Source organism: Bidens hawaiensis, unplaced genomic scaffold (assembly GCF_021521415.1).
Source record: "Bidens hawaiensis isolate Kalapana, Puna unplaced genomic scaffold, B.hawaiensis_p1.1 tig00012255_1, whole genome shotgun sequence".
NCBI classification, from domain to species: Eukaryota; Viridiplantae; Streptophyta; class Magnoliopsida; order Asterales; family Asteraceae; genus Bidens; species Bidens hawaiensis.
In genome coordinates, this window is record NW_027491993.1 from 152,719 (window position 1) to 224,807 (window position 72,089).

Genomic DNA, 72,089 nt, shown 5'->3' on the forward strand with positions numbered 1-72,089 from the left:
GAGTTTTGAGAGGTTTTCTTCATGATGGTGACATGTTGTAATAAGAGCCTGCGCGCGAGGCGTCTTATGAGCTGTAATAATAATGAAGCTTGCGCGTGAGGCGACTTACGAGCAATAATAATGAAGCTGGCGCGAGAGGCGACTTACGAGCTATAAGAATAATGAAGCCTGCGTGCATGACGACTTATGAGCTGTAATAATAATGGAGCCTGCGCGCATGGCGACTTATGAGTTGTAATAATAATGGAGCCTGCGCGCATGGCGACTTATGAGCTGTAATAATAATGAAGCTGGCGCGAGAAGCGACTTACGAGCTATAATAATAATGAAGCTGGCGCGAGTTGCGGCTTACGAGCTATGATATTAATAAAGCCTGCGCGTAAGGCGACTTACGAGCTATAAGAATAATGACAGCTTGCGCGCGAGGCGTCTTATGAGCTGTGTGAATAATAAAAGCTTGCGCGAGAGGCGCCTTACGAGCTATAAGAATAATAACAGCTTGCGCGCGAGGCGTCTTACGAGCAGTATGAATAATAAAAGCTTGCGCGTGAGGCGTCTTACGAGCTATGTGAATAATAGAAGCTTGCGCGCGAGACGTCTTACGAGCTCTAAGAATAATAACAGCTTGCGCGCGAGGCGTCTTATGAGCTGTAATAATAGTGAAGCTTGCGCGTGAGGCGGCTTACGAGCTATAAGAATAATAACAGCTTGCGCGCGAGGCGTCTTACGAGCTGTAATAATAGTGGAGCCTGCGCGTGAGGCGGCTTACGAGCTGTAATAATAATGAAGCTGGCGCGAGAAGCGACTTACGAGCTATAATAATAATGAAGCTGGCGCGAGTTGCGGCTTACGAGCTATGATATTAATAAAGCCTGCGCGTAAGGCGACTTACGAGCTATAAGAATAATGACAGCTTGCGCGCGAGGCGTCTTACGAGCTGTGTGAATAATAAAAGCTTGCGCGTGAGGCGTCTTACGAGCTATAAGAATAATAACAGCTTGCGCGCGAGGCGTCTTACGAGCTGTATGAATACTAAAAGCTTGCGCGTGAGGCGTCTTACGAGCTATGTGAATAATAGAAGCTTGCGCGCGAGGCTTCTTACGAGCTCTAAGAATAATAACAGCTTGCGCGCGAGGCGTCTTATGAGCTGTAATAATAGTGAAGCTTGCGCGTGAGGCGGCTTACGAGCTATAAGAATAATAACAGCTTGCGCGCGAGGCGTCTTACGAGCTGTAATAATAGTGGAGCCTACGCGTGAGGCGGCTTACGAGCTGTAATAATAATGAAGCTGGCGCGAGAAGCGACTTACGAGCTATAATAATAATGAAGCTGGCGCGAGTTGCGGCTTACGAGCTATGATATTAATAAAGCCTGCGCGTAAGGCGACTTATGAGCTATAAGAATAATGACAGCTTACGCGCGAGGCGTCTTACGAGCTGTGTGAATAATAAAAGCTTGCGCGTGAGGCGTCTTACGAGCTATAAGAATAATAACAGCTTGCGCGCGAGGCGTCTTATGAGCTGTAATAATAGTGGTGCTTGCGCGTGAGCCGGCTTACGAGCTACTTTATGTCCCGCGCCACGCGCAGATGTTGCATGCGCGTGCGCGTAGACTTTGGTTTTGTGTTATGCGCCACGCGCAGATGTTGCATGCTCGTGCGCGTAGACAGTGATATGTGTGAGCATGTGATACGTAAGCATGTGTAATATGCGTGAGCATATGTGATGCGTGAGCATATGGTATGAGGATTCCCAACCCTTAAGTTTGGCGTGTAGCCATATGGGATATTATGAGGATTCCCGACCTTGAAGTTTGGCGCGTAGCCATATGGGATATTATGAGGATTCCCGACCTTGAAGTTTGGCGCGTAGCCATATGGGATATTATGAGGATTCCCAACCTTGAAGTTTGGCGCGTAGCCATATGGGATATTATGAGGATTCCCAACCTTGAAGTTTGGCGCGTAGCCATATGGGATATTATGAGGATTCCCAACCTTGAAGTTTGGCGCGTAGCCATATGGGATATTATGAGGATTCCCAACCTTTGAAGTTTGGCGCGTAGCCATATGGGATATTATGAGGATTCCCGACCTTGAAGTTTGGCGCGAGGCCTGATGCGCGCATGCACGGCGATGGAGTGGTGACTCGTGAGTGCGCGTGCATGGCGGAGGTCTCTTACGCAAAATCCAGATGGTGGTTTCCGCGGCGGCACATGCACGGCTGCGGAGTGAGAATCCGCGGGCGCGCGTACATGGCGGCGGAGGTCTGGTAATTTCTGGATCTGCAATTTTAGAGTCAGATCTGCAACTTTAGACCTAAAATCCAGGTCTGTAACCTAGACCTAGATCTGTAAATAAGACCTAGATAGATCTGAAGCTCGGAGCAGATTTAAAACCATCACAGATCCGGAGACCTGATCATTCGAATCAGGCTGTTTCTTTTTACACAGATTTGGAAGCCTCTTTTAGATCTATGGATCTTTTTGAGCTTTAATAGAACAAGCCTTGAAGCCTTTTTCTGTAAACTTCCAGATCTGGGTTTTTCCTAGGAGAGATCTGACAGCCGAGATGAAGATCGAAGGGTAGTTCGTTGCCGTCCCACGGATGGCGCCAATGTCGAAGCACGAAATGAAATCTGACCTGATCCATGACGATGTTTCCACGGATTTTGAGATGAACGAACCACATCTTGATCTTCTTCTTCAGCTGCTTGAGACCTGCAATGGTTTTCGGGGGTGTGGAGGTGACTGCTAAGAAATCCTGAGGATCTCTTGTTTACAGACACAAAAAAGTGGTGGTGGCTCTTATTGAGCATGACCCCCTAATAAGGAGGTGGAGACCTCCTTATATAGAGAGCCTCATGGCCACCATCATGATACCCTAATGGGCCTAGCCCAGTTAGGGTTACCTCCACAAAACCCCCTCAGCCCAATAACATTGTATTAGTCCGTGTAATAAAATAAGCCAAACATAATAGATTTAGGGTCGTAGAACCGGGTTTTAGTACCATACCCCTACAACCGGATTTGTTAAAGACCAATGAAAAAGAATCTTAAAAACATTGATACGAGTTTGGTGTTAGGTGCATCCTCGTATAAACATCAACGGGAACTGAGATTAACAATTTGGGCATTCAGTGGCAAGGGGGACTGGTAGTAGTTTATCATTACTGCTTATGTTTGGTTCAATCACTTGTCTTACCAGTTACAATCTCTAGTCAGTTGGTTAGTTCTTATCCTTGTAGCGTGTAACCGTGATGTGATGACTAGAGTTCCATAACAAAGACTAGTTTTAAACTTTTAAGTATGGACCATTTATATGGGAATCTAATATGCGACACAATTATAAAGAATACAAGTTGATAAATTTACTCTTTTCGGTTATGAGTTTCATTAACCCACAACTCAAATGGACAACTAAAGAATACTAGTTGATAAACTGGTCGTTCCTTTGTACCTACCAATCTTAGATGTCTGGTTCTTTCAAAGCATTATGTCAATATTGCTTATTGTGAGCGTAATACTTCGTTTCATTGTTACCATCTCCTTTGATGCCTTAACATCTTGTTTCACATTTTGACTAATCCTCATATTATTAGTAATTTGTTTACTTGTGCAATAGGACACTTTACATGAAAAATAACAACTTGACATCTTAATGAAAGAAACCTTTGTTTTATTATCATTTAACATACCTAATTGAAGGTACAACTTGTAGTAGTCTTATTTAATTTATTGTTATTTTATAAGCTTTTTATGAAAAAAAAAAAAAACAAGAAACACATGCACGAACTTCATGGGTTAATATGAGAAAATGATTTCTCTAGAAAGCATGACCAAAGTCTCATCGAAAAAGATGACAAACGGTTTGATAGGGAAGATTACCAGACTTCATTGTCATCAACACTTTACAAGTAGGAATTAATTGCCCTTCATGATATGCATTTCATTCCAACATAATTTCATTTTATTAAAATATGTTGCAATACTAAAGAAGGAAGCTATCATCTCAATTCATTCAACACTTGAAATTAGGGAGAGGAGAAATCAACAACAAATAGACAACATAAAGTGTTAGGATTAATATAGCACATGCACTCCATTATCCTTTTTCATACAACTTCAATATCAACATATACCAAACTTTAGTTACCATTTTAAGAAACTTAACCAACCATCAAAACACCTCCTTAACATATTTACAAGTTAAAACCTATACGTCTATGTTTAGAAATCCACATTTTCAACTAAATTGCCGTGTACGTTAGTTTTTACGCAATGAATGTTTTCTAGCCACCAATGTGTATTTTTATATTAAGCTACTTTTGTATATATTAAAATATATAAAAACATAGGTTTATGCTAGAACAAGTTTTATAGCAAAATCACCTGTTGAAGTGAATCATAGCTATTCATGAATGTTCTATTTAACACTTTTCAACCTAAGTATCCCATCACTGCCAATTTTTAAGTCTTCACACACCTTACTGTTTTTAACCAACAACGTAGCACCAGAACAAATTTATAAGACTTTTAACTATACATTATAATTGATTATTTGATTACTAAAATCTAAAATTAAAAATATATATGAATTTCTGATATTTATTTTCTTTTAAATACAAATCGATTAAAAAAATTAGATTCATACAAATCTCCAACAAATTAAAAAAAAAATGTATCGAGTCTATTTCAAAAATATTCAGGTTATTTATTTATTTATTTACTTCTAACTAGAGCTGTAAACGAACCGAACGAACACGAACAAGGCCTTGTTCATGTTCGTTAAGTAAATAATGTGTTCATGAACGGTTCACGAACACTTACCGAACGAGATTTTATGTTCGTGTTCGTTTATTAAGGAAATTAATGTGTTCACGAACACAAACGAACACAAATAAAATCGACAGAGCCTAGAGATTGAGACCGATGTATTCATCAATGTGAATAATGAAAGCCTGTAAACGAATCGAATGAACACGAACAAGGGCATGTTCGTGTTCGTTCATTTAACTTTAAAAGAACACGGACACTTAATCGAACAAGTATTTATGTTCATGTTCGTTTATTTAAAATTTACATTTGTGTTCGTTTGTTTAAAATCTAAATTGACATAACTGAATAAAGATCCGAACATGTATTAACAAACGAAAATGAACACAAATATAAACGAACTTAAATGAAAACACTTAAATGAACACAAATTAACAAATATAAAACCTTTAAGCAGATGACATATTCAGATAATATTTAATTATTTTCTATTAATATTAATACATAAATGAACATAAATAAACAGAAATAAACGCACTAATACATAAATGAACATAAATAAACAGACATAAACGAACGTTCATGAACATAAATGAACAAACGAAACATGTGTTCATGTTCGTTCGTTTATTAAATAAACAAACATAAACGAATTTCCCGCCGAACGGTTCACGATAGTTCACTGAACGTTCGGTTCGTTTACAGGCCTACTTCTAACAACCAAATAAACAATTCATTCACTTTTTACCACATTAAAACGAAAAAAATATTCCAATATTTTTTTTATAGATTTATACATAAAAATCGGTTAAATAGAGATTCAAAAAATCTCCAACAAATTAAAAAAGACTTTGGTTATCCACACACCCTTTGACTTCTTCACACACCCCTCCCTTTAAGTGGGATTCCATACGATAGTATAACCCCTATACGATTGTATGTAGGGCGTGTGGATAACCAAAAGGTGCACAAATAATATATCCCCTAAAAAAACCTGTGGTCGTAGGTTTGCCGTTTGCGGCTTAATTTAGGGTAATCCAACGCGTAGGGTATTCATTCATTCAATCAACCCAAATGCGGCACCGTTTTAACAGCAACACGCAACCCTCAAATAAAATAAGCACGTGAGATCTCCGAAATCCAACGGCCAGGATCTATCGGGATCCTGTTGTTTCCCACACGCCTTGCGAATATTCCGGACCATTCATCTCGAATATTATTAATTTCCTCCACACAACCAGCCTCAAATAAAACAACTCTCGCTTGTTCCAAACTCTCTCTAATCTTAATCTCCCCAAACCTAGAACACCCTTTGATGGATTGTTTCTCTCTTGCTTATTATTATTACTATTCGACAATTCACTTCAAAAGTTTTCGTGTTCATAGTCAACCTTGTAGTTCCTTCTAGCGATTTCAGTAGTTATTTCAATCCGAACTCTCACTAATGGGTAAACAACGTAAGTGGCTATTGTTAATTACCCGATTAACAATTTTGATCGTGTAATTGTTTATGTTTAATATGCTTAATCGATTCTAGGGTTTGATTTAATTGTATGCGTTTTCAATTTGGGTTTTTTTTAATATTTTGAAATTGGGTATGTGATTAAAGTAATTGGGTATGTTGAATTGGGGTTTAACAGGTAGTTCACAGCGTAAGAATTCTGCAATGCTTGATAGCGATGACACCGATAGCATGAGTTCGTCGTCCACGAGCCGATCCGATTATGTTTTGAGTTCGGCTGTGGAGGATGTGCAGCTTGAAGGAAGCGTGTTGGATCAAAGTTTAGATGCTTTGTATGAGAAAAGGTAATTAATTGAAGTTAAGGGTAGTTGAATTGATTGTTGATTAGTTATTATACAAAAATGGATATTGAATTTATTGTTATTTTTATGTTTTTAAAGAGGGTCCACGAGGGAGAAGGCGTTGGCGGATATTATCGAGGCGTTTAGTAGCAGCTTACCGCATGAATTCGTTGAAACAAAGTAAGGATTATTTGTGATTAAAGTGTTTAAATAAGTTGTTAAGTTTACTTTGTTATAGTGGACTGAAGGTTTGTTGTGTTTTATTATTGTTATTATTATAGATTTGCAACATTGTTGCATCAATGTTTGAATTCCGTAAAGAAGGGGTCTGCTAAAGAGATAGCGTTAGCGTCTCGTGCCATCGGTATATAACTTGTTTTCATTTATTTAAATTAAATGAACCCGTTATTGTTAATTGAGGTCTATACAAAATGTTCAATTTTTATAGGATTACTCGCTTTAACTGCTGGACCGGGTGAGAAAGCGCAAGAAATATTAGAAGAATCGGTTTCTCCTTTTTCAGAGTCTCTGAGATCTCGTTCAGAAGCATCAAAGACAGCATCAGTATATGTTTATATACAGTTATACATTTACTGGTGTAACTTATAAGGCTCAATTTAGTTATGACTCAATAATTTTTTGTAAAATTGATTTGTAGTTACTGGAGGGATTGGCTGTGATTGCTTTTGTTGGTGGAAAAGAACCTGAAGAAACGGAGAGATGTATGCAAATAATGTGGCAAGTGGTCCACCCAAAACTCGGCCCCAATGTATGTCTTCCTTTTTTTAATTTATGTAATTTTATTAATATAACAGTTGTTTAACTACTTTCAAAAAATCGTTATGATTTAGGTGGTTGGCACTAAGCCATCACCCGGAATAATAACAGCTGTCGTATCCACTTGGTCGTTTCTTCTTACTACAATGGACGGGTGGTCGCTTGATCCTAAAAGTTGGCAAGAGTAAGTAAATTCCAATTTTACCCCTTTAGTTTGTGTTCTTTTATTTGTTACTCACTTAACTGTTAACCTTTTTCTAATAAATTCAGGTCGGTTTCGTATTTTTCGACTCTTTTAGAGAAGGACGACAGATTGGTGAGAATTGCAGCTGGTGAAGCGCTTGCTCTGATATATGAGATGGGGAGTTTGGAAAAGTTTTGTGGGTCTTCTAAAGTTATTAGTGATGGTTCCATTAATGGTGACAGTTCTCGGGATGTTAATTATATACACGGTATGAGAGCCAAAGTGTTGAATCAAGTGCGGGACCTTTCTGCCGAGGCAGGTGGAAAGGGTTCTGCTAAAAAGGATCTTAATAATCAGCGTAACACCTTCCGAGATATTTTGGAATTTCTTGAGGTACTTATTTCTTTGTAATCATTAGTATACATGTTTAATGATGTCAATTAGTTCTTATTGTTATTATTTTTGATATCTAGGATGGTTATGCCCCTGAAACCTCGGTGAAGATCGGTGGAGAATCGCTTACCACTACATCTTGGTCCCAACTAATTCAGGTTTGGTTTTGTGACCTTTTTTTTGTTTGGTATCATGACAAATTTTTTTTATTGTTTTCTAAGTTATAAGTTTTTGACAGTTGAACTTTATAAAGCGGTTTCTCAGTGGAGGATTTGTCAAGCACATGCAGGTTTGATTGTCTAGCTTTTTTTTGTCACTTTTCTTTTCTTCTTTTTTTTTGTTATTAATATTAATATATATATTTTAAATTGAACAGGAAAATGGATTTCTTCATGAAGTGTTTAGCTTCACACCAAAGAAAAAGCTTCTAACCGGTGCGGATCGTGTTACAGGGACCGACAAGGTTTGTTCACCCGCTTAACTCATGTTATTGATGTACTTTTAGTGAGTAGTATATAATAAAAGATTAGAATTTACTCGCTAACCAAATATTTTTATTACAGAGGATGTATAGATCTCCTAACTCAATCCTGAACAAGGCAAGGACCCAGTTTCTGAACAAGCAGCGAATGATGTCTCAGGTATAGGCCGAGTCTATAGTCTCCACACTTTACTTTATTTTAATTATAAAAATGTTGTAAATGTTGTATAAATATTTTTGGTTGCAGGATAGAAACGCTGGGCACTATGCATTGGGTGAGGATTAAAGTCTGCATATTACTCATCTAAGATGATTTATAAAATGATTCTCATGTTTAGTTAGCAATTCATTTGTGCAATTACAATGAAAACATCATATTGTGTCTTATTCTTATACACTTGCATTTGTTGCTTATAACTTAATAAATTTGCTGTGTTTGGAACTCAAAATGTTCTCTGCTTAGACTGATCTTTCGTTTAGTATCTGCTTTTTATTTTTTGTACTGGATTTGAGATTAGTAACATCTGAGAGATTATTTTGCTTGCAAAGTTGCAACAACATGCGAGAAACTGTAACCGAAAACAAAATTGAAAATGGTCTTCCTGCATATTGTTCAAAACACAATCACTAACAACTCATGTCGAACAATGTGTCATCAAATTCTTTGTCACTGAAGAACTGCTCAAAGATCCGAGCTTTATCTGCAGATGCGTTCTTAGATGGTTTAATACCAACAAATGGTATTGCAAAAGCATCTGCAACGGAAAACCAGAAACCATTGCCAGACATGTACTTTCGTGCATTTTCATCTCCAAGCCCCCAAATTGCTTGAAGTATGGTAAGGTAAATGACTAGAATTGCAGCCATAGTCGTGATCGATACCCAAACGTTGTAAAAGTATTCATGCTTCAGTTTTGCTCTCTTTTGATTCCGCCCTTGATTGCAGTAGCAGTTAATCTTCCACAGAACGTCACGTAAATATGACCCATCGCCTGCCCCAGCCACCTCTTTACAGAGCTTGTTCACCAGTCTTGCTGCGTGTTTGTTACCACCAAGAGTATGCTGCATAACACCTGAATAATGAAGCAGTTCTATGTCTTCAGCAGAGTTTATGAGCCTATCAAGAAAGAACACATAAGCGGTTACATGTGGTTTGCAGGCAGTGTAGCATTGCTCAAAGGCCATCATGTTTCTAAACAATGTGAACTTGATCCATGCTCACTGGAGCAATCTTCAGAACTCCCTTTTTAAAGCTTACATCTAACGGTTGACATTTCTCCGCTTTCTTAATTTTGACACCGGACTCTTTTAAATCTTTTACTGAACGAAACATGTGCGGCTCCTTAACGAGAAACTTATTATGCACCACTTCAGTCGGGCAAATGCTGGCCCGAAAGAGTTCTAGAATGTGGCTTCCTTCTACACCTGAAGCACCATTCTCAGGTGCATCTAAATCTTTGTAAATCATAGGCTTGAAGTATTGAAGTGCAAGCTCTTTCAAACCTAAGTTTTCCGTGGGTCCTCTTGTTAAGTCATATACTTTGTTTAAAACGAACATCGGGAGCTGATTTTCAAGCATGATGAGGTCACGTTGGAGAACGGGCAACATCCATCTCTGTATATGCACCGACTTCTTACTGGTTTTTCTTAGAAGCTGTATGATGAAAGAGCTATCTATAAGCATCATGTTGATAAAGTGGTTGCTGCTAATCTTCAAATCTTCAGAGTAACAACCACGAGCCTGCGTTTCCATCTGTTTCAGTTCGTTAAGTACTGCATTCACGTCAGGACGGTTGGGATTGCTTGGATTGAAGAGGCCATGAAAGAAGGTCCATTTTGTGTTCTCCATGGCTTGTAAATGAGGTGCTCCATGATGGTAAGGACCGATTGACACAATATTGGGTTCGTAAGCTCTGGGTTCGATTGAGCGTAAATGGTCTGGGACCCTGAAGATGGAAGCAGCATTGATGGTTTGTGTTGGAACCTCAGCATTCAGCCTTTGCTCTAGTTCAGCTGCTAAATCTGGACCTGGATCCTGAGTTAGATTTCTTCTTGCAATGCATTGAAACCTCCATCTGCGTATGGTTTGCAGAGGAATCAAGGTGAGTTTGGTTCTCATTTTTTGATCACTGATATTGAAATCAACTTTCTTGGTGTTTTTGAAGAGTACCTCTAGACATGTGGGAAATGATAATTCAAAGCAGCAGTTAAAGTCAACGTCCAATCTTAGTTAAAAAATTTTAACCAAATCTCTACTTGCTTAGAAAATGATTCATTACTATGACTGATATTATTATAGCATTAAGTAAGACCAAGACCACATATTGCATTATAATAAGACCAAGACCAAGACCAAGACCAAGACCAAGACCATATGACTTTAAAAGCTATGTAGGCTTAAATATGATAGTTATAAATGTGTTTACACTTTCAAAATTTTGTTAGTGACCGCTATTGACCCTGCTGTCTGGAACATTTGACATAAATCACCCTTGTATCTTATTTGCATAGTAGCATAAACTCGCCTGGGATTCTGGTCTGGATTTGGCAGCTTTGCTGTCCAACCCAAATCAGCAATGTGATTTTCATTTACAAGGTTCGAGACGTATGTCAATCTTGCTTCAGCTAGCACTCACCATCTCAGAGAAAATCATCTACTACTGCAAATTTGGACATATGTCCTTGTTAATATAATTCGGTGTCTAAAATAACAGTTTATATCACATTTGAGCGCACGGAAGAAAGTAGTAGGGCACGGTTTATAGCCAAGAAACTATGGAGAACAATGTAGTGTTGGGACAAAGTTAAAAGAAAATGTTAAGTTAATTTTATGCTATAGTAGTGTAATACAATTTTTGCCTACATGCTAGAAAAACAAATAAAGAAGCCATTAAGCTTGTATATAAAATTTAGATAAAATTACAAAGATTGCCCTTTATGTTTTTACCAAATTTCAACGCTTATTCTTTATCTTTAAAATTGACATGTTTTGTACTTAATGTTTACAAATGGTACACGGTGTGTCCTTTCCACTAACGGACGTTAAAATTTTCAATTAAACCACATGAGGGTATTTCGGTCATTATACCCCCACTTATTTGCATTAGATTAACTTAAAGATAAACAAAAAGATAATAAATCTAAAAATCAAAGTATATGCAATTAATCTTCATCGATCTCCCTCTGACAAGACACCACCACCACCTTGGCCACCACTAAGGCCTGTGAACATCGCCAGGATACCAGCCACCAAACCCGACACCATCTTCATCTATCTCTAACAAAACACCACCACCTCCTTGGCTTCGCTGTAACACCCTATAAATTTTCATACCAATTTTGACAATTTAGAAAGTTGAGGGACTAGTTAGTCATTTAGCTAAAGATATATGGACGTGACACGCATCCTATTACTCACTGCCATAAAACGACACATGTCACATGATGGCGAAATGGAAGGACACATATCAGCATATAATGCCACGCATCCTCTCGAAGTGACACGTGGCTAGTGACTAATCAACATAGCATGCCACATGTCAACACCAAATAGCACGACTCATTGCAAGAATGGCATGCGGCGAATGGTGGTGATTGACGGTTCGACCGGGGTGGCTATAATAGTGAGCATGGGTTCCTCAGTGGCATCCAAAACACCAAACCACTCCCACTTTCTCGAAGTTCGTGCCACCGAGTTGAAGTCACGACGTTGCTCTAGAGTTCAACGTTTCATATCCCGACACCCTACGTGTAACATTCGTTACTTTTCAAACCCGAAAACCCGACCCATTTTAAAATTTTCGGTTTTGTTTATATATATATATATATATATATATATATATATATCTCAAGTTTCGTTTAATAATTTTATGTTTGTTGATTTACACTGAATTCGTTAAATCAACCCGCTTCGTCCTTTCATTTTATTCAGGTTTATTATTCATCGTTTATTATTAATATAATATTCTCGACGATCCACGCTTATCGTTTATTCATTTTGTTCAATTATCAAAACCTCGGGATTTAAAGTTTATATTTAAACAATCATCAATCTATTCGGGTATAATACGAGCATATCTACAAATTTAAACAGAAATCCGGCAAGGCAGCAGCGGCTCCGGCCAATCTATTGTCGCCGTCTATATCGCACGTTGACCCAATTGTTTAGCGTAACGGCTGGAGACATCGTTATCTAACCTTATGCAATGTTCTAATTACATTATAACAGCTTCAAATTATAGTATTGATTAGCGGCCACCGTAATACTCGCCGGAAAATCCGGATAATCAAACTAATTACATAAACGCGTATACGCTCCTCCACGCAGTATAAATAGATGCCTAAGCTTCTAAACAACTCGTTCACTCCTCTTAATCCCATCTAATACACGGATTTTCTGTAATTGGGAGTTTCTTTGTTAACTTTTCCGGCGACCTTAATATCGGCTAAATCAAAACATTATAAGGTAATTGATATATGTATTCTAATGCCGTTTAACCTATCATCAAAACCCTTAAACTTATTGGAACAAACATGGAACAGAAGCCCCAATTGATAAATTAGGGTTTATGTTCTTGAAGATAAAGAAGATGAAGTTGAACATGTGTTTAAAATAAACTGTTTTCATAACTTCAATGAATTACCTTCCAGTCCAACTGGTTACCTTCACTTTTTTTTATAAACTGTTACTATTATTATTATTATTACTATTATTATTAATACTCTATAACTTTAAAATTAATAATATATATATATAATAATAATCAAGACCTTAATGAATATGAGACCTAGACCAGTTGGTTAAGACTTTGCATACACAGCCAAGACCCGGGTCAAACATCATTTTTTTTATTATTATCAAATTAATCATTTTTTAATCAATTAAAAATCAAAATAAATTTATAAAAACCTTTTTAAACAAAATAAAAATTATATAAATTAACTATAAATATATCTCACATGTTCACATTTAAAAACCAAGTTTCTCGTTTTCATAAGCCGCTATTAAAAATCGTTTAATAAACGTAAAGTTAACCTTTAAAATTCCTAAAAATCGTTTTGTCAACGCAATAATTATAATTATGACTTATAATCAATAGTTCAAGCTTTTCGAACATATACACTTCGTTTTCTCGCCGTTAAAAATACTTAAATCATATTAATAACCGATTTCCGTTAAAACATAAACAATAATATTATAATCAAAGAATATAAAATAATATAAAATATTCCTTACAAGTTATACAATAAACAAATCCCGTACGTTTATCGATTAAGTCTCGTTTTACTCAATTTAGTTAGTGCGGATCACTTGTTTCGGCTTTCGTGACGCGTTCGGTTGTTTGCCATTTTTCAACGCTTTCGAGTTCTCCTTTTTTGCTTCAATACCTAAGGTGAGTTTTTCACATCCCTTTTTTAAACGTTTTAATGTTTTGGGGTAGCATATGTATCCGTATTAAAATTCAAGTATTATTATTTCGATTACTCGATTATAAACTACAATTCGTATATGGACTTGTGTGTTATTTGAATTACTTGCTCGAACTTTACTTGCACGTGGTGGTAGCCTCATTAAGTATGATCATACGCTCCCCTTTGCACTCCGGTCCATTTGTATCGAGTGGAAAAGGGCCTCATTATCCAAGTATGTTGGTTGTTACCAACTGGAAAGGACCTTACTTGCGCAAATACCCAAGTACGTTGGTTGCTACCAACTACAAAAGGACTTTACTTCCTCGTTTATCACTTGTCCATGAATTGTATGATTTTTATGTATGTATATAAAACTGTGGGAACTCACCAGCTATGTTCATAGCTGACTTTATTTTATACATATGTTACAGGTATAAAGATACGAGGATGAAAGTTAGAAAACACATAGCATGCCTATAGGATATTTAAAGAACAACTTATCATTTGTTTATTTATTGTTTACAACTTGTATTATTTGATAAACTTGTGTTACATGATGATTTAAATGAAATAATGTTATTATGGTCACCTAATAGTGTCTAGTGTGTTTGAGCAATCTGTACGTCACACTCAGACGTTTCCGCTTTAGCCGGGGTGTTACACTACGCATAGTCGAAGTACTGCTCGTTCGTCCTTAAGCGTTATACCCATTTTAAGTTAAGAGTTATGCTTAAGACATTTCAACTCATTGCTTAGATACTAGTCGAGGGTTAGCCTAAGCCTTGAAAGTTTATAAATTTATTTAAGCTTATATAATATATAAATGCTTACAAGAATAAACGTTTCTTTATTATTAAGAAACATAAAGTTTACATACAAAGGTTATTGTTACTTAACACTCTTCTAAATGAAGAAACGTTAGTTTTTTTTATAAAAGATACTTATAAATAATTAAATAGAAAACATGATGGCCATGTAGTAACTGAAAGGGTGACAGCAACGGTAGTCGAGTCTCTTGTCTAAGAAAAATAATTCGTATATATTTCAATCAACCGCGGGACCTATTTACTTTCTGAAGCTAGATCATTTGATCAAGATAAATTATTAAACTATTATTCTCGAACTATAGGTTCGAGGTAATTGTTCATCAAATACAGAGAAGTTGTTAATTGAGCAACTCATCAAAAGGTGAATACGCCCAACTCTTTTAAACTATTTAATCGAGTCATTTACATAAATACAAAAGTTTAAATGGGATTATAGATCCCTAAAACTTTAGTAGTCACTAGCTCTCAGGTTAGATATATGTGTGTCTGGATCCATACATATGTGGTCAGATGGTAGGCATACCCCGCCACGCTTAGCATCCTATCCCTGCTCATTGAGCTGATCTATAGGGCCGTTAGGGCTTGACTATGTGATATATTTGGTACGCCGGTCTATAGGGCCTCTGAGTTGTTACGAGTGAAGGTAAAGGTTTATATAAATGATTTATTGTCAGCGTGTTCACCAGCAATTGTCGTTGACGTATTTTATAAAGAAAATTTGGTTTTAAATAATCCCAACTATGGCATATTAGCAAATAACAGTCCCAACTTAACACCTGGCTGGTGACGGTCCCAACTAAAGATGTATTTGTTTTTAAAGGTCCGCAACTGACGAAGCCTTAACTCCGTGTCACACCCCGCTAAGCGATTTGCGGAAGCGTAAAACGGAAATGTAAAAGACACCTTTGGTATCAACCACATTGTTTATAAAGAACAATACAAACTAGTTTACAATATTTTACATCGATCTAACTTTGTTTACAACTAGGTGATACAAACTAAATCCAGCCCGTTAAGAGGCTTTACTTCCTATTAGCACACTTGCATCAATTCACCTGTCATTGATCGCAAGTCAAACACGTAGCACATTGACTTTCTAATCCAATCCAGTACCTGAAAAACATGTTAAAACAGGTCAACTACAAATAGTTGGTGAGTTTCACGAGTTTCAAGAAATCAGTTGTGTGTACAACAATCATAGTTTGTAAATACGCAAGTATGTATGTATGTACGTTCACAAGTACGTTTGTTTGTATGTTTATGATGTAATTATGCTAAGCTACAGTGAAGCCTTGACTGTTTGTGCTGCGTGCATCCATTTTCCACGCTCAATCAACCACTGTGGCTCCCCTTCCGCCCACAACATGCCCCGGTAGCTATGTCTAACACTACATAGCCTGTTTGTATAAGTATGGTCATGTGCAAACGGCGCTATGTGACACGGCAACCAAGCCGATTCCGTTTGGGTTTGTCAAACCAATAGTACTATTCACAAGCTAGCGGCTCGAAGTTAATCACTGTGTTCGTGGGTATAGCTGGAACGCCCAGAAAGTGGCAATAGGCTTAGGTTGTGATGTTGTTCAATGTCTAATACTTAAAACCGAACTTGGCTCAGTTTCCCGTTTTCCTAGCTGGGCCAAGTTGTTCGTTTACGCGTTCTGAAAACAGTTATGGGGAAGTAAACTTGGGTAAATGTATTGGTTAATAAAATTATTAAGTTATAAAGAAAGATCACATATTGGGGTCCCGGATTAGCTACGGGGCCCGTTTCCGTTTATTCAGTTTGATTTGAGAAGAAACGCGCACAATCTATCCAGGTTGTCCAGGTTTCTCATAGAAAGGTTCGTTTTTACTTAATTAATCCAAAAATATGTTTTTTGATCACTCTTGGTGTTTTGATATTCCCGCAGGTTCGTTACTCGCGAACTTGCCGGTTTTTATAAAAACTGAATTTGTTTAATCTTCAAATTAGCATAATTAATTAACTATTAATTATTAAATTATAAAAATTTAGCCACTTATCAAATAAAATGTGTAGATTTTTATAAAAATATTTCTGGAATTATTTACTGATTTAATAATTTATAAAATTCATTTTATTAGCTATATTTAGCCTGAAAATCGTCCGTTTATCCCAAACGATTTCCAAAAATTCCACAAAAATTCCTGAATACTCTATGTCCCAAAACAACCTGTATCAATTCCAGAATGCAATAAGCTTGTTCAATATTCTTTTTGGCCCAAAATCTGCTATAAAAATTCGTACAAACGCATATGCACAAAACACCCTTAAACTTTTCCAAATGATCCCAAATTTTATATGTGATCAATATATACCAAATCTGAGTTCCCCCCAAAATTTCATAATTTTTCAAGCATTTTAACTATTTTTCCCAAATAAACGTCCCAATTCGATGATAAATTCGCCAAATATTCTCGGATGGTCGAAAAATTACCAAATTTTAACAGGGACTCAATGATATGGTCCCTGATCTCCCTGAAAAATTTCAAGACCTAAAAATATTCACATCACAACCTTAACCTAAACAGCCCGTAAACGAGTGTTTCGGCATTACCTTAGCGGTTTTGGTTTGTTTCCGCCTTTTTAATCAACTTTTTAAGCTCTGGTGATCCTATGTAGGCTAGATACAAGTCCTATATCACAAACCATGCAATTTTTCATCAACATAACAGCCCTTAACTTAGGGTTTCGGCTAGTGCACAAAAACGAACTTTTGAACCGTAAAAATGCCGTTTCAACCCTTTAATCCGTGTTTATGGCCAAAACAACTATCAAACCAGGTTCCTTACCATGTGTATGATCAAAACATGTTTATGGACCTTTTTTACATGGTTAGGAATGATTTTTGGTAATTAAAACATGTTTTTATGGTATTAAACCTAATTAAAATATGTTAAAAATGATGAAATAAATCAAAATACCATAGTTCTTGAGTTCTTTGCTAAAGAAGAAAGGTTTTCCAGATTTTGGTTCTTGGATTAATGTGAAAAATATCCTAAAACTAGTTTAAATGTGAAATAAACAAAAAAAGGGGGGTTTACCCCTTTTACGTACGGAAGCCATTTGGGCCCATTTTGGCCCAAACAACTGATTTTACAAGCCCGTACGTGAAAAGCAAAGTCCAAATTTATTTCGGGTTTGTTTTTTGGCTCGAAAAATATATCGGGTGCGTCAAATAGTGCGAAAATGGGTGTTTTTCGGCTATTTTTGTGTAAATTTATAAAAACATAGTATACGTTTGTAAAATTCGAAAATATTTTTACGCATCGCTTAAAACATTTCAAATATGTGCTTGGTAAGTCTTTTTCGGCTTAACAGATGATACAATGCTTGGTTTGTAACTATCTTTCGCGTTTAAATCTATAACGGGTAGTTAAACGAGCATGTTCTCGTTTAACTTGTTTGCTATCGAACTAAGGCCATAATACTAGTATATTAGCTTATATTAAACGTATATCACTTATAGATGGCTCCCTGAGATATCTGGGTCATAACCAGACCCGCTCGGTTAATCGTTCGTTCGTTACGTAATAAGCGTTTAATCGTTAAATCGGTAACTGTATATTAGGATGTACCTGGTTTTGGCTCAAATGTCACACTCCGTTAGTATGATGTTGAGGTGGCATGCCATGTAAAAAACAAAAAACCTTATGTGGCATAGAAGTGGGCCCTAATCCCCACCCTTCCTCTTCGTCTTCCTTCTTCTTCCCCTTACCCCCACCATCCACTTCCCACCACCGTCAGTAACCTGCAACCCCACCACCTTTTTCATCTTTTCTGCCGCCTCGCACCACCATCAACCCATCACGGCCACGCAGCAGAAGCATCCGAATCTGAAGCCGTATGAATAACAAACTCTCTCTTAATACTCGAACCCCTCACAATAAGCTGTTGAGGAGTTCCAACAAACGGATGGCGTCCAGCAATGGGATGCACACCAGTCGCACGCGGGACCGGAGAATCAAACTCAAACTTATCCTCATACACAAACTGCCCCAACTGTAGTGAGAATAAGATCTGTGTCTTTGTCGGAGAGAGAGACATAGGTGGAGTTAAAGGAGTCGGAGAGAGAAAAGTAGAAGCCGTGGTTGGGCCAGAGGTCGTCTGAGCCTGCGGGTACGATGCCGATGACATGGAGGAGAGGGGAGCAGTGGTCGCGGGTGTTGGTGTTCGAGGAGTTTTAAGAGGATTCCGGGTGTAAGAGACGCCATTGAAATGGAATTTCGAGGTTTTGTGTTGCAGATGAACTTAATTATGGTGATGAACGGTGATGGTTGGTGGTGGTGCGTGGCGGCATAAAAAAGGAAGAAGGTGGTGGTGGTTGCAGGTTAGTGACGATGATGAGAAGTGGATGGTGGGGGGTAAGGAGAAGAAGTAGGAAGATGGAGAGGAAGGGTGGGGATTGGGGCCCGCTTCTCTGCAACATAAGGTTTTTCTTGACAACATGGCATACCACCTCAGCATCATACTAACGGAGTTAAGGCTTCGTTAGTTATGGACCGTTAAAAACAAATACATCTTTAGCTGGGACGGTCACCAGCCATTGTTAAGTTGGGACTGTTATTTGCCAATAGGTCATAGTTGGGATTATTTAAAACCAATTTTCCTTTTATAAAACTATTTTATAGGTAATCAGTAAAATAGGTGTAGTAGAAGATGGAGGATATAGCCGTTAGACGCATCCGATGGCCCAGTTTGGTTTTAATTATGTAAAAGATGTAAATTAACGTTTTATCACTTTTAATGTTTTGTAAGACAATACCCGGTGTTTATTTCCCGTGTTTTCTATAAATGAATATTTTAATCAAGAAAAGACTTCCGTTACTCAACATATACTTTGATGTATTTTTAAAACAGGTATCAACTACGGTCACACACCTAGGCCCATGGAGCCGGGTGTGACATTCGCCGCCGCCTATGACCATCTCCACTGCGTGGATAACCAGAGACGTGGTGGTGTCTTGCCGGATATGGTGACGGGAGCATAAGAAAGATAAGAGAGATAGAAATGAAGGGGCGATGAGTTTTCCGACAACATTGAACCCTAACTACCACCGCTGCCATTAAACCCCTAGCCCTAACCATCTGGTTCTTCATCATCTAGTTCGTGAGTTTTCCGGCAACATCAACAACGGTGGTAAGGAACAAACAGACCATACCTTGCAGGTCCAGATCTACATTGAATCAGGTGATGTGGTTGTGTTTGAGTTTGGATTTCCAATGATGCGACGGCACGACAGACGATTTTGAGAGATGTTGGGTGGTTGCATAGTGGTGACGGTTGGGGCTTTGCCTCCAAGACCAACGATTTTTGGCCAAGGGAAAGTAAGAAGCAGCTGTGGTGGCTTATAATGACCAAATTCGAACCCGATTCGGCATCGGAGATGGTGGTGGTTCATTTGAGGTTCCGACGAGCAAGATCGAGTAAGGTTGTGTTTGATTCCGGAAGAATCGAGATTCCGGCGATGACGGTTTTCGAATCGAGTAAGGTTGTGGCCTGTTGGTGAGAAATAAAGTAAAAGGGTGGTTTTATTGATATATATATTTTTTAGTTTTAAATATTTTTTTGGTTTTTAATGGGTGAAAGGACCAATTTACCCTCATATCCAAGACACATGACTATATTTAACATGAAAAATTAACCAGGTTAGGATCAAATGACAAATGGTATAGCATTTGGAAACGTAAAATACAAAACTCGTCAATTTTAAAGCTAAAGAACAATCGCCAAAATTTGGTATAAATATAAAGGATAATTTTTGTAATTCTCTCTAGAATAGCCCTTTAAAAATCTAGAGCTCACATCTAACAAGCCCAATCGGCCAATCTTATTTCCTTTTTTATTTTTTTAATAATAAAAACTTTCTAGGGTTGGAAACCTGAAGAGGTAGGTCCCAGCAGAGCCCAGTTGGACCCGCAAGACTCACCTTGAAGAGGGACATTTGCGCAAGGACCAACTGGTTCCGCAGGACCCACCATGCTCAGAGATGAAGACCTTACGCGCAGTACGCCAGCTGTTCACGCAGGGAAAGCCTCCCAATGGTGAAGTACCCCGCCTGTCCCCGCAGCTGCGGATACAAGCCATCAGGGAAGGCTACCCGCACTAATAGCAAGGCTACACGCACAAGGCACTAACTCAATAATTCAGTGTCACCTGAAGGAATGAGCAAGGCGGGAATAGTCCCGCCCAAATGAGCCAGTCCGTATGCTTCTGGAAGATCTTTTGTACTATATCTGCCAAGGTATGGACAAAATAGACAAGATCTGACCAAAGCAGCCCATGAACCAATCACAGGGTGACAGCTCACCGACAAACAGTACGAGGAGCATGCTCTAGTACTGTTTGTCACTATTAGCCGCTGCCTACTCACCAACCCTTGTCGTGGCACGCACATAGCCTGCAGTTGGTGGAAAAGGAATAGTACACAACCGGCCTGGTCACTATCAGCCGCTGCCTACCCACCAACCAGCATGGCACGTGCGTAGCCCGTAGTTGGTAGAACAGGAATATTATACAGCTGGCTGTACCTGCTTGGAAACCTACCTTCGGCTATAAATACTCCAACACCTTGGAACGGTATGATCATCTGGTATTTTACCTTCACTAGCTATTTCTCTCAATATACACTTATATTCAGAGCAATCTAGTCTGATTCTCACGCCGGAGGGTGGTCACAAGGAGGAACCCCCCCCTTCTCAGTGACGAGCTCACGGTGTCTGTTTTGCAGGTCATCTGAAGAACATCCTTCTTTGCCGGACCTAACCCTCGTGGGAAACATTACTTAACCCCCAGATTATCCATAATCTACTCGAGGTCGATTAGTGTTTCTTCATTGGCGCCATCCGTGGCATCAATCAAGAATGGAGGAAAGAATGATAACCGGTATAAAGGCAATGGACGAAAGCCCGTTGACATCAGCATCCACATGGTTCATGGCAACATCAGAGGAAGAAAAAGACGAACGACAGAACCATGCGAATGGAAGGAAGCTGAGGTGCGCTTCCCGCGAGTGCCAGGAGGACCTAGCAAGGAAGGCCCTATCGTCATCAAAAGCCAGCTGGGGCATTACATAACTTCCCGCACTCTTGCTGACAACGGCGCCTCGTCAACGGTTATGTACAGGCAGTTCTTCGACAAGCTAGACGACGAAGACAAAGAACGCCTGGAAACGGTTTACGCCTCAATGGAAGGGTTCGACGGCAGCACAAACACCCCCTGGGTATCCTATCTTTCCCCGTCATTCTCACGGACGGGAAATACTCCCGCACAGAAGACGTGGACTTCGTCGTAATGAGGAAGCCACATCACACATACGACATTCTCTTCGGGAGAGACGGGATGGCAAGATTCAACGCCGTGGTATCTTCAGTCCACGGCATGATGGGATGGCCAACTGCTGAGGGTGTAGCGATGATCACCGGTATCCCCCAGGTATGCATCGCATCCGTCTCATCTAAACCCAAACCAAAGATGGCTAAACCAACCATTACCGAACCAGAAAAATGGGCCCTCAATGGCAAATACCCTGACCAGGCTGTTACAATTGGCCCAACAATCGCTGATCCTACGCGCACCTTACTCAAACGCTTACTACAGAGAAACGCTGACATCTTCGCGTGGACACCAGCTGACATGACTGGTGTACCTCGAAGTAAAGCAGAGCATAAGCTCAAGTGTGACCCGGCTTTTACGCCAGTCATACAAAAGCGCAGAGTAATGGGGGCGGAACAGGCTAATGCGTGTAGAATCCAAGTCAAGGAACTCCTTGACGCGGGCATCGTACGCGTTAGTAGATATCAAACATGGGTTGCAAATCCCGTTATGGTACCGAAGGCTAACAAACAATGGCGCATGTGTATAGATTTCAAAGATTTAAACAAAGCATGCCCCAAAGATTGTTACCCGTTACCCGAAATTGACCTCAAAGTGGATTCATTAGCACCGTTTCGCCTTAAATGCTTCCTTGACGCATATAAGGGGTACCATCAAATCCACATGGCTGTAGATGATCAGGATAAAACCGCATTTCGGACGCCCGATAGCACATTTTGTTATCAAATGATGCCATTCGGACTTAAGAATGCAGGGTCCACATACCAACGCCTGATGGACAAAGAGTTTCATGCCCAAATTGGGAGAAACTTGGAAGTCTACATGGATGATTTGGTCATCAAAAGCCCTGAGCCAGAAGCGATGTTGAAAGACATCGAAGAAACTTTCAACACGCTCAGAAAGATAAACATGAAGCTCAACCCGAGCAAGTGTTCCTTTGGGATGGAAGAAGGGAAGTTCTTGGGAGTCATTGTTACTAAAGATGGCTTCAGAGCGAACCCTGAAAAGGTCGAAGCCATTATCAAAATGGAATCACCTACTACCATCAAGCAAGCCCAGACACTGAATGGACGCCTAGTCGCACTTAACCGCTTTTTGTCAAACCATACGGATAGGTCGTTCCCATTCGTGTCAACATTGAGAAACTGTTTAAAGAAAACGCACTTCCGCTGGACACCAGAAGCGGAAGCAGCTTTTCAGAAAATTCGGTCACGCTTGATCGAACTCCCAACGCTCACAGCACCAGAAGCGGGGGAGGAATTAATCATATATCTTTCTGCCACAGATAGAGCAACCGGGGCAGTCCTGCTAGTAGAGCGGAAAGGTATCCAGATGCCTATTTACTATGTTAGCCGTGTCCTAACAGACGTAGAAACCCGGTAGCACTTGTACAAGCTTCATGCAGACTAAGACGATATTTCCAGGGTCACCCAATCACCATTCTCACCAACTTCAAACTCGCAAACGTTCTAGGCAAACCCGAATTATCGGGACGTCTAGCCAAATGGGCAATTGAGTTGGGGGAATATGCGATAAAGTACAAGCCAAGATCAGCTATGAAAGGCCAGGTCCTAGCCGACTTTATTACAGAAGTCCCCGCTTCGCGGGAGAAAGAGTGCCAGGAGGAGGCTCAACCCTCCCCAGCACAGGACATCGATGATGTCTGGCGACTCTACACTGATGGAGCAGCCAGCAACGAGGGTTCAGGCGTAGGGTTGAAATTAACCAACCCAGCAGGCCAAGAATACACTTACGCTATTCGACTGGATTTTCCAAGTACGAATAACGAAGCCGAGTATGAAGCATTCTTGGCAGGGCTGAGAATTGCGCGTAAAATGGGAGTGAAAAAATTGGAAGCCCACGTGGATTCCATGTTAGTAGCCAACCAGATAAACGGAACGTACACGGCCGTGAACGACACAATGGCCCTGTACCTCGCACAAGCAAAAACCCTTATGCGCGATTTTAATGATTGTAAAGTCATACACGTCAAGCGTAGCGAAAACAAATCTGCGGATGCGTTAAGCAAGCTTGCATCATTAGCCTTCACCCATTTGGGAAAGGACATCCGCATTGAACTCCTTGAAGCACCATCAGTCCCGCACAAGGAAATTTGTGTCATCCAAACCGGTACAGAAACGTGGATGACACCAATAATAAATTACCTTGCAGCGGGTATACTACCAGAATCAAAAACACAGGCAAGAAAAATACGTTGTAAAGCATTAAACTATCAACTCATCGATGACATCCTTTACAGACGTAACTTTCTTGGCCCACTCTTAAGATGCGTGGGCAACCAAGATGCTGACTACCTCCTAAGGGAAGTACACGAAGGCATCTGTGGAGTACACGCAGGTCCACGCGCTGTTGTAGCTAAGCTAAACAACGCGGGATACTTTTGGCCGGGGATGCATACGGATGCGCTGGCATACATCAGAAAGTGTAGGCCTTGCCAGCTCTACACACCCAACACGCATCGCCCGAAGAATGAACTTGTTCCAGTCACCTCTTCATGGCCATTTCAGAAGTGGGCCATCGATGTGACAGGCCCATTTCCTACAGCAGCAGGAAACGTTCAGTTCCTAGTGGTAGCCATCGACTACTTCACCAAGTGGATAGAAGCAAAACCCTTAGCCCAAACAACCGCAAAACATATTAAAAAATTTATTTGGGAATTTATTATTTGTCGTTTTGGACTTCCACAGACTTTGGTGAGTGATAACGGCACCAACTTTGCTGACAAGAAGCTACAAAAGTGGCTAGAAGGACTTCAAATCACCCACACCTTTACCTCAGTGGCACACCCGCAAGGTAACGGTGAGGTGGAAAGAGCAAATAAAAGCATCGTCGAAGGCATAAAGAAAAGACTCCTGGAACACAGATCCAGCTGGGTAGACGAAGTTCCACACGTCCTTTGGGCAAACAGAACGCTGAAAAAGGCCAGTACGGGAGAAACCCCGTTCAGCCTCACTTATGGCACTGAAGCCATGGTCCCAGTCGAAATTGGTTTGCCCTCACCAAGGGTCTTGATTCATGTAAGGCCCCGAACCCGGTGGCCCTAATTTAGCGTCGGATTTACTCATAAACACAGTCCTTCAAATCAGAGTTTATTAAAACTTTTCGCGGAATATAAAACATCAATCATTTGTTACAAAACATTAAATCTTTTCTTTGATACCATAACACAAAACTTTATATTCAAAACATTTTTACTTCTTTCTTCAGATGCCAGCCGTTCAATCCATGCCGTGTGTCATCCTCATGCTAACTCTATAATCAGCTCACCTGCGTGCATACTAAAAGTCAGCTACGCTGAGTGAGTTCTAGTTAATCAGGTATCATACAATTTAATCCCATATATTACTTTCCGTATCCGAAGACACCTATTACTACCTTAACCTTGTATAAATATCCATAGGAGGATTGTCACGTAATATTTATTTAAAAGAACCATTACCATTACCCTACCATATATACTTTCCATAGGAGGAACACTATACTATCCATAGAAGGAACACTTTACTATCCATAAAAGGAACACTATACCTTCCATAAAAGGAACACTATACCTTCCATAAAAGGAACACTATACCTTCCATAAAAGGAAACTATACTTTATTATTTAATATCCATGTAAGGAGCTAGTCACTTCCCTTGACGATACGTGCAATATCCGAAGATCGTTCACGTACCATCAAGCAATCATTCATATATTTCACATTATCCATATAAAGCATACACATAAAATTATATCCTTTCGTTCATACTTTCTTACTTTCTTTAGTATTATCTTACTTTCATATCTTACGTTATAAAGAGCATTACGCCCTACATTCCTCGAGTATTACTAGGGCTCGGTACCCTCTTCGTAACCATACAACCATACGTTATCATTTCTTTCTTCTATTATCTCTATCATGTTCATACACATAAACATTCATAACATACTTACCTTATTCTTAGCGCTGCAACCTGACAGTACGTGCAATATCCGAAGATCGTTCACGTACCATCAAGCAATCATTCATATATTTCACATTATCCATATAAGGCATACACTTATCTCTTAGGATAAGTGTATTGACAAACATATTGAGTATGCACACAGCCCCGAAAACGTAACACATAAATGGGGCTAGAAACTCACCTGAATTCTGCTTCTTTTTCTGATAGCTGTAAATCCCTTCTCTATCTGAGCTCGGCTGACTGTACAAGTTACACGTATCAATACTCGCCTGATCTAATCTGGTGGCCTAGTAGTAGCTTACTTAACTTATCGCTTTTTAATTTATTTTCTAATCAAACTTAGCTCTAGGCGAAGTTAACCTTAGGCGAACTTAGCTGTAGGCGAAGTTAAACCTCAGGCGAACTTGGCTTCAAGCGAAGTTAAACCTTAGGCGAACTTGGCTTCAGGCGAAGTTAAACCTTAGGCGAACTTGGCTTCAGGCGAAGTTAAACCTTAGGCGAACTTGGCTTCAGGCGAAGTTATCATCAAGCGAACTTAACTTTATAGCGAAGTTGCCATCAGGCGAACTTAGCTTGCAGGCGAAGTTCATCGCGTTGAAGGCGAAGTTGCCCAGATGAAGGCGAAGTTGCCCAGACAGCCGTTGTTCGGTTTCTTTCCAGCATTTTGAGCGATTTTAACACCCTTGCTATGGTTCAATATCACCCACTACGCATCTTCGGTCGCTTATACACTAAAAAGCTTGGATCATTAAACCTTAAAGACCAAGAATCATACCTTTTTGAGCTTGTTGGATCTCGTTAACCTGCTAGCACACTAATCTCTTTCTCTCGGACCTGCCCGATTCTTCCCTTGGCTCGGCCCGGTTCCGGCGAAGTTAGTGTGTGGTGTGTGTGTGTGTTAGGGAGTTTGGTGAAAAATGAAAGATATTTTGGGTTTAGGGGATATTTATACCCCTGAAATCCCATGGACCTAAGGCCCATTCTCATTTAACCCATCTCTATTAATCCGAGTCCATAACCCACGTCCATTACCCGACACTAGCCCGACCCATACCAACTCCCATTCTTTTATTTATTTCCTGATAATCCGAGTAAACTTTCCCTCTATTATTAAGTAATATAATTAATATTATCTTGAAATTTCGGGATGTTACAAGTCTTCCCTCCTTAAAGAGGTTTCGTCCCCGAAACCTAACTTATTCCCTATAAAAGGAAAACTTCTTATATTTACACGCTTTATTGAATCGCCTTCGTTTTCTGAGTTACCCTTCTTACTTCCGACTTTGCAGTTATCGAATGGTGGTCATGTGTTTTAGCTATTTAAGGTAGCTTATCCATGAGGCCCTCAATGTACCAAGTCTCGTTTCGATTTTCAAGAGGCTTTGTCCTAAATCATATTAATGCTAAAGCCTAAGTCGACACTCTATCACAACACGTCAATTTATCATGACTAACATGCATTCAGACAATTTGTACCATAATTAATAAACACCAGTGCAAATTTCAACATAAAACAACACGCATCGAGTCATCAATAAGTTACACATAGATTTAATACTTATGGCTAGCATCTAGCCTTCTTGAATGGCTTCTCTAAGCATACGGAGGAATCTGTTAAACCTCAAGCACTCTTTTCTCCTTCATGTCCTCCCTTTGGCTTCTTGCAATCCCTTGCTAGGTGCCCACGTCCTCCACAGTTGTGACACCTATGGTAATCATCACATTCCCAAGAGGAATGTCCTGCTCTTCCACACCTGTAGCAAACACCTAATCCCTTTCTGCACTCTCCGGGGTGTCTATTCCCACATTTTTCACAAGTAGTGAACCCCTCTTGCCTTGCCTTCTTTTTGCGTGGATCCACCTCATTGGCTTCCTCTGGTTCTGGGGTTGGGTTCTTTTTCTTCGGTTCCATTTTCTCCCCTTCACAGTTGGCAAGGTCCTCATAAATCATCTCGGCCAATTCCATGGCCGAGTCAAATGTTGCGGGCTTACTAGACTTAACCAAAGTGCGAACATTCCGAGGAAGTCCCCTTACGTAACACTTGATCCTTTTAGCTTCGGTGTTCACCATGTCAGGTACCAACCTAGACATGCGGTTGAATTCAGTAGTATAATCCCGTTGTGTCATCCCTCCCTCTTTCAAATTCAGAAACTTCATCTCCACTCTTTCAACTTCTGTATCAGCGCAGAACCTCTTCATCACCATGTCCTTTAGGTCATTCCAACTCATCGCCTTGATCTCTTCACGGGTCTTCCTCTGCTCCACACTCTCCCACCAATACATAGCCTCATCTTCAAAAGATTGAGTGGCATAACCGACAGCTTGGTCAGGACGGCACTCGCTAATGCGGATAACCTTATCCATGGCGGTTATCCACTGAAGAGTAGCGATTGCGTCTCCTAAACCAGTCAGCTTAAGCGGGTCACAACCTTTGAAGGACTTATAGTTGCAACCGCCTCGGCCCCTCTTCGTATCATCATCTTTCACAGACTTTACCTCACTCGAGTCACCCATTTCCCTCTCGTCATCCTTTCTATTATTACCACCTGCCCCTTCAACGGTTCGTTCACGGCTTCCAGCAGATCCCTCGGGATTCAGGTTCTTCACAGCAGCAACTACAGCTTGAACAATGGCTGCTTGAACTGCAGGGCTAAGTTGAACTTCTTCGTTGTTGTTCTGGTCTCCTCCAGCGGCGCTCCCTTCATCTTCGGTGTGGGAAGCTTCTTCTACCGAGGGTTGCTGGACAAGACGAGGCCTGCCACGACGTCCAGTGCGACCCCCAGTTCCCACAACTTCTCCAGCTCCAGCCATCAGTATTCTTAAAGGGACAACACAAACATCATCACTCAAGGAACTATTTAGTACAAGGATAGCAAGGCTAACAGGTAATAACAGTGGCCAGCTGTGACTAGCTGATCACGTTGCTTTCCGTGTCCTATTCGCTTCCCTTTATGAGTCTATTTGTGCTGGTTCTACTTAAGAAGTTAGTCAAATCAAACAATCAATTACTTCTATCCTTATCGTTCACGTATCTTTTCTTTCTCGTTAACATATATCATTTAATCATACACCTTACCTTTACTGATTTTTGCTTGAGCGACACATGTCATTCTTGAACTGGCATCTTCTTTCTTTTCTTACTTAAATCCCATTCTCTGTTCGAGTCTAAGCATGTAGGATGCTTAAATCTCTCGAACTTATGCTCTGATACCAACTTGTAAGGCCCCGAACCCGGTGGCCCTAATTTAGCGTCGGATTTACTCATAAACACAGTCCTTCAAATCAGAGTTTATTAAAACTTTTCGCGGAATATAAAACATCAATCATTTGTTACAAAACATTAAATCTTTTCTTTGATACCATAACACAAAACTTTATATTCAAAACATTTTTACTTCTTTCTTCAGATGCCAGCCGTTCAATCTATGCCGTGTATGGTATATGTGATCGATACGGTTGATTGCTTGACGGTACGTGAACGATCTTCGGATATTGCACGTATCGTCAAGGGAAGTGACTAGCTCCTTACATGGATATTAAATAATAAAGTATAGTGTCCTTTTATGGAAGGTATAGTGTTCCTTTTATGGAAGGTATAGTGTTCCTTTTATGGAAAGTATAGTGTTCCTTTTATGGAAGGTATAGTGTTCCTTTTATGGATAGTAAAGTGTTCCTTCTATGGATAGTATAGTGTTCCTCCTATGGAAAGTATATATGGTAGGGTAATGGTAATGGTTCTTTTAAATAAATATTACGTGACAATCCTCCTATGGATATTTATACAAGGTTAAGGTAGTAATAGGTGTCTTCGGATACGGAAAGTAATATATGGGATTAAATTGTATGATACCTGATTAACTAGAACTCACTCAGCGTAGCTGACTTTTAGTATGCACGCAGGTGAGCTGATTATAGAGTTAGCATGAGGATGACACACGGCATGGATTGAACGGCTGGCATCTGAAGAAAGAAGTAAAAATGTTTTGAATATAAAGTTTTGTGTTATGGTATCAAAGAAAAGATTTAATGTTTTGTAACAAATGATTGATGTTTTATATTCCGCGAAAAGTTTTAATAAACTCTGATTTGAAGGACTGTGTTTATGAGTAAATCCGACGCTAAATTAGGGCCACCGGGTTCGGGGCCTTACAATTCAGCCAGAGGACAATGATGCGGAAAGACGGTTAGACCTTATGCTAACCGAGGAACGCAGAGACTTAGCCGCAGCGCGTGAAGAAAACTACAAGCGACAAATGCAAAAGTACTACAACACGCGGGTAAAACTCTGCAACTTCAATGTAGGAGACTACATATTGCGTAACAACGAGGCTTCAAACCAAGAGCGCCCAGGAAAACTGGCACCGGTCTGGGAAGGACCGTACATTATCGAAGAAGTTTTGGGAAAAGGCGCATACCGGCTCGAAAGGCTCGATGGCACTCCTATCCCAAGAACATGGAACGGAGCTCAATTACGCAAATGTTACATGTAGATCAATTCCAAACTTGTAAAGAAAAGGCCTAGAGCCACTTCTAATGGAAATGATTCTCCTTTCACATTGTGTTGATAGCCTTACCTTTATACTTATGAACTTCCCACGCTGATATGCCGGTATTCACCGCATAAATATGGGAAGAAGTAAGTCGTTGCGTGTGGAAGGCGGCAAAACCCGCATAAACACATAAAACGGTAAAAATTTCTAAGGAAAACCTTCACGCAGGTCAGCTATAGGTGAAGTTTGGTCATCCCAATAAATGAAAGTGACGGTCCTACCCGCACAATCATGATAGAGGAAACTGAACATTGACCTATTGGCAACCGCGCGTCGAAAGGTTAACTTATTCAAAACACTTAGAAAATTTCAAAGGAAAAGATGAGGAAAACTTCCACGCAGGTCAGATATAGGTAAAGTTTAGCCATCCTACTAAGTGAAAGTGACGGTCTTATCCGCACAATCACGAAAGAGGAAGCAAAACTTTAACTTATTATCTGCCACGTTGAAAAGTTAACTTATCTAAGTACTAAAGAAATTGCTAAGTTAAAACAAAATATGAGCGAAATAAACAAGGCAAGGCATTAACAAATAATTTTTATTCCATCAACATTCAAACATTACAAGAATTGCTGGGTACATACCCGCATACAAGATTAGAAGTCTACAAACATAAAAATCTACTCTAATGGTGGAAAGGGATCTAAAGTATCAAGCTTCAGGACCACTCCCACTTGGACCCGCACCATCAGTAGAATGTGGCGGTTCAAGGAAAGCTTTGAGGATAGCTAGCCCATCATCAGCAGCAGCAATCTCGTTTACCTTCTCCACCACCGGATGTGGGAAGGCGGCATACTGATTCACTGCTTGGTCATACGCAGCTTCAGTATCCACATTGTAAAGAGGGAAGTTGGAAGGCGGAATGCCTTGTTCAACAAACCCTAGACCAAGCAAGAAGCCAGCCTTTTCCCCATCCACATGAGAAGCGTTGAGGGCTGCGCTCATCGCATCGTCATATGATGTGTTCGTGAACACCCGATGCACAACCTAAAAAACAGAAGTATATCAAAAACTCTTCAAAGTGTAAGGAAAAGCGTAAAGAAATTGTGAAACTGCGCATACCTGCGACAACGCTTCTCGAAGAAGCCATTCCTTGGTAACCAGAGCCTCCTGGAGGGCAGCTTGAGCTTCATTACGGGCGCGTTCGGCTTCGTTCTTTGTAAGGTTGGCAAGCAACACATCTTTGGCTGCAGCCTCTTCGACGCCCTTTAGCTTACGCTCAGTGTGGTCAAGCACCCCCCTCTGGTCCAAGATCTCTTGGAGCTTCTTGGCATCTTCCATGGCCAAGGCATCATGAGCCTGCTGGAGCCTCTCTAATTTGGCTTTAAGTTCCTCATTCTCGATGCGTAGAGGCTCAGCAGCAGCTTCAGCCTTGGTGGCCCTCTCGGTTGCGTTCCGTGCAGTTTCCTTAGCCAACCGAAGCTGTTCATTAACAGCTTGGGCGGCCTTGGAACGGGCCTCGAGACGAGCCTGAACGTCAACCTCAAGGGCCTTGAAGGCCTTCTCCTTTTCCGCAGCAACAGCGGCAAGCTTCGCATTCTCCTCCCGGATAGCCCGCGCCTGAGCCACTTCAAGGCTACGCGCCGTCTTTAACTTGTCGTTTTCACGACAAAGTAGCTCGACGCGCGGCTGCATCCGGGCGAGGAGGATTCGGAGCTCGTTGGACAGCCTACCTTCCTGGTAGCTGGCCATGGCCTCCCCCAGCGCACCGCTTGGGGCGGCGTGACGCGCCCATTCGACGCAATCCTCAGCAGTCCGGAGGGTCGTTCCCCGGCGGATCTTCCACCGAGGAGCGTACACCTCGTTGGAATCACGAACTGCAATAAAACAAAAAACAGTTAAGAGAGAGAAATGATGAAAGAGATATAGGCCAAAATAACCCTACGCACCGTAGGGTCGACAACAGGCCGATAGCCACCAAACCCATCACCTGAACCTAAGGGATATCCATCCAAAAGGTCAAGGAGACGGGAAGGAGGCAAGGATTGGCTAGACGCCCCAACCCCAAACGTACCTGAAGGACTGACCGTAGTCGCAGGCGCCGGAGGAGGCATGGTGGAGGCTGCTGCGGTGGAAACCAACGGAGGTGAACTCACCGGAGGTGAACTCACAACCGTGGCCGCGGCTGCGGAAGAACCCGCAAGAGAAATCACCGCCGGCTCAGTGATGGATTCTCTGAAAATGGCACTGACGGCCGGCGGGGATAATGTTACAGCTGGAACAGTTGGCTCAACGGGATGAGCAACTGAACCAGTACTGCAAGCAGGCGTAGCCGCCTGGGTCATCGCTTCGGGTAGGTTGACCAAACCTACCTTCATGGGTCCAGAGCTGCTCCCTCCCGCTCCACTCTGGAATGCCGTAGCATCCACGCCTGCACGAAGACAAGATATATAAGTATAATAGCGGAAAGATATGAAGTTAAAGTTATGTACACTTACGGGTCTTTTTGAGCTTGAAGGTGCGAACAGGCGGGGACGAACCCGATGGAGCCGGCCTCTTCGTACCGGTCACCGTCGCCGTCCTGGGCTGCTCGGAGGTGACAGCCGTTTCAACCTCCGGAGCAGTGGTCTCAACACCACCTGGGTTCCCCGCCGCCTCTTCACTCTCGGTCTCCGACTCAGACCGGTTCACCTGGTCAGCGGTGGAGGCTACCTTCGCCTTGCCCTTCCCGCCAGCAGCCTTCTTCTTCCGCGCAAGAAAAGGACCATCTGCGGATTCCTCATCAGAAGATGACAAGATTAGAGGAATTCCGGCAGAGGATCCGCAGTCTGCTCAAGGATGGGCAACTCGTTCTCGTCAAGAGCGCGAGTACCCAACCGAGCGGGACCGTCAGCTTCTCGCGGATGCAGGAGGGACTGCAAGTCATTTCCCTCTGAAATAAAAAGAAAAACAGTTAGAAAAAACCTTAAATCAACAAAGAAGACGGAGCATACCGTAAGGGATAAAGTTCAAACCGTATTCAAGTACGATGGGAATCTGTGACGCATCCGCCCCAACATCCTTCCATACCCTGCTCATACCGAGCATCACCATCCCGGACTCCGGAAAGCGGTAAACCGGAGTCTGGATCCGGGAAATCTTGGAGAACCATTCCGCCTCCTGGTAGTTGGAGGCGTGAAGGCTTGGGAGAGCTCTCCCGTTCTTAAATGTCATCGCTATAAGGACGACACGGGCAGAGATGTAAAAGAACTCCCGCTTCCAAGACCGAAGACTGCGCTCGGTAGCGCAGATCTTCAAACCCTTGATCCGGGTGACCAGGGTGTACCAGCCTTGGATGCACCTCCAGGAGTAGAAGGTCATCAGGCGGTCGACGTGGGGATCCACGCCAAGAACGAGGCACACCCACTCAAAATGGCGGATCTTGGCGATCGCCATTGGGTGTACCTCCGTCAGGTGCACACCGTGTCTATCCAGAACACGGTATACAAACTTCGTCAATGGGAACCTAAGATTCCCATAGACGAAGAAGGCGGTATATACCCCTATTTTGCCCTTGGGGGCATCGTACACCGTCTGGTGTGGCTCCGGAAACTCAGGCTCGAACGGCTCGAGCATGAACTTCCGGACGATGTACCGGTAAAGCTCGATGGGAAGAGCACACTGGCATTCGCCATCAGTGCTCTTATCGTCCTTATCGGACGTAGACGTCGGGTTCTCGACATACAAGTCAGACTCCTTGACGATAGCTTCTGGATCATGAGTAGACGACATGTTTTGGAGGTAAAGAACGATTTCAGGAGAATGCTCGACAGAAAGAGTATTCGCCGGAAATCGCTTAGAAGGAGAAGAGAGAAGTGAAAGTGTGGATTACCAAGGACACTCTCCCCCTTTATATACTCATCGCAATGAATGCGATGAATTTAATGCGGAGGAGAGAGAAAAGAGCTGGTGCAATGAAACTATGACACGTGGAAAAAGCAAGCTGGCAACAGCTGTTGACGGGACGCGCGCCGTAAAATCCGCACCCACGCGCCCAAAAAATTGCGCCCACGCGCCTGAAAAAGCTTCTGGAATGACCATGTACTGTCACGTCGCCATAACTTCCTGCACGTCCTGAATCTGTCAGAAGTAACCGTCGGACGACGTTTCAACAGTTTGGACTGTTCTTATCCTTTCACCAACTCTTCGAATTTCAAAAAGATTCAAAAAGATTCAAAAGTAAGCGGGACTATACCCCTTACCTTGGCAACCAAGTAACTATAAGACAGGTGCGAGTACAGTGTCAAGGCAAAACCCTTCACATACTTAGCACCGGCAGGGAATTGAAGCCAGGAATACCTTGGAAGTAAAGTAACTATAAGACGAGTGATGGTACAGTGTCAAGGCGAAACCCTTCACATACCTAGCACTCCGCAGGGAATTGAAACCAAGAAGGATCTTCTGGGCCATGCTTGCGGAAAAGGGAATAACATTCCCGCATAGCGGGAACGTCGAGAACTAGATTGTTTGAAGCTCCAAGATGGAATTGGTTGTTTTAACATAATTGATCACTATGTTCAAAACTACCAAAACCTCATGGAGAATCTACACAAGTGGAACTCAACGCTCCTGACTTGCGAGGAGGTTACACACCTACCCGCATCATACCCAAAGATCAAGCAGAAAAGTCGGGAATTTCTGCGTGACATTAGGGAAACCGCGGGAAGAATCCCCACGGACAACCTTAAAACTAAATCCTTTTCAAAACCCCTTGATTAAGTCCAAAGTTCACCTCACTTATTAACAATTCATGAGAATAACATTGGACTGGGGGGACTTGAAGAGGTAGGTCCCAGCAGAGCCCAGTTAGACCCGCAAGACTCACCTTGAAGAGGGACGTTTGCGCAAGGACCAACTGGTTCCGAAAGACGCGCAGTACGCCAGCTGTTCACGCAGGGAAAGCCTCCCAATGGTGAAGTACCCCGCCTGTCCCCGCAGCTACGGATACAAGCCATCAGGGAAGGCTACCCGCACTAATAGCAAGGCTACACGCACAAGGCACTAACTCAATAATTCAGTGTCACCTGAAGGAATGAGCAAGGCGGGAATACTCCCGCCCAAATGAGCCAGTCCGTATGCTTCTGGAAGATCTTTTGTACTATACCTGCCAAGGTATGGACAAAATAGACAAGATCTGACCAAAGCAGCCCATGAACCAATCACAGGGTGACAGCTCACCGACAAACAGTACGAGGAGCATGCTCTAGTACTGTTTGTCACTATTAGCCGCTGCCTACTCACCAACCCTTGTCGTGGCACGCACATAGCCTGCAGTTGGTGGAAAATGAATAGTACACAGCCGGCCTGGTCACTATCAGCCGCTGCCTACCCACCAACCAGCATGGCACGTGCGTAGCCCGTAGTTGGTAGAACAGGAATATTATACAGCTGGCTGTACCTGCTTGGAAACCTACCTTCGGCTATAAATACTCCAACACCTTGGAACGGTATGATCATCTGGTATTTTACCTTCACTAGCTATTTCTCTCAATATACACTTATATTCAGAGCAATCTAGTCTGATTCTCACGCCGGAAGGTGGTCACAAGGAGGAACCCCCCCTTCTCAGTGACGAGCTCACGGTTTCTGTTTTGCAGGTCATCTGAAGAACATCCTTCTTTGCCGGACCTAACCCTCGTGGGAAACATTACTTAACTCCCAGATTATCCATAATCTACTCGGGGTCGATTAGTGTTTCTTCAAAACCAATAGCTTTAATAACTAATCGAAGCCGACTGAATTTGTGTCTATTCGTTGCCGCGCTGTCGGGGTAAGCTGACCGAATAAACGTTATTTTTAATATGTTAATGTTTTATATCATAAACTATACAAGTATTCTCAGCATTTGTAAAAATAATTTTGGGGCTAGTGCCTGTACCATAACGAAACTAATCAATACCAACCAAATTTGTGTCGCTTTTGATCATAAGTTGTATATGTGACGATAATGTTTCGCGCTCTAACAGATTGTTGTGTTTTGGATTTAGTGTCGTTGCGTTATGAACTTAGATGATACCGATCGAATTCGCAGAATTGTGCCGTCGTCGCTACGCGCCGTGTTTTGTTACCTAGCTATATATTAAAAAAACACTGTCGGTGGCAGCACAGATATCCCATTTGGCTATCATCGGTTCATTATTAATTTTGTTTCTTGTCTTAATTTTTTTTATTATAGAAAATTGGATTTAAATAATCCCTACTATAAATTGTTGGCAAATAACAGCCAACTAACGAGTTAGCTGCTGACGCTCCCATCTTTTAACATAGTTGTACCCAACGAGCCGCGACAACTGAAAGTATAAGTCTGTTAGTCTTTGGTCGTTGGAAAATCGTTTTGTCGGAAAACTCAACCTTTTTCGCCGAACATCCCACCATCACCACCACCTGACCACCACCACCATCGTCACTGGAAACCTTCTACATGTTAGGGATTTTCCTGATTCTCAACCGATGAGACCAACGAATAGCCATTCATCCTTGTTGCTAGAGCCCTAGTTCGTCGTCTAAGTGGTTGGGTGCTTGCCTAATTTGCCTCAAACCGCCCATCACCATTATAGAGCTAGTGCAACCCTCTTCTTCTGCCACCGCGGACTCCGACGGTGGTTCTAGCAATCTTAATAACTGGGGTTTTTACTATAAAAATTTTTCTAAAGGATCGATCTAAGGCTATAAATACGTTTGGGACGAAAAAGTTGAGTTTTCTGGCCAAAAATATTTTTTCGGCGACCAGAGATAGTTAAGTTTCTTTTAGTTGCGGCTCATTGGGAACAAATATATTAAAAGATGAGACCGTCAGTAGCCAACTCGTTAGTTGAGACTTTTATTTGCCAATAGTTCATAGTTGAGATTATTTAAATTCAAATATTCTTTTATTATAAGTATATGAGTGTTAATATTGTTTTGAACGTATACTAACTTTTTTTTAGTTCAAGTACCATAAGTTTTGTTTTTCAAAATATGTTAACTTTAGTTTAATTTTTTTTCATAAGCTATATAAGTTCCGCTACTGCTTTCATCGGTTAATGCATATGAGTGTTTCTTGTTGAAAGGTTTACTAATTTATTTTTTGTGTTTCGTGCTGGTACCGTATATTTTTTTAAAAATAAATATATATTTTTTTAATTTTAAAATTGCTGCCAAGTACTGGATTTGTTTTTTTTAATGTTTATTTATTTATTTTTTTTATAAGTTAAACAAGTGTCACTACGCTTTTTAAGACAAATTACTTTTACTTTAATTTAACATTTTAATGTTAGTATTGTAACAAACTTGATCCATATTAATATATTATAACAATCAAAACTTAAAAATATGAGAAGAATGTGGCACCGCAGGGTCGAAGCTTCTTTCAAGTTCCTTATGTTTCCATGTTTTGAGGTATGATGGTATTAGCCTGAAGAATGAAGATTCTCGAAAATACCCTAAGTCCCTACTCAGGTATATAATTATAAATCCTAATCCTGCTTCCAAATCTCAAACCAAAATATGTGATCAGCAGCAACATTAATCAACGTAATCAAATTCTTCATACGACTTTGATGATGAATAATTATAAAATGTTTGCATGTCTTCCACAATTTATTCTTTATAACAACTAACTGCTTTACGATCCTTGTGACTCATCTTCTGTTTTTAGTCTTGTTCTTTTTTTCTCTGCTTATCCTAAGACAATTGAACATGGCCCTTTGTTCGTTCTCGTTCATTTAGTTAATCAAACGAAATTTATTGTTCATGTTCGTTCACTTATTAAATGAACGGACTTCTCACTGAATGCTCGGTTTGTTTACAGCCCTACCTGTAGGAGTCCTTTTGAGAAAGAATATACACCAGAGAGAACACAATAAATAGTAACATATGATGTATTTTTATTTTGCTTGCAATAGCCAAAGAACCATGGAAAAAAGGAATTAAAAACAATTGTGAAAATGGCCTTCCTGCATATTATTCAAAACACAATCACTAACAACTCATGAAGAAGAAAGGATTTGTTTCGGCACGTTCTTTGTAACTGAAGAACCATTTAAAGATCCGAGCTTCATTTTTTGTCGGCACGGGTAACTTCTCAGATTGCTTAAAACCTCCAAACGGTATAGCAAAAGCTTCTGCAGTAGAAACCCAGAAACCAGTTTGAAACATGTGCAGTCGTGAATTTTCATCTCCGAGCATCCAAACTGTTTGAAATACAGTAAGGTAAATGATTAGAACTGCAGCCATAGTCGCGATCGATAGCCAAACATTGTAAAAGTATTCATGCTTCAGTTTCGCCCTCTTTTGGTTCCACCCATCATTGCAGTAGCAATTGATCTTCCACAGAACATCGCATAAGTACGAGTCATCAACAGCCCCGGCCACCTCTTTACAGAGCTTGTTCACCAGTCTTGCTGCGTGTTTGTTCCCACCTAGAGTATGCTGCATAACGCCTGAATAATGAAGCAATTCTATATCCTCAGCAGAGTTTATGAGCCTATCAAGAAAGAACACATAAGCTGTCACATGTGGCCTGCAGGCAAAGTGGCATTGCTCAAAGGCCACCATGTTTCTAAACAATGTGAATCTGTAATCATCCATGCTAACTGGAGCAATCTTCAGAACCCTCCTTTTAAAGCTTACGTCCAACGGCTGACAGTTCTCCGCCTTCTTGATTTTGACACCGGACTCTTTTAAATCTGTTACCGAACGAAACATGTGCGGCTCCTTAACCAGAAACTTATTTTGCACCACCTCAGTCGGGCAAATGCTGGCCCGAAAGAGTTCAAGAAAGTGGCTTCCTTCAACATCCAAATAACCGTTCTTGGAAGCATCTAAATCTTTGTATATCAAGGGTTCCAAGAACTGAAGCGCAAGCTCTTTCAGATCTAAGTTTTCCGTTGCATCACAAGTACTAGAGCGGCTTGTTAAGTCATATACTTTGTTCAAAACAAACATTGGGAGCTGATTTTCGAGCATGATAAGATCACGCTGGAGTACGGGTAACATCCATCTCTGTACGGGTACCAACTTCTTACTGAAGTCAATCTCCTTGGTTTCTCTTAGAAGCTCCAGGATGAAACAGCTATCAAGGAGCATCATGTTGATAAACTGCTTACTATCAATCTTCAAATCTTCAGAGTAGCAACTACGAGCCTGCGGTTCCATTAGTTTCAGTTCCTTAAGTACTGCATTCAGGTCAGGACGATTCGGCTTGGTTGCACTGAAGAGGCCATGAAAGAAGCTCCATTTTGTGTTCTCCATTGCTTGTAAATGAGCAGCTCCATGATGGTATGGACCGATTGACACAATATTGGGTTCGTAAGCTTTCGGTTCGACTGATCTTAAACGATCTGGAACTCGGTAGATGGAAGCATTACTGGTGATCTGTTTTGGAACCTCAGTATTCAGCTTTTGCTCTAGCTCAGCTGCCAAATTTGGACCAGAATCTTGAGTAAGATTTCTTCTAGCAATGCATTGAAACCTCCAACTGCATATGGTTTGAAGAGGTATCCTGGTGAGTTTGATTCTCATATTTGGCGACTGTAATTGAAGTCAACTCTCTTGGTCTTTTTGAAGCTACCTGCTGACTTGTACACACTTATCTACGTGCCTCGCATTAAACGTTTATCACGCTATATGCATGTGTTAAAGGACAATGACCATTAATATTTAACTCCATAAAAAGTACTTTTTATATATAGTTTGATTAAAAATATGTAGATAATTAACATGGTGGTTGCATTAAGCTCAACTTTTAGACGATCATAATCCATTTACATTAAGCCTTATTTGATTAGTAAAACTTGGTTATGGGTAGACATGATTTTACAAATGGACCTAATTGAGCCTCACGGTTCCAGACCGATCTTTTTATTATTTAATTAACAACAGAGTAATTGAAGACGCTAAGCACTTTTTACATAGTTAAAAAACAAGTGAAAGAAACATATGAAGCAAGTAAATTCATTAATGTTACTGCTTTAAGCACAAGTACTTTTACTATTTATTGGCATACTATCCTTTCCATCAAGATCTAACTAACATTTACGGGTTATACATAATGTATACGGATTAAAATGTGTCGTTTTAAAAATGAATCAATTTAGTACGGAGGCTATAGCTAAAATGGAGATGGGTTGAATAACTGAATTGAGTTGTCATAAAAAGATACAGTGACAACTTAGTTCAACCCAAGCCTCTGAGATGACCAAGATGTTCTAATCAAGTTTCTTTTTATGATGATATGTTCGTTCGGATCAACTCAAGTTCCTTCGGAGGATCTTTTTGTTCAATCATGTTATCCGAATCAAGCTCCTTTGTATGATGATATTGTTGGAATTAATCTTCACTTATGGTTTTTATTATTTGGTTTAATTAATTAGTATATTAGGTTGTTTTAGTTAGTGGTCATGTTAAGTGAGGGTTGTTGGAAAAGTAGTTTTAGTTTGACCGAGTCAAGTGGGATATGGACGTTGAGGATGCATGGGTCTATAGTTTATTTTGAATAATTCCTCCACATTTTGTGGTTGTAGTTTGTTGAGTGTTATTCATAATTTGGTTTGGACCGGTCCATCGAGCCTATGGTGAATCGGTATCTTGGGACCAAGTCGAGCACATTACTTGGGATACAAGATATTTAATTATTATTTAGATTTGTTTTTACCAATTAGTATATGAGTATGATTATGGTATTTGTATTCTAGTCTAGTTGGGTTTTAAAATCTAAATTAGTATATATACCCGAGCACATGGGCTATATCATTGTATTATAATTTTCGAGCTAATGAGAATTACGAGATCGAGCTTATGATCTAAATATCGTTTGTGTTTTTGGCTCTGATACCGTTTGGCTCCAAGAATTACTTAGTGAAGTAACGGGATGGCGGATGGAAGCCGTAGTATTATATGTTGATAATACATCTTCCATTGCACTTATGAAGAACCCAGTGTGGCATGGTCGAAGTAAACATATAAAAAACGAAGTATCACTTCATACAAGATTGTATCGAGAACGGGGATGTTAAAGTGGAACATATTCCCGGAAGCGAACAACGAGCCGACACGTTGACGAACGCTCTAGGTCGTATAAAGTTTGCGGAGATGCAAAAGCTACTTGGAGTGGATGATCTCTCGAAGGCCAAACCGAAATTAGAGGGGTGATTGTTAGCCATAATTTGGTTTGGGCCGGTCCATCGAGCCTATGGTGGATCGGTATCTTGGGGACCAAGTCCAGCACATTACTTGGGATACAAGATATTTAATTATTATTTAGATTTGTTTTTACCAATTAGTATTTGAGTATGATTATGATATTTGTATTTTAGTCTAGTTGGGTTTTGAAATCTAAATTAGTATATATACCCGAGCACATGGGTTATATCATTGTATTGTAATTTTCGAGCTAATGAGAATTACGAGATCGAACCTATGATCAAAATATCGTTTTTGTTTTCAATTCTGGTTACCAAACTTCATTGAGCAGTAGGCTATATACATCCAAGTCCTTTTTTAATGACTTACATATGTTTTTCCTTTGACACCAAATTCTCTATCATCATCTCTCTCTCTCTCTCTCTATATGTATATATATATAACTCACTTGAGTTGTGAAAATCCTATGTAATATCGTTTTTTTTTGTTACACACGTAATATGTATTGTTACATTTAATACAAAATATCGAAAAATCAAAAAAATATTTTTTTCCTATTTTTTGCTATTTTTTTACTAATTTTTATATATGTTTTTAGGAGAGAGAAAATATTATATATATGTTTATATTTTTTATTAACTTTAATTGGGGACCACAAGATTTAAACTTTAATTAAAAATATGTGGTTGAGAATAAGTTTATAAAGTTTTCACAATTCAAGTTGGTTTTTATTTTAACCTAAACATATATATATATATATATATGTCTTTGTTCAACCCAAACACATAAACTTAGTACCAAACTTAGTTTAATAATCGAATAGCAAGGGACCTGGTACCAACAGATATGTTCATTCGGATAAAGTCAAGTTCCTCCAGTTGATCTTTGTGTTCTGTTTAGCACTTGTAAACTTATTTGATTTAATATAGAGATTATTAGATTTTGTCAAGTTTGTTTTTGTTTTACATTCTCTCCATCCTTCAAAAATATTTCTCCAAATAAGGATGGCCGCCTGGAAGTGGCATTGAAATTGTGGTACTGAAGGCCATGGGACACTGTTCTTGTTCGGTTGGCTCTACCATATTCCCTCATTCCTCCCTTAGGTAATCAGTTTAAACTTGCATTGCATTCTCTTAAAGCCGGTGTACATTAGTGTAGGAGCCCTTCCATGAAAGAAGATGCATCAGAGAGGCAGAGTCACAACACTAGAAACAGTAATATATTACATATGAAGTATTATTTTGATTACAGTGACCTGACATTCGAAGATAATGAATAACATTTATCTGAGAAAAGAAACTGAAAACAAATGAGAAATTGTTCTTCCAACATATTATTCAGAACATAATCACTAACAACTCATGAAGGAGAAAGGATCCATGTCGTCACTTTCTTCGCAACTGAAAAACCATTTAAAGATCTGACGTTTATCTTTGACAGGCACCGATGAGTTCTTTAACAGCTTAACACATCCAAATGGTATGGCAACAGCTTCTCCAAAAGAAACCCAAAAGCCAGTTTTAGGGGGTGTTTGGGATTGCTTATTTTCATCAACTTATAACTTAATAACTTTTTGAAAAGTAATAAGGTGTTTGGGATTGCTTATATTGTGAGAGGAAAAGTTCCATAAGTTACACTTTTATAACTTATTAACTTAATGAAAAGTTGTAAGGAGGTAAAACAAGGAATCCCAAACACCCCCTTAGACATGTGTGCTCGTGAATTTTCATCTCCGAGCATCCAAACTGTTTGAAATACAGCAAGGTAAATGAGTAGAATTGCAGCGATACTCGAGAATGATACCCAGACATTGTAAAAGTATTCATGCTTCAGTTTGGCTCTCTTTTGGTTCCACCCATTGTTGCAGTAGCAATTAATCTTCCAAAGAACATCACGCAAATACGAGTCATCGACAGCCCCGGCTACCTCTTTACAAAGCTTGTTCACCAGTCTTGCTGCATGTTTGTTTCCGCCTAAAGTATGTTGCATAACGCCCGAATAATGAAGCAAGTCTATGTCCTCATCAGAGTTTATGAGCCTATCAAGAAAGAACACATAAGCTGTTACATGTGGCTTGCAGGCGGAGTAACACTGCTCAAAGGCCATCATGTTTCTAAACAATGTGAACTTGTAGTCATCCATGCTCACTGGAGCAATCTTCAGAACTCCCTTTTTAAAGCTTACATCTAATGGTTTACATTTTTCCACCATCTTAACCTTTACACCTGACTCTTTCAGTTCCTTTATTGAACGAAACATGTGAGGCTCCTTAACGAGAAACTTATTTTGCAACACTTGATCAGTCGGGCAGATACTGGCCCGAAGGAGTTCTAGAAAGTGGCTTCCATCTGCACCCAAAGCGTCGTTCTTGGGAGTATCTAAACACTTGTATATCATAGGCTCGAAGTATCGAAGCGCAAGCTCCTTCAAACCTAAGTTTTTTGTGGGTCTACTTATTATGTCGTATACTTTGTTCAAAACGAACATTGGGAGCTGATTTTCTAGCATGATCAGATCCCGTTGGAGAACGAGTAGCATCCATCTCTGTATTTGTACTGACTTCTTACTGTAATCCATTTCCCTTCCCTTAGAAGCTGTATGATGAAACAACTATCGACGAGCATCATTTCGATAAACTGATTGCTGCTAATGTTCAAATATTCTGAGTAACAAGCGCGCGCCTTCTGCTCCATCTGTTTCAGTTCGTTAAGTACTGACTTCAGGTTTGGGTAATTTGGCTTGCTTGGACCGAAGAGGCCTCGGAAGAAGCTTAATTTTGTGTTCTCCATGGCTTTTAAATGATCTGCTCCATGATGGTAAGGACCAATTGATACAATATTGGGTTCGTAAGCTTTTGGTTTGACTGACCGTAAACTGTCTAGAACTCTGTAGATGGAAGAAACATTGTTGGTTTGTCTTGGAACCGCAGCAGTCAGCTTTTCATGTAACACGGCTTCCAAATCTGAACCAAAATCCTGTGTAATATTTCTTCTAGAAACGTATACAAATCTCCCTCTACATATGGTTTGCAGAGATAATCTGGTGAGTTTGATTCTGATAATCTTTTGGTATTTTTAGTTTTTTTCAAATTTACCTTTTGCATGTGTTATGCATTTATAATCCGAAACTCTTGAGTAGTATGCTACTTTCGTGTATCCTTCCTAAAGCAATATTCCTTGACATGTGTGGAAGGGAGTCTTTAGTCTTCATATATATTATCATATATAAAAGAGTAGGACCAAAATGAACATAACTTTGACTTAAAATATATTAGGATAGAGCCCGTCTATTACACGGGTGGTTAAAAAGTAAACAAAAAAGTTAAATTTAATAACATACATAATAACATACCTTATGGATTTATAAGATATATATAATTTTCTAAAATACATAGATTAGTAAGAATATTTTGTATTTGTATTTTAAAAGAAATCAAAATGAAAGGTTGTGTGAATCTATAACAATTAAGAAAAATAGAATGTGAAGATTAATTCATCTTAGTTGAGTTGGTAAGCCACGAACTTTTAAAATTAAGATAGTGAGTTCAATTCTTACCAACAACATATTTTTCACTTTATCATTCATTAAATGAAAATTGTAAAAACTGAAAACTTCTAATCGGCCACTTATATTAATTAATCCCAACTTGCTCTATAGAGAAATGTTAAGAAAGAATCAGTAAAGTATATTCATTGTCGTCAATGTTGAGTACAACCACTTTAACATATATATACTTGTAGACATATACGTTTTCTACCATTAAGAGGTAACATTGTTGGGTTTATGATCAGTGATCAATATCACAACTTTTAACAACACTACTAATATAAATTCGATCAATATATGATTACAAATACGCATTGAGTTGACGGTATGCATGCACTATAAATATCGTTAAAAGTATTATCATTAAATTTTTTGATTTTATATGCAATATACATGCATGTCTAATATTACAAATTTTTTGACACAATATTTATGTAGTAAAAATAGTTTATTTATGGAGATCATATTTTTCTTTTTATAGTTAGTAGTTACATAATAAGTTTCTAATGTGTGACATTTGTCAATTTCGGGTTATTTTATACTTGTATTCTTAATGTAAACCCGACCCGTTTTGTATCCCGAACCTTTCGATATTATCAAAATGATGAATTGTATGTTAAATATTTGTTTTATAGTTGTTGGATAAAAAAAAAACACCCTTTTCGGTTTCTTAAAATTCCCCGAAAACGCTCAAAACGAACTCCAGAGACTAAAACTACCAAAATGGAGACTTGAAGGACCCATTTTTAGTTTGTGCTTCTTGGGTCTATAACCAACCCATTTTCATGAAACACCCTTTATGAAAGACCCATTCAACTTACTCTATATATACACACCCATCTTCTTCATTTCTCTCTCAAATTCTTGAATTCTAAGGTTGTTCTTCATAAGCTAATCTTTCATTTTAACTAACTTCTCAACACTTAAAGCTTGATGTTACAACATATATATAATGTACACTCCTTGTTTACCTTCGGTCTTTCATTTCTCCGGTCTCGGCCGGTTGAAATGTCGGGCTAGTAAGGCAAGGTTACATGGAGGACTTTGTAGTCCTTGTTTATATATTTAACAAATCTAACCATATAACTTGTTATACTTGCTTAACTTCTACATATTTTAGTTTATTGTTCATATTTGTCAAGTTCCATGGTATTGGGTATGTGGTGACTAGCCTCGGTTTCATCCCGAGTTGAGAACCGAACCAAAAACCGAACTTTTGTTTAAAAGCATTATTGTTAACTTTTTGAATGTAAAACTTGAGTATTATTATTTATAAGTTATTTTACAAGTTCCATGGTAATTGGGTATGTGGTAACCATCCTCGGTCTTATTCCGAGTCAAAGACCGAACCAAAAAACGAACTTTTGTTTAAAAGCTTTATTGTTAACTTTTTGAATGTAAAACTTGAGTATTATTATTTATAAGTTATTTTACAAGTTCCATGGTAATTGGGTATATGGTAACCATCCTCGGTCTTATTCCGAGTCAAGGACCGAACCAAAAACCGAACTAAACCGAGTTCACTCGCTTAAGACACACAAGTGTGTTTTTAGCCACAAAAACTCATATTTTTCTTCAAGATTATATTTTAAATCAATTTTAGTTAGTTTCTAAACATACTTGGCATGTCGGTAACCAACTTGATCTTATAACAAGTTCGAACCGATAAGGTCGTATACTCGCTTAACGAACGTTAAGGTTCTTCACAATAGAACTACATACTTGGTTAAGTCTATTTTGATTTTATTGAGTTATCTCATAACATTTATTATTTTGGGAAGTTAACTGTGAGCTTGGTCAATTATCAAGTCTCGAACCGACAAACCCGAACACTCGTTTAAACCTCGTTTTGGGTATTCTTATAACCAAGGGTTTTGCAATATCGCATTTTAACCCACATTATTACTTAACATAGGTTGAGTAAAAAAAAGAAAAAAACTAATGAATAGAATACCGAGACCCGGTTTCGAGTAAACTTATTTACAAAACTCGTTTCTTTAATTTCTCAAATATCTACATTTTAAATCCTAAACTTTATTTATTTACTTTATTTGTCATGTATTTTATTTTAAACCCTTCCAAGACTACCTACTAACACAAGACCCGTTTAATATAGGTCTTGCTCGTTAAACCGATCTCTCCGATTATTCACGACACTATCTTTCAAGTTACTTGTTAATGTGAGTACTTTTTCATCCCCCGTTTTCCATCTTTCATTTTGGGGGTGACATTGCATACTTATTCAAATTCAAATGATTTATACTTGAGTTTTAAACCACAACACGTATTGTATATGTTTACTTAAATAAATGCTCGATTTGGTGTTATATGCTTTACATGATTATGTGCAAATTCTTGAATGCTAAGGCGGGTAGCCTCATCAAAGTATGATCATACGTTAATTCTGAGTATATATGGTATCCCCATATAGAAAGGTGTCGTCAATGTATTCTTATTGACGATTTCATTATTGTCGTCAATGTATTCTTATTGACGGTTTTATTATCTAAATTGTTGCTATTATTTATTGTTTTCATATACTAGTTGTGGATTTCATACTATATACTTATTGTCCAAAACTATGAAAATTGCTCACCAACCTTCGTGTTGACAAACTCTATTTTATGCAATGTTACAGGTTTGATGTTAGCTTGATTGGATTACTTGAAGAAACTTATTATCTTGGCTTTAGGATATTAGAAAATAAAAGAACAAGTTATTTGTTTATCTATCTATTTTGGCATTTTGTATGAACAATTGTTGTGTTATTTATGATGATATGGATTTAAATGAGTTGTTTAAATATTGTAACTTTATAGTGTCATTGTACAATGAGCAATCATGTCGCGCCTCGATGTTTCCGCCTTCATTGGTCGGGGTGTGACATAATGTATCATTTTAAATTCGAATTCTTGTCACTGTTTTGTCTCTATATATATATATAATTATATGTTGTATATAATTTTAATAAATACAATATATCATTCATTTTTTATTGCGCGCAATTACCTTGTTCAATGACATGTGTGTGATAGATAATACTTGGAGTGAATGCCGAAATCTCTACATTTTTTTGAACACGCTTCTCCTTTGATACATAGAGCATTAAAAATTAAAATAGAACACGCTTCTCCTTTTAAACATTTAGCATTAAAATAAGACCAAGACCACATAAGACTTTGAAAGCTATGTTCTTAGAAATTAATGACTCTTGGACTTGTATAATTATATTAGTCACTAGTTTTATTCCATCCTTTTACGTGGGCTACCTTTATTTTTATTTATTTTTAGATAATTAACATGGTTGTATTAAGCTCAACTTTTAGACGATCATAATTGAGCCTCATGGTTAAAAAACAAGAGAGAAACATATGAAGAAACAATAAAGTAAATTCATTAATGTTGTTACTGTTTTGAGTACAAGTACTTTTCTTATTTATTGGCATACTTTTCTTTCCATTAAGATCACACTAACATTTCAACTAGGCAATATGGGTTATAATAATGAGTCTGATTAAAATGTGTCGTTTTGAAAATGAATCCATTTAATCTGGTTAATACAGGTTATAACTAGAATGGACCCGAGTTGAATTGAGTTGTTATAAAAAGATATAGTGACAACTCAATTCAACCCAAGTCTTTGAGATAATTAACATGCCCGAATCAAGTTCCTTTGTATGATGATATGTTCATTCGGATCAACACAAGTTCCTCCGGATGACCTTTTGTTCTGTTGTGTTGTCCGAATCAAGTTCCTTCATATGATTCAAGTTCCTTATGTTGATCTTTTTGTTTTTTGTTTGTATATATTGTCAGAGTAAAAATAATACTTTGTGTTATTTATGTACTTGTGAATAGTTAATGACTCATTATGTCAATGCTCTTGTTTATATATAAAGTTAAACCCCCTAATTGAATGTGTCTTTTATCAACTCTATATGGTATCAGAGCCTTTAATTTTTTTCCACCGATCTTGATATGTTATTTTTCCACCCTCCGTGAGTTTGGTTTCAATGCTTAAGTACCTTTCTTTTACACGAAGGGTTTATGTGCAGTAGAGTTGACACCTCCTTGTTTGTTTTCAAACGAGATTCTTGCATTATGTACCTTTTGGTGTACGTTGATGATCTCATTTTGACTGGCAATTAGGAATCTGTTATTACTTTCTTTATCAGTCGGTTAAATGAAGAATTTGCTATTAAAGACCTTGGCGATCTTAATTACCTTTTGACACTCGAGGTGGCTTATACAGATGATGGTATTTTCTTGAGCCAAGCTAAATATGCTCATGATATTCTTTATCGGGATCGCTTGCTTGATTCCCCTAAGCCGGTTCACGCCCCGCATGCTACTCATGAATCATTTATCTCAAAAGTTAAGTCATGTCAAGACCCGACGTTGTATTGATCACTTGTAGGTGCCTTCAATATCTCACTATTACATGGTCAGATATTTCTTATGATGTGAATCAAGTGAGTCAATTTCTTTAGGCTCCTACTGAAAACCATTTTCAGTGTGTCAAGCGAATCCTACGCTATGTTAAAGGTATCCTTGCTTTTGGACTTACTTTTCGGAAGCCGCACAATGTCTCTATTCTTGCTTATTCAGGCGCCGATTGGGCCCGATGTCTCGAAACGAGACGCTCTACCTATGATTATTCTATTTTTTGGTTGGTAATATTGTTTCTTGAAGTGCCATGAAGCAACCTACCGTGTCTCGTTCTAGTTGCGAATCCGAGTACCGGGCCATGGCTAATACAAATGCTGAGATTGTTTGGATTACACACTTATTACGAGAGCTTCATGCATTGCCTCCCGATCGCCCTACTCTGCTTTGTGAAAACCGAAGTGCATTGTTCTTGACTCAAAATCTCGTCTCTCACAAATGGGAAAAGCATATCGACTTGGATTGTCATTTTATACGCGAACTGGTCTTTTCCGGGAAGTTATATACCAAGTTCATTCCTACCAAGCTTTAGGTCGTGGACATTTTTACAAAAGGGATTTTTACATATTTCTCCTTCTTAAACCTTTGAAATTACATATTTCCCCAAAATACAAGTTTTTAATGCAAAATTTACAATGCTTTTTAAGCATGGTTTGGGGAAATATGTAATTTCAAAGTCTAGGAGGGGGAAATATGTAAATGCCCCTTTACAAAAAGCCTTCCACGAGCGCAATCCAAATTTTTTCGTGCTACGTTAAGTCTTGGCCCGCCACCGTTTAGCTTGAGGGGGTGGGGGGGGGGGGGGATGTTAGAGTAAAATAATACTTTGTGTTATTTATGTACTTGTGAATAGTTTACGATTCATTATGTAAATGCTTTTGTTAATATATAAAGTTCACCTAATTGGGTATATCTTTTACCAAATCTACATATTATATACTACACTTGTAAGCTTATTTAATTTAATAAGGAGATTATAAGATTTTGTCAAGTTTATCTCCGTTTTACATCCTCTGTATCATTCTAAAAGATTTCTCCAAAATCAGGATGGCCACTTGGAAGTGGTGTTGAAATTGTGGTACTGGAGGCCATGGGACGATGTTCCTATTCAATACCGAAGGCCCCCTTGGCTCTCCCTAATTCCCTTATTCTCCCTTAGGTAATCATTTTGAACTTGCATTACGTACATTAACTTAAAGCTGGTGTACATTAGTGTAGGAGGCCTTCCGTGAAAGAAGACTCATGAGAGAGGCAAATACAACAATATATTACACATGAAGTATTATTTTGATTACAATAACCTGACATTAGAAGATAAAGAATTACATTTATCCGAGAAAAGAAACTGAAAACCAATGCGAATTTGTTCTTCCAAGTTTCAACATACTATTATGAAAGTAATCTCTAACAACTAACGAAGGAGAAAGGATCCATTTCGTCACTTACTTCGCAATTGAAAACCATTTAAAGAACCAAAGTTTATCTTTGACAAGCACGCATGAGTTCTTTGACGGCTTAAAACCTCCAAATGGTATGGCAACAGCTTCCCTAAAAGAAACCCAAACCCACATTTATACATGTGTGCTCGTGAATTTTTATCTCCGAGCATCCAAACTGTTTGAAATACAGTAGGGTAAAGGGAAAATTCTCAAAATAGCCATTTTTAGAGAGAGAAAGCCCAAAATAGCCTTTTTTTCCTCAAAATTTTTTAGAATTTGGACTTTCCAGACGTATTTGGAAAATATAATAACATAGAGGGAGCAGACCAAATAACTAAGGAAAGTTAGGGAGGAGACCAGATTTGGGAAAATAATGAAGGGAAATTCCAAATAATTTTGAAATCTTGGAGTAAAAGTTCAAATTTCTACTAAACTCTTTTTTTTCTAAAAAGCCGTCTTGAGTGGCTGTTTTTTTATGTTTCTTACCTTTTTCGTCCATATTTTCAAATTCTAGGAAAAAAAGATTTTCAAATCTCGTCTTGAGAGACGAGACTCTACCACCACCACCCACCATTCGCCTTCTGCCACCACCACTACCGCCACCATCCACCACCACCCATCGGTTCGCCACCACCACCATCCACCCCCACCACCCACCCACCGTCCGCCACTACCATCAATCACCACCCACCACCATCGTCCGCCACCACCATCCATCACCACCACCCACCGTCCTTCACCTCCCACCATCTTCTCCATCATCATCATCATCATCATCATCATCATCTTTTTCATCTTCATCTTCTTCATCTTCATCTTCATCTTCACCTTCTTCATCTTCATTTTCATCTTTATCTTCATCTTTACCGTCGGGTGGTAAACGGTGGTGGTGGAGGACGATGGGTGGTGGTGATGGATGGTGGTGGTGAACGATGGTGGTGGGTGGTGATCGATGGTAGTGGCGGACGGTGGGTGGGTGGTGGGGGTGGATGGTGGTGGCGGCGAACCGGTGGGTGGTGGTGGTGGATGGTGACGGTAGTGGTGGTGGTAGAAGGCGAACGGTGGGTGGTGGTGGTGGTGGTAGAATCTCGTCTCTCAAGACGAGATTTGAAAATCTCTTTTTCCTAGAATTTGAAAATATGGACGGAAAAGGTAGGAAACATAAAAAAACAGTCTCTCAAGACGGCTTTTTAGAAAAAAAATTTAGTAGAAATTTGAACTTTTACTCCAAGATTTCAAAATTATTTGGAATTTTCCTTCATTTTTTTCCAAATTTGGTCTCCTCCCTAACTTTCCTTAGTTATTTGGTCTGCTCACTCTATATTATTATCTTTTCCCAATGTGTCTGGAAAGTCCAAATTCTAAAAAATTTTGAGGAAAAAAAAGGCTATTTTGGGCTTTCTCTCTCTAAAATAGGCTATTTTAGGAATTTTCCTTAAGGTAAATGATTAGAATTGCAGCAATTCTCGAGAATGATACCCAGACATTGCAAAAGTATTCACGCCTCAGTTTTGCTCTATTTTGGTTCCACCCATTGTTGCAGTACCAATTATCTTTCATCCACTCATAACCATTTTCGATAAATATTTAAATATTGTAAAGGATGAACTGTAGTTCTCTAAATTTACTCATGAATAATAACATTTCTTTTTCCTTTATCACAATCACTTACAACCACACAATAAAAAAAATATAGAACTCACTTACATACTTTTGAGAAGTTGTTGGGAATGCTCTTACAACCACACTCCAAAAATAGAGTATACACTCACATATTATAAGGAGCATGTTAGGAGCATGTTGGGAATGCTCTAAGCAAACATCAAAACAACCATAAACTAGAAAAAAATAATAAATTATAAGAATAAATTCGGTTTTTATTCATGAGGCTTAACCATTTTAACTACTTCAACACCAAGTATCTTCTTTTTCTGTGGTTTCAATTTTATCACATTTTTCGTTTGTGACACTAAATGTGTGTTAGATTATCATATAACATTTTTTTAAAAGGGCGAGGTTCGTAGGTTTTGTTTATGCCAAAATAAACAGAGTATTTTGATAATTTATTGAAATCGGAAACAGAGATCATGATATGCCAAAATAAAATGGATTTTGTGATTTAATAATTAAATGACAAAAAGCGTAACTCATAAATTACGAGGAAAATTTCTCGAATAGCCTAGTTTGACCAATATTTTCCTGAAATAGTCTTTGTTTTCTAAAAATCCCCAAAATGGCCTAACAATTTCGCCGGATCCGACGTAAACCATCCCTCACCCGACGGATTAATTCCCCTATTAGAGTCGCCGCGTTTAAGAAAATTCCGGCGGAGCCGAAGGTTTACGAATTCGTTCGACGGATAACTCAAAATAACCGACGTAAAAAAAATAGTCGGATATGACGAAAGCAGGAACTGCAACGTTGGATCTGACTGTTTTTTACGTCAGATTTTTAATAGATTCCTTGACTGGAAATTGAAGGAGGATACATTGAGTAGAAAGATGAGGAGGATGCAATTTGATATATAAATTCATTTGTTTCCCCTTTTATAGCAAAATTTAGTGGTTGTACATTTGTTGCTAGTCACTGACATTCAAACAAGTATCTGCCTTCTAACAAAGAAAATAACTTTGTCCGACATAATAACCATGTCAGACGACACAACAATTTCCCATAAAGCATCAAACGACGTTTAGAATATCAAAAAACAGTCGGACGACTACATTTTATTCCATTTTCAACAAATTTACTATTAATATGTCTTTTTAGGTTTTAACACGGGTCTACTCCATCTTCATTTCTTTGCACACCATAAGATTTGAAAGAGGCAATCCTGTTGAGGTGTTCAATACCGGATGGTTTCATGGGTTCGTACTATCTGTGCAATATAATATCTATAAAAAGCAGTTACGCGTACATCGTTTCTTACAAGACTACGGTTGAAAGTGATGGAAACGGCCCTCTTAGAGAGATTATATCGACTGACAAGATCCAGTGCCACTGGATATATAGGTTAACGAATTTAGTAATGGAGATGAGTTGAATCCTAATGAAAATGACGGATGGTGGATTGGAAAGATTATTGACAAAGATGGACCCAATTACTTGGTGGATTTCGAATAAACAGGTCAACACATTGCATATCCAAAATAACATTTGAGACTTCATCAAGACTCCAATACATCAACCGATGGTGTTAGGGTTTATTCCAAGAAGTAATACTATTGTTTGTGTTAGGCTCTTTTTATTTGTTTAGTCTTTTGTATTGTATTTAGTATGTATTGGGCTTTTATATAGTTTTGAATGTTTATGGCCCAAGGGAAATAATGTAAAGAAGCCCATTAGGCATGTAATGTGACATGTTTTTCATGCATGCTTCTCTATAAATAGAGAAGCATGCCATGAGAGATAAGAGTAGTTGGTTGTTAATTGAAAACCTTTTGTCAAAATTCTCTAACACATACACATACTTTCTTTCTCACTTTCTCTCTCGTCTCTCTCCAAAACCCGAAAATAAATCTCAAGATCCGAGACCTCTTAGGTTGCTTAGTGTGAATTTCGCTAGCACTAAGTTAGGTTGATCCAAGAACGTTGTTAGATCCGCCTGTCACGGGACCTACAATTGGTATCAGAGCTTCGGCTCACTAGTTGAGGGATTTTGGATCACAACCTTGGGTTTTGATCTTGAGAAGAAGAAAAGAAGTGTTCCTGAAAAGAAAGTTCACAAAAACAACAAAGACAAGAAAAATACAAAAAGATTCGGCCTAAATCTTCATAAAATGTCTTAAAATGTGTTCTTGGTGAAAAACAACAGGTGTACTAACCTTAGATTTGAAAGTTTTTGGTTTAAAAGTGTTAAAATTGGTGTTACGGGATTGATAATTTGTTAAAAAGACAAGTTAACTTTTTCGCTTCGCATGGCATGAAAGTTAGTGTACCAACCTTTGACCTAGTACTAACAAGTTAGGTGGAACAGATACCGAGAAAAAGTGTCTCTGGAAGCTTAAAATTTTTTTGCTTCGCATAAAACTCTTTCGCTTCGCGTGAAAGTTTTTTGCATCACATAATTCTTTTCGCTTCGCTTGGAAACTTTTTCGCTTCGCATCAATGTTCATCTTTTTCGCTTCGCTTGACTGAACTTTTTCGCTTTGCTTGGTTTAAGTTTTTTGCTTCGCTTTGAGACTGTTTCGCGCGAAAAAGTTGTCTGTTTTAAAATTTGAACTGTTTGAGATTTGTTAAGTGTTTGATACTGCTAATATCAAGGCTAGCACTGATTCAGAGTTGTTGAAGGGGTATTTGTTGTTGGAAAACCAAGTGGGAACCCCTCAAAAACCTCCAAAGTATATGACCTTAGATGATAACTTTGCTGACTTCAAATGGAGGTTCATGAACTATATCTCGCTGACTGAAACTGAATTAATGAGATGTTTTGAACAAGGTCCTCATGTTCCCATGATTGTCACTCAAGCTGGGGAACAACTAAAGACTCCAGAAAATTATGATCAAAATGATAGGGACTTGTTAGCACAAGACAGGAAAGCATATCTCATTTTGACAGTTTGTCTTTCAAATGAGATCACTGAGACTTTACGTGAACACAGAAGTGCAAAGGGTTTGTGGGATGCACTTGTTGAGAAGATTGAGGGAAATGATGAAATTAGGGAAAACAAGAAAGCCCTATTGAAAGAATAGTTCAATATCTTCAACCATCGTCAAGGTGAAGTTGTGTTGGACTTGGTAAAGAGATTTGAGAAGCTAATGGTGAGAGTCAGAGCTGCAAGTGTCAACATCACCAACTCCGAGGTCAATCACAAGTTGATGAATTCGTTGCCTTATAGTTGGAGTACAAACACAATCACAATCAAGAGAACCACTAATCTGAATGCTATGACAAACAGTGATTTGATATCCACTATCAAATCATTTGAAATGGACGAACAAATGAGAATGAACAATCATCTGAGTTCTCTAAATCAAGCTGGGGTGAGTACTGCATCTTCAATGCCAACTGCTTTTATTAGCACAACTCAGCAGAATGTGTACCCTATGAACGCTCCAAAGTACTCCTCAAGTGTTCCTCCACAAGCTAATGCCTTCATCTCAATGGGAAGTTAATCTGGATCATCTGAGCCTAGCTCATTTAAGAAGGCAGTCGATAGTGCAGTTGAGCAAGCTTTGAAGACCCACAGAATTTTATCATCATCAAAGAATCAGCCAAGCAAAAGCTCCAGCTACTGTGAAGCACTATCCTTGTTGAATGACTCAAATATCTCAATAGTTCATGCTTTTCTGTCAAGCCATGAAGAGTAGATGCAAGGAAACCTATTGCCACCACAATTCGAGATTAGGGATATGAGAGACATCAATCAAAAGGATCTCGAAAAGATGGATATCAAGTACCAAATGGCAATGGTCATGCAAAGAGCTACAAACTTCATGAAGATGTATGGAAAAGACTGCTTCAAGGACTCGGACAGGAAGAGGATCGGGTTTGACAAGTTAAAGCTACGGTGCTACAACTGCGGTGAGATGGGTCACTTTTCGAGATAATGCATGAATCCGTCAAAGCCAGCAAATGATATTCGTGTGACTGAGGTGACTGAGGAAGAAAATAGCAAAGCTGCCAGAAAGAAGCATGAGGTGCATAAGCCAAGCAGCTCAGCTCCAAGAATTGGAAATCATTCACACAAGGGCAATTCAAGCTCAAACACAAGGGCCCTTGTCTCCCAAACGGAGGTCCAAACTGGTATGGATTGGGATGATCAATTTCAAGAGCCGCAGAATCCTCTCAACATGGCAGGCATGGCTTTCACGTCAAACAATGAAGCATCCTCATCCACAGCTGCAAGTTCCGATGCATTCGATGAGATAAATCACAATTTTTGCACTCAAGCTTGTATAAATAAGGTGACATATTATAGATATCTACAAGACGAAGTTCTGAAAGAAAATGCTAAACTTCGTCAATTAAATGCTGAATATGTTAAAGCTGACAAGATCTATGTTGAAAAGATAAAAACTCACCATGATGATGTGGCAAATCTTAAACTTAAAAATTTTGTAAAGGAGCAAGATGTCATCTATTATAAGAATATAATTAATGAATTAAAAGATGAAATCGAAGAATAAAAACTTGATGCTTCTGATAAAAGGGAAAAAGAAAAACAAGTTGAAAGATTTAAAGCATCATCTGAGCAATTAGATGATCTTATTAGAGCCCAAAGAAGTACTAAAGTTAAAGCGGGGCTAGGGTACGATTACACTGTCGTACCACCACCTTTTAATGATAACTACATCAGTTTGCCCTACTTTAGATATAATACTTATCCCGAGGAAGAAATGGCATATGAGGTTGGTAAAATACCAAAACCTGTGAAATTTGTTCCTGCAGTACCACCAACTGTTGCTCCAGTTCAATCGTTTGATAATTCTAACGTCAACATGTCTTGTGGAGCAGGTGATGTAAACATTGGTGATTGTGGGAAGGTTAACCAGGGTTGTAAGCTTAATGAAGGGTTAGAAACACGTTTTGAGTCTTGTGTGGATCTAACCAAAACAATTAACAATCCTGTTTGTAATAAAGTTTGTGAATCTATGTTAGGAAGCTTGATGTCAGGATCAAAAACTGTGTTTTGTGAAACTTCTAATGATGACAGTTGTAATGATGTTTGTAATAAATCTTTTTCGTCTGATTCTGATTGTGAAACAATTTTTGATGAAACCATCGATGCTAAGGTTGATGAAAAGGATAGTCCTAGTTGCTCATCAACTGATCATGTTATTGAGAATTTGAGAAAACAAGAATCAAATTTTGATAATTAAAAACCAAGCACTTCCTGTAAATATGTGCCACCCAAGAAAACTTCATTTTCTCAAAATACAACCTGTAACAATAATTCTCAATTTTATGATCAATTTGATAGTGCCTATTACTACTCTCAACAGAAACCTTGGCAATCAAATTATTTTGCAACTCATCATTCAAATGTTTATAATTATCACTCAGATAGATGTTACCAACATGTTAACCCAATCACATCACCTTGTCCCACATATATCAGTGATCAAGATGTCTATAAATGCAACCAAAGAAAATGTTGCTTCGTTTGTGAAAATCCTTCTCATCTTGCGAGTCATTGCAAGAACTGGCACAAGCAACAAAGAGAACGAAATAGTGCGTTTGGTCAGACATTTCCTAAGTTTAATCCCAAAGCTAAGAAAATGTCTAATTAAACTTATACTTCAGCCAGTGAGATGGATTTCAGACCCAAAGGAACTGAGAAACCCAAGAAACCCTTCTGGCTAACCCAAAGGGAAAGGGAGAGGTTAGCGAAGGGGTCTGAAGCTGTAAAGCCCAAGAACCCTTCAAAGGTTTTCACTAAGGCTAATCTAGAGGATTTTGAGGTTAAGCCCAAACCAAAAAGAAGGCAATCCAGAAAACCGTTTCAAAACTTAGGAAATTATAATTCAAATTCCTCAAGGGATTGCTCTTCAGATTCTGACTCACCAAAGGACTATATTTTCAAAAATCATAAAATTAAAATTGGTGATTTTGTGTTTAATTTTCCCGAGACAAGTGCGTCTCGGGAAACCCTCCACTAACTGGTTGTTCGTGTGTGTAGGGTCATGTAAGGCCCCGTTCCCGGTAACCCTACTTTGGTGTTGGATTTACTCATAAACACAGTTCCAAAATCAGAGTTAATTAAAACTTTTGCGGAATAATTTAAAACTTCATACATCACATTACAAAACATTCATTATTATTGTCTTAACATACAAATTGTGATTAATTAAAACAATCTTGACACTTCTTCGTAGATGCCAATCTCTTCCGTCCAAGCCATGTGTCCCTCCTCAAGCCAGCTGTCTCAATCTATTTGCCTGCGTGCATACTAAAAGTCAGCTATGCTGAGTGAGTTCTAGTTAAACATTTAACATACAATATATTCATATCCTTACTCATACGCATCCGAAGATACGTATTCATACCTTACTTACTCTTATTTCTTTCATAAAACTTTATATACATGCACACGCGCTTACATACTTTCTTTCATAAGGCCTTGTGATTTACCATAGGCTATTCTATCTCTACCATCACAGATATTATTAGGGTCTGGTCCCTTCTGTCTCAGATATTATTAGGGTCTGGTCCCTTCTGTCTCAGATATTATCAGGGTCTGGTCCCTTCTGTCTCAAATATTATTAGGGTCTGGTCCCTTTGTCTCCAATAACCATACTTGTCACGTCACTCGATCATACATTCATTTTCATTCATGTATACTTTGCTTATCTTCTGGTCATGTATATACGTATATGTACATATTCATTCGTATAAACATTCCATAATAACATTCAATACTTAGTCATACATATATCATACACATATCATACACTTACCACTTAAGTTAAGTGTATTAACAACAATCACAAAGAAGTATGCACACAGCCCCAAAAACATAACGGATAAAGGGGCTAGAAACTCACGTGAAGTCGGTTTCTCTCGCCGTTAATAGTAATGCCCTTCTTTAGCTATGCACGGCTAACTGTATAACGCATTACGAGTGTCAAATATCCATTACTACTACTTCTTATATCTAAGTCAATGACACCCTCAACTAACGGGGGTCCGGGGGCAGCGCCCCTGATAGCGGGTCTAGGGGCGGCAGCCCCTAGCAGGGTCCAAGGGGTAGCGCCCCTGGCTGGGGTTGAATTTCGCATGGAAGAATTTCGCTTCGCATGGAACTGTTTAGCTTCGCATGAAACTGTGCGATGCGAAATTACCTTTTTCGCTTCGCATGGCTTATGCGATGCGAAATTCTTCTTTTTCTTCGTTTTTATCATTTAATGGCCATTTTACTTCGTGACTCTTCCTTAGGACCCGATTTTACCCTTTTTAGGGGTTTTGGGTTGTACCAACTTTGCATACTTGCGTTTTATAAGGCCCGAACATTACATTTTTACCATATAACATTCTCGTGGGGTTATAACTTATCAAGTTCATGTTTTTCTTCCATCATATACCCCGATCTATCCTTCTATCGTTTGCATGTCGTATCCGACCTAAAACTTAACCTTTAAAACCAAAACTCACCTTTTGTTGGTCTCGGGTTCAGATCTGGACAGATCCGTGGAGCTTGGTGGTGTTTCTTGTTGTTTTATGGTGTTTACACCCAAGATTCTTCCTTCCTTTTGCTTGGATCCGAATCCGAATTGCTAGAGAGAAAGTGTGTGTGTGTTGTGTAAAGAAATGGTGAAAGGATGGGGGATGACCTTATATAGGAAGCCATGGGCCCCACCATCCACCTCCATTCCAATCTTATCCAAATACAAACACGCACACAACCAAACTAACGACACACCGATAATAATAAAACTTTCCGTTATTTATTAATTCTCAAAAATACAGATGTTACAGGTCAGCCTGGAAGGCCTGTCAACAGTATATGGTACTTAGACAGTGGCTGCACCCGACACATGACAGGAGATGAGTCACTGTTGTTTGACATCAAACATTGGAGGAGAGATAACGAAGCAAGGAAAGGTCTCAAATGTTACTTTGACCTTTGATGAGGTCAATCTGGTGGAATAGCTCAATCACAACCTGCTCAGCGTATCTCAAATTTGTGATAAGAAATTCTCAACCCTATTTACAGAAAATGAATGTCTTATATTGAAACTAGGTTTTAAAGTCCCTGAAGAGTGGATCATGTTGCGAACTCCAAGGCACAATGATGCTTACATTTTGGACATGAGAAGTAATTATTCCATGCGTTCTGCTTCTTATTTGATGTCCAAGGCCTCGGAGAACGACTCATCTTTATGGCATCGACGTTTGGGTCACGTCAACTTTAAGAACTTGAATAAGTTGGTTAAAGGTGACCACGTGAGGGGTTTACCTGTAAAATCTTTTCATTGTGCTGAAAAATGTTTATCTTGTTCTAAATGCAAATAGCACAAACTCCCTCACAGACCCAAGACTGTCAATTCCATGAACTCCACTCTCCAGCTGCTGCACATGGACCTCTTCGGTCCAATTCAACCAATGGAAATAGGTCGAAAAGCCTATTGTCTGGTTATTACTGACGATTTTTCGCGTTTCAGTTGGACATTTCTGTTAGGGCACAAGGACACAAGGATGAGACATCGCAATTTCTAATCAGTTTCATCATGCTGGTTGAAAATCAAACTGACAAGAAGGTAAAGTGTATCAGGAGTGACAATGGAACAGAATTCTGCAACAAAGTGGTGAATGAATTCTGCCACAACAAGGGAATTCTTCGTCAATTCAGCACACCTTACACTCCCGAACAAAATGGGGTGGCTGAACGACGAAACCGTACGTTGGTTGAAGCTGCTCGAACAATGCTATTATATTCCAAACTACCCTTGATTTTCTGGGGTGAAGCTATCAACACAGCTTGTTTTACCCAGAATCGTGTGCTACTGAACAAAAGATTGAACAAGACTCCGTATGAAGTCTTCTATGGAACGAAGCCAAGGGTAAATTTCTTCAGAACGTTTGGATGTCCCTGTACCATACTCCAAACCAATGCTGGAACAACCTCCAAGTTTGCTGAAAAGGCGGATGAGTGCTATTTGGTTGGTTATTCAGCTGACAAATGTGCTTATCGGGTGTATAACAAGAAAACTAGAGTGATCTTGGAGAACCCTACTGATGCACACAATGGTCCTGACTGGATGTTTGATTATGAAAGCTTGTTTAAGCAGTTTCGTGGGATGTATCTGACCCCATTCGTACCAACAGTTTCCCCTGTGGTTTCTGCACCCGTTCAACCTGCTGATGATCAATCTATTTTGATGCAAGCTGTATTGAGAGGTCTTGATGATGTAAATATAGCAGCTCCTGCACCTGTACTTAATGTACAGCCCGTGGCTAATCAACCAGCCCCGGTTAATAATGTGCAGCCCTCTGCAGACACCACCGAGATGCCCGTTGTTGAAGACATCACTGATTCAGATACTGATTCATATGTGTCAGCCGACAACGAAGAAAATGTTCAAGTCGAACAAGCAGAGCCGCCTTCTGCAGAACCTAGTTTGGTGGAATCCGTCCCCACACCTCCCTCAGAAGAGGATAATCAAGGTTCTGCAGTGGAGGTTGATGCATCAAATGTGCAGGTTGATCCCAGACCAAACGAAGCTTCTGATAACACCGACTCAACCTCTGTTCCAGCCGTTGTTGTCCCATTCTATGATAACCTATGGGAAGGTCCCATTGCTCCAGAACACTTGGTTGATCAAGAAGAAGGTGAAATTGATCCTCAACCAAGTGCTTCTGTCCCTATGACCATTGTTTTTCATCCCATAGAGAGCTTAACCATTCAGCTAGATGCTACACCAGTCGAGCACGTCGAGCAAATTCCACAGTTACCAATCCATCGTCGACATCCGACTGAGAACATAATTAGATATCCGTCCGCTAGCATTCAAACACGCAGCACCTCTGGTACTATTAACAGATGTCTTTTTGCTTGTTTTATTTCACAGGTGGAACCCAAGGACTACAAAGTTGCATTGAAAGAGAACTCCTGGGTTTAAGCAATGCAAGAAGAGCTGCTACAGTTCAAGAAGTTGAATGTTTGGAGTGGTGAAGAAGCCAGAACATAAGAAGCCGATCGGAACAAAATGGGTGTTCCGAAATAAGAAAGATGAAAAGGGGGTGATCATTAGAAATAAAGCCCGGCTTGTGGTGCAAGGCTTTTGGCAACATGAAGGTCTTTATTACGATGAAGTCTATGCATCGGTAGCCAGACTAGAAGCAATTCGCATCTTTCTAGCACGCCTCGTACATGAACTTCAAAGTATATCAAATGGATGTGAAAACTACTTTCATGTACGGGAAAGTAAAAGAAGAAATCTACGTCAATCAACCTCCAGGTTTTGAAGATTAAACTCATCCTGATTACGTTTACCGACTTGACAAAGCACTTTATGGTCTTCACCAAGCACCTCGTGCATGGTATGCCACATTGGCTGATCATTTAGTGCAGAACGGATACAAAAGAGGCATTGTTGATCAAACTCTCTTTGTCAAGAAGGTTAAGGGTGATTTAATTCTCATTCAAGTGTATTTTGATGACATTATCTTCGGGTCCACGAATGAGAATTTGTGCAAGGAGTTCTCTGAGATTATGCAGAAGTGATTTGAAATGAGTTCCTTAGGGGAGATGACTTTCTTCTTGGCCTTACAAGTTGAACAAAAGAAGGACATGACTTTGATTCACCAAGAAAAGTACGTTCATGACATTGTTCAGAAATTTGGATTCAAGGACTCAACAGCTTACATGACACCAATCGCTACGCGACCTGTTCTTGCTCCTGATCCATCAGGAAAACCATTTCGATCAACATCTGTATAGGTCCATGATTGCTTCACTGATGTATCTCACTGCAAGCAGACCGAACATCATGTTCCCTGTTTGTCAGTGTGCCAGATATCAGTCTGACCCGAGAGAATCCCACATGACAGCTGTCAAGCGTATTTACAGATACTTGAAGGGAAGACCACGTTTGGGTCTTTGGTATCCAAAGGAGTCACCGTTGGAACTTCATGCTTACACCGACAGTGATTATGGGGGATGCAACTTGGACAGAAAATCAACATCGGGTAGATGTCAATTCCTGGCAGATGGGTTGATCTCATGGCATTGCAAGAAACAAGTCACTGTGTCCATCTCCACAGTAGAAGCCGAGTTCATTGCTGCATCCAGCTGCTGCTCTAAAGTGATATGGATCCAGCATCAGCTGCTGGATTATGGTTTGAATTTCTATGGATCCACGATCAAATGTGATAATGAGGTGGCTGTTGCAATTGTTAAAAACCCGGTCCAGCACTCAAAGACTAAGCACATCGACATCAGAATACACTCTATTCGTGATTGTTATGATCGTAAGCTTGTCGATATAAAAAGGGTTCATACCGACTTTAACTTTGCAGATCTCTTTAACAAAGCTTTTAGTCGTCTCCGATTTTTGTTTCTCGTTGAGTCATCGGGCATGATTTCTTTTAAGTAAATTTTATCTTTAAATTTTAAAATTGTAAATATTTTTCAAATATGTCACAATTTTAGAGGGAGAAAATGAGTTAACTTTATCTCACCAAAAAGATTTTAAATTTATTTTTAAAAATTCCAAAATCAAGTCACTTGACTTAACAAAAAGATTTTATTTTAATATTTAATATTAATTTCAGCTCTACTTTATTTAAGAAAATAGTAAGAAAATTCAAAAAGATTTATCCCGTTTAGAGGGAGCTCCTGCTTAGAGGGATTCGGTAGTCGGATATATAAAATTTTTCTACTAAAAATTTGATCCGACCTTGTGGAAAGTGATAGTACATTGGTATGCGATGATTCTAGCACGTTAAAAGAGTATAACAAAAGGCTACAAGGTCATTCGTCGATGTGCAGATAGGCTTGACAAATAAGTAAGTGTTGGGTGATTTAAACTTAAACTCTTGCCGTTGCTAGTGGCTATACGTTTAAGAAGTGGTTGCATGATTCCGTTAAAAGTCATATCAATGAAGGATGAAATGTAATTACACATGTCATACACAAGTCTCTCTTTACCTGATCACAGTTGTCTTATGAAATATGTGTCAATTTTTAATTTTTCTTTGAGTCAAGAAAAGAAAAAGAAATAGAAAGGAAAAAGAAAAAGAGTCAAGAAAAGAAAAAGAAAAAGAAAAAGAAAGGAAAAAGAAAAAGAGTCAAGAAAAGAAACAGAAAAACAAAAGAAAAATCAAGAAAAAGAGTCGAAAAAGAGTCTATCTTAGGATTTTAACTTCTGCTTTATTTCTTCATTTATTTTGATTCAAGCCTTGGACTTTCTCCATTTGTAGTCTACAAACTCTGATCGTTAAGGCCCTAAATCTTCTGCTTTATTTTAATCTTTCTAGATCGAGTCAATTGTGCAAAGCACAAAGAGTCAAGTGTGCAAAGCACAAAGTGTCGAGTGTACAATGTACAAAAGTGTCAAGTATGTTAATAAGAGTACTGTGATCAACTACGAAAGGTTTAGTCAAGTTGAGGTTATATGTTAACACAAACTAGGCCTGAGATATGATGGAATCAGTAACATGTCTGATTAAGTGGGGACCACATAAGTACCGTGCCTTATTGAACCTTAAATGTATCACGTTAACATCAAAACACTTGTCAAGTCTAATAAGTGGACAATATCTGCAGTCAATGGTGAATTTGTGTCAAAATAATTTCAAAATGGAAACGTGATCTAGGGCTTTGCAAATCAATATGATTCCATGTCGAGATCGTTCTTTGTAAATATATCAAAGAAAAGAACTTATGTAAATTAATTCAACTTAACTTTAACTGTAAAATATTTTATTTTTATCTTTATTTTTGTTTTTGTTTTGTTTTTATTTTCTAAAATATTATTAACTTTATATTCTAATATTTTATGTTTTATTCTTCATTTTTATTTTATTTTTATTTTTAATTTTTTTAAAATCAAATTTTACTTTCTTTTATTTTTTCTTGTTAAAAGAGATCACTTTTGCAAATGTTAAACAAGTTACGGACCAACAAAAGAAAATCAAGAAAAATAAACAAGTGCTTGGATTCGGTGGGTAAATGTTTTTCAGGTTTGAATGTGCAAATATTTTTAAAGACCGATGACCGAGAGTGTATTTATTGGTGAATACTCGTGATGTTTTGACCTTATCGCGAGATAGGCTGACCATATATATATGGGTCACCAAAAATATCTTTCACTATTCACCAAAAACTTATCCACTTACTCTCTCACTTCTCTCTCTTTCTATTCATCTAAACCCTAATCTCTTTTCAAAATTTTCAAAGATCCGGCCTATCATAATCATCTATGAAGTTGAATCCAGATCCCACACCCTCGGTATAACTTCATAAGGACCATCAATCGTCCTTTCTTCTTTGATTCTGGATCCTCGTGGATCGAGACGGCGGTTCGTATAAACAGTCGGCTGGATCTAAGATAGATCTTCATGTTTTGAGTTGTTATCTTGCTTAGAACCTATTTTTATTGCTTTAAGATCTTATTTATCATCATTGTTTGACAGTTTTAGGTTTGTTTGTTGAAAAATTTGTAGATCTAGGATTGTTCATATGTTCTGGGGTTCTATTGACCATGTAAATCTAAAGGATTTGCCTTCAAACTTTCCAGAAACCTAATTCGGGGACTAGGCGACTCCCAAGAAATGGAAAAAGAGAAAAATGGGATAAGTTAATTTTTTTCGCGTGGACAAGGTTTCGCTTCGCTTGGGAATGCGAAGCGAAACAACTTCTGTTTCGCTTCGCGTGGGCATGCGAAGCGAAGCAAATTCTGTTTCGCTTCACACCCCATGCGAAGCGAAATAAGACCATGCGAAAAAGTCACACTTAGCATTTTTTTGAATTTGAAACTGAAGCTACTGGACTGTTTTGTACTGTTGGACTGTTTGGACTCTTGGACTGTTTTTGGACTTAAACTTTGTACATAATGGACTTATTAACTTATAAATTGACTAAAATTAACTTATTAACTTATTAAATCTAAAATGTTCATAATTAATCAACTACAAATAATTAATTAAATTAAGTAATATGTAAATACTTAAGGCTTATGTATATAACTTATTTTGTTTTGTTTTTTATTCTAACGATGATTCTCATAATCTTATGGTCTAATTTCAGGGTCACAATCTATTTGTGCTCTCGGGTTACCAAAGGCTAAGGCAGATAAAGTGTTCACGTCTATGGTCAAGGGGCTTAAGCAATCTCCCCTTGCACATGCTATCACAGCTAACCCAGCTATTTATTACAAGTGGGTTTTGGACTTCTGGGCATTTGCCAAGATTGCTGATGATTCTCTGTCTTTTACCACAAAGGTTGCTGGGAAGGAATTGACGATTACGGAAGAGGATATTAGAAGGGTGTTAAAGATTGTCGATGAGCCTGATTATACTTATGAGAAAGGTGATAGGAAGAAGTTGGAGGATTTTGTGACGAGTATAGGATACGACACGGAATGGAGGAGTTTGGAGAAGAAACATCTCCCACCATATTGGAGATTTCTTTTCCACATCGTGAATCATTGCTTTGCAGACGTACGTGGAGGGTTTGATAGTATGAGAGTCAATTGGGTTCGTATTATGTTCGCTTTAACAAGAAGGGAGGAGTTCAACTACTCTCGGAGGATATTCTTGTGTATGTTGGGAAATATTAAGAGTAAGGCAACCTGGCTCATGTACCCAAGATTTGTACAACTGCTTCTAGATGATCTGATTCCAGATGTTCCAAGATTAGGGTCAAAGAAAGCCAAAGACAAGAAATCCCTTCCAAAGCCCTACCATTTAAACGAGATAAACTTGTCAATTTTTGGAGTTTTGTTGAGCACCAAGGGGAAGGGATACCAATATGAGGGTTCAAGACCGGGTCCTAAATTTGGATTATTTGAAGAGACAGAGCCTGCTGGGGATGAGGCTTCTGTTGAAAGTGGAGAAATGGTTGACTCTGAGCCTGAGGTTGAAGCTGAACCAGTGTCATCTGATGAGCCAGCTGAGGGCAGAACGAAGGCTAAGCACGATCTGAAGAGGAAGGCTGCCGACAAGCCTTCTGTTGGTAGTGCTTCTGGTAAAGAAAAGGTGGTTGAAGAGGAGGAGGAAGAGGAAGATCAACAGCACTTGAAGCGTATCAGGAGACTTGGGGATTCCAAGAAGGCTCCCAAGCTCGTTGTCAAGCTTCCCTCTCAAGGTAAACCCTCTGCCTCACCTGTAGTTACCAAGGAAACCATAGCCCAAGTTCTTAGAGACTTAGATGTAGCTAAAATCAAGATCCCAGCCTATAGGAAACCCACCACCAGAAAGAAAGCCAAGGCCAAGAAAACCAAAACTTTACTTCATGACTCACCCGATTCCACACTCGAGCCCTCACCAAAAGACTAACCTATCTCAACCTTCCTACCTCAAATACAACCCTCACCACCTCAAGACCAAACCACACCCTCAATATCCACACCACCTCCTCAACAACAACCAACCCAGACCAAGCCCGAGCTTTCCCAAACTACACCAGCACCCACACAAACTACCACTGAACCCACCTTCACTTCAATATTCACATCTTCCATCTTCAGTTCACCCATCCAATCAACAAGCTTATGGAGCCAAACCATTATCACCACAACACCAGAAAAATAGCCAACACCACCAACCTGCATTCCCTTATCACTACCTATCCACTCCATTACACTGCCCAAACCACTTCACCACCCATCTTGTCCACCACCCCACCAACCACTATCTTTTCACCGAAACCCATTACCAGAGGGAAGTCTTTGAGACCTCCAGTATACGCCAATCCTATCCTAGATAGGATCGTCGCACTGGAGGAATCAAATGCAAAAAGAGCCGAACGAGAGATGGTGCTCCTCAAATTTATTAAAGATATGAAGAAAAAGGAGATTGAGGATGAGAAAGAGAAAGAGTGGTTGAGAGTAAGGGTTCAGGAGTTGGAAGGGCAGAATGAACTAAATGAAGCCAAAATCGAGAGTCAACGCCTCCTTATCAACACACTCAACACCCGAGTGCAGAATCAACATCTTCTGCTGGATCAAGAATCCACAAAAAATGCTAACCTTAGGGCTGACCACTTGAAACTCGTTGATAGAGTGGCTACACTTGAGATGAACTTACCAAATGCAAGTGCTCTCAGATCAAGTCTCAATATGAAGATCGAGGATGCAATTAGAAGATGGGATATTGTGAAAGAGGCTACAAACTCCAGGGTCTCCTCAATAGAAAATCAGTTGGCATCTTCAGCTTCTCTCGATACACTACTTGCTGAAAATGCAACACTACGAACCGAGATGGAGGCCATTCAAGCGAAGAGCATGGAGCAGGATCGTCTTAATGAGCTTCAACTGAAGAAAAATGAAGATTTGGTGAGTAAGTATCAAGCTGCCTCAGACCTCATGGGTATGCATGCTCATGACTTTCATAATCTAGAGGGTAGACTTGATGCGGTGTTTAGAGCTTGGAGAAGGTCTGGTGAGACTTCTCAGGTTGGTGGATCCCAACACACAGCAGGTCCGAGTATAGCCGTGCATGTTGAACGGGTTGTGGCTTCGGAAGGCGAGGCAACTGTTGGTCGTATCATACAGCAGGTTGACCGAGCAGGTAGTGGCGTGGGAACTAGCTTGGGACCTGAACCGCAACCACAACCACAACCTCAGGTCCAAGCTGGTGGTGGTGACGTAGGAGATGATGGTGACGATGATGAAGAAAGTAATGATGATGAGGATGGAGACGAGGACGACAACGTTCATGACAGTTTTGATGAAGATGATGATGATGACAATAATGATGGTGGAAACGGTGGAAATGGTGGAGACGCTGGAGTTAGTGCAGCAGGAGGTGGAGGTGGAGGTAACACTCAATCACCTCCACATGATCAAGAACATGTACAAGACCCTGCTGCACATGACTTCGCCAGCAAAGTCAGGGAACACGATTCGCGAATTGACAGTATGTATAAAGAATTGTTTCCTGAAGATTTTGCAAGTACTATGGATGATTTTATTGAAGCTAGGAAGAGCTTGGAAGACTTCTTTGCAGCAACGGAGGAGGCAGTAGACACCACCGATGACTATGTCAACTACTCGCCGAATCTAAACACTCCACCAGCTCAACCTTTAGAAGCTCCTGCAACTGACCCAGCCGCCGACTTGACACACGAACCACCAAAGAATAAGAGAAAGACGCACATTGTGTCAAGTCGTGCGTGTGCCCGCTTGCTCAACTACCCTTATCATGACGATTCGCTGATTGCTTGTGCGAAATATGATAAGAGGAACAGTGTTTGGGCCATCAGAAGATACAGTGGAGACCTTATTTATCTCGACCACCACCAGCTGAAGACATTACTAGAGCTTAATCTCAACTACTTCAGAAAAGTTGTGGGTCGAGGAGAATATAATGGTACTTTGGAAGGCTGGGTAAAGACTCATCTGCATCATCAATCAAAGGTGAACTACAAGGATTTTGAATGGAATAAGGGTCGCCAGTACAAGAACCCCAGAGAAATAGACCCAACTACCGGAGAGCCCCGAACTATGTGGAGATACAAGGCGCCAAAAGACTGTCACGAGATATATCATGGCGAACCCTATCTTCACAACACTTTCCGAGATTTCATTGGTTGGGAGTTTGGCAATACAACCGGTGAGGCCATCATCCACTGCCGTGATATGCATGAGATTCGAGTATTTGACGAGCATGAGCTTATGGGACTACACGTTGAGGATGTGAAGAAGCTCTACAACTCACCGCTAAGAACCGTCGAGGATCCAGGTCATCAGAATACTGGCCGGATAGTTGAAGCCTTCAACAAGTTCGTCCGAAGACTTGTTGAACTTCCACTAACCGAGGACGAATGTTTGATCTACGACACAGACGGGTTCCAATACTAAAGGCTAGAGGGAGATTGTTAGGCCCTTTTTATTTGTTTAGTCTTTTGTATTGTATTTAGTATGTATTGGGCTTTTATATAGTTTTGAATGTTTATGGCCCAAGAGAAATAATGTAAAAAAGTCCATTGGGCATGTGATGTGACATGTTTCTCATGCATGCTTCTCTATAAATAGAGAAGCATGCCATAAGAGATAAGAGTAGTTGGTTGTTAATTGAAAATCTTTTGTCAGAATTCTCTAACACACACCCATACTTTCTTTCTCACTTTCTCTCTCGTCTCTCTCTCTCTCTCAAACCCGAAAATAAATCTCAAGATTCGAGACCTCTTAGGTTGCTTAGTGTGATTTCCGCTAGCACTAAGTTAGGTTGATCTAAAAACGTTGTTAGATCCACCCGCCATGGGACCTACAGTTTGTTTGAAATGTAATGTGTTCATGTTATCTTGAGTGTTATTGTCAGCATTTGTACTTCGTCTCGCTACTTTTGTTTTTTTTTTAATTAATGAACTACTTTTTTTTATCAATGAAATGTTAGCATTTATGTGTTCTTTATATTTATTCCTATACAAAATCAAACGTTCATAAAAAAAACTAATTATCAATAAATATTTTATTAGTGAAAATTATAAATTATAAACATCCAAATTGAATATTATTAAAAGGTCATTTTAACAAATTTATGATATGCCAACAAAATAAATATACAACACAAAAACAATTTAAAAATCCGACGTAAAAAAAGACAGTTGGATCCGACGTTGCAGTTTCTGCTTCCGTCGGATCCGACTATCTTTTTTTAAGTCGGTTATTTTGATCAATCCGTCGGATGAATTCGTAAACCGTCGGCTCCGCCGGAATTTTCTGAAACGTGGCAACTCCTGACAGGAGAATTAATCCGTCGAATCTGGGACGGTTTACGTTGGATCCGACGGAATTGTTTTTTGAGGATTTTTGGAAGATAATAGACTATTTCTTGAAAGAATTGGTCAAACTAGGCTATTTGGGCTATGGCCGTCGCTCACTGTGAGCATCCATGGGAAGGATGAGATAGCCCTACCCCCTAAGTGACAACAACCATATCCTGGTCACGAATGCCTGTCTGATTTGCGCGTGGACTTAGTTTCAGATCTAAGCTGCTATTTGGCATCACGTACACCATATGTGGTCCCAATACCAAGATTACATGCATTTGACTTAGATTGCATTATTAGAACACAAATCTTATTTGATTTGGCTGACTCATATTCACAAACATGCTAGAGTACATATCTATTTATTTTATAGCCCTATACTATTATTCACTTTGTGATCTTATATATTCAAAGGGAAATGAAACTGATAGATTCAGTGGATCATGCACATAACTAGTCATATATGGCTAATTGGATTGTTCCATGGATCTTGATTAACGATTTTAATTTGATTAATGTACCTATTAATTAAGCTATCACATGTCTGATTGTATAAAATGTGCAGCCACTGATACAAGATCACATAAATTTGTAATTAAATCTCAAGATGTCCATATCATGATCCGGAATAATGAAGGCCGTAATTACATTAGAA

At 39.3% G+C, this 72,089-nt stretch overlaps 2 protein-coding genes and 2 pseudogenes across 2 annotated transcripts; 1 reads left to right on the forward strand and 3 right to left on the reverse strand.

Annotated features, from left to right (window-relative positions):
• The first annotated feature begins 6,121 nt into the window (after positions 1-6,121).
• Positions 6,122-8,833, forward strand: LOC143540491 (uncharacterized). The gene is made up of 13 exons (XM_077033535.1): positions 6,122-6,230; positions 6,414-6,579; positions 6,676-6,756; positions 6,858-6,940; positions 7,025-7,140; positions 7,235-7,345; positions 7,428-7,537; positions 7,624-7,930; positions 8,011-8,088; positions 8,169-8,219; positions 8,307-8,393; positions 8,494-8,571; positions 8,659-8,833. Exons 1-13 carry the CDS (start codon positions 6,218-6,220, stop codon positions 8,695-8,697), a joined length of 1,320 nt encoding a protein of 439 aa, XP_076889650.1. The 5' UTR covers positions 6,122-6,217; the 3' UTR covers positions 8,698-8,833.
• Positions 8,834-9,038: 205 nt separating this feature from the next.
• LOC143540500 (UPF0481 protein At3g47200-like) lies at positions 9,039-10,541 on the reverse strand (annotated as a pseudogene).
• Positions 10,542-38,463: 27,922 nt separating this feature from the next.
• On the reverse strand, positions 38,464-40,005 carry LOC143540493 (UPF0481 protein At3g47200-like). Its single transcript, XM_077033537.1, has one exon. The coding sequence runs from the start codon at positions 40,003-40,005 to the stop codon at positions 38,464-38,466; it is 1,542 nt and encodes a 513-aa protein (XP_076889652.1).
• A 2,971-nt stretch (positions 40,006-42,976) lies between these two features.
• Positions 42,977-49,920, reverse strand: LOC143540502 (UPF0481 protein At3g47200-like; annotated as a pseudogene).
• Positions 49,921-72,089: the final 22,169 nt, after the last annotated feature.

Bases quoted from the DNA above. Each gene is read 5' to 3' on its own strand.
- LOC143540493 (XM_077033537.1), bottom strand. From the start codon at position 40,005: ATGAGAATCAAACTCACCAGGATACCTCTTCAAACCATATGCAGTTGG.
- LOC143540491 (XM_077033535.1), top strand. The intron at 6,941-7,024 runs GTATATAACTTG...CAATTTTTATAG, and splicing joins GTTAGCGTCTCGTGCCATCG to GATTACTCGCTTTAACTGCT. The intron at 7,346-7,427 runs GTATGTCTTCCT...GTTATGATTTAG, and splicing joins ACCCAAAACTCGGCCCCAAT to GTGGTTGGCACTAAGCCATC.